The 60,948-nt window shown below is 38.5% G+C and overlaps 1 protein-coding gene and 1 long non-coding RNA gene across 2 annotated transcripts; both read right to left on the minus strand.

Annotated features, from left to right (window-relative positions):
• Positions 1 to 23,900: 23,900 nt before the first annotated feature.
• Positions 23,901 to 45,370, minus strand: LOC148223910 (uncharacterized). The gene is made up of 3 exons (XR_015803080.1): positions 43,371 to 45,370; positions 39,135 to 39,230; positions 23,901 to 29,573 (listed from the first exon to the last, which is right to left on the minus strand). It is a non-coding gene; the product is annotated as an uncharacterized LOC148223910 (long non-coding RNA).
• Positions 45,371 to 55,583: 10,213 nt separating this feature from the next.
• On the minus strand, positions 55,584 to 60,208 carry LOC148223911 (uncharacterized). The gene is made up of 2 exons (XM_088164440.1): positions 59,442 to 60,208; positions 55,584 to 57,552 (listed from the first exon to the last, which is right to left on the minus strand). The coding sequence occupies exons 1-2, from the start codon at positions 59,706 to 59,708 to the stop codon at positions 57,322 to 57,324; spliced, it is 498 nt and encodes a 165-aa protein (XP_088020566.1). The 5' UTR covers positions 59,709 to 60,208; the 3' UTR covers positions 55,584 to 57,321.
• Positions 60,209 to 60,948: the final 740 nt, after the last annotated feature.

The following is a 60,948-nucleotide window of genomic DNA, read 5'->3' on the forward strand; positions in this document are numbered from 1 at the left end:
TCATGCCATTTGAATCCTGCCCACTCCTTCAAAAATAACTGTATTCTTGGAAGCTTGAAAGTTCCAATGGCTTAATCAAAATCCTGTTCACTATTGTTACCTATTTCCATTCCTCAAATCAAGAACACTTAAACCAAAGTTAAAAGCATCAGACCAATACTGGCATATTCTGCTTGAATTCCAGTTAGAAGATGAGCTGTTTCTCATTTTAAAAATAAATGTACTGATGAAAAAATAGACATCTTCTAAACTCTGCTGGAATTTTCTGAGATATAATATTACATAAAAAAAAGCTTGTAGACACTAGACTTTAATTTCTAAATCATTATCTTTATTATGTTCTTAATTTCTCACAACTTCTCTCTCAGGTATAGGAGCTGCCCTTCAGTACTCATGTCTCCACATTGTTTACTTCAAACTATTCTTCACTGCATTAAAGTCATATAGAACTCTTTTTTAATAATTGCTTCACATAAAATCACCAATGCTTCCAATTCTATATTGCAGAAACCATTCAAACTACTAGACAAAGCATCTGGACAACTCTCAGATGGGAAGATTCAAACATATTACATTTTTTTGAAAAAAGTATGGAAGATTTTTGTCAATAATTAGGCTTGCATTTAGAGACTATGCTGAGATATACCTAATTTTTTTTCTTTCTAATATTGTATCTAATCTTTGAAATGTCTCTAGCTTTCACCCTTAAATAGTACAGTGTGCTACACAGACATGCAGTGCTAACCATCCATGATCAGTCAGAGAAAAACAAGCACCCCATGAATTCCAGTTACAATTCCTGCTAGAGAGACCCTGGTGTTTCCACAAGTCCAGGAAGAGCAATATCCTGATTGCTTCCCATAGTCTTCCTCTTACTGCTCCAGCCTCCCTTCCCCTCTCTGGTTGCCTCCTGTCAGCTCCTCTCCAGGCTGTGGGAATCATGAACTCCTGCAGAGATTACAGGCTCAGTTCAAGGTTTCTGAAGGAGGTCGTACAGCCTGCATAATTTCCACAGTTAGGCTGAACAGCCAGCATGCTTCCTTCTACCTTCAGAGTATTATCTACACATACAACCCAATGCGTGACAGAAAGGTGAATTTCCAGATGTCTTTACTAGTGTTACCATTTATACCAGTAGTGGATGTTTGGAAAACAAAAACCTAACACATTTAGGTTAAAGAAATCTTATATAAAGAAAATTCCTTTATTGACTGAAATACAAGTTAAGACATACCATATGTGAGTACAAAAAGTGAGTACGAAATATTTTGAGCTATCAGATATTTTAGTACAGATACACAGTGTTGTCTGTGTATTTTTCACAGAAAAATAATGCGGGTTGTTCTGAAAACAGATATAGATTTTTCTGACAATAATCAAGACTTTTTATAGTCTTATTTTAAATAATCCTTCCAGTTTTCTTTGCATGTGCAGTTGCAATGCACAGCTGTTTCATGATTCCTTGAGAAGTTATTGATCTTACCTCTGAACTGCAAAACCTGTCAGAAGTGAACTTGAGTCCCTTATCAAGAATGCATCACTTGAAATGATGCATCATTAGTGGGGAAACAAATTTCTAATGGTACAATGTGACTGCCATAACTAGAAAATAAATATTCTCAGATTTTGTTGAACATATTCATATCTCTGTGGTGGATTTTACAAGATCAAAGAAGCAACAGCAAACATCAAACGCAGTTGTTTACAAAATGTTACAGGCAGAAGACAGATATGGCATATGTGTCAGTGCTTCAGAAGCTAGTTATGAGTTAGTTAGTTCCATACTGTGCTGCATGGAAGAGGTTTTTCATATTGTTAAAAAAGAAGAAAGGAACCAGTAGATTTTCAGAGCCTATGGTTCTGTGCATGTGATTTCAGAGATTGACTTTTTTTCTCTAGTAACTTTTTACTTTAAATTTTTAGCAATATTTTAAGCAAGCTTATTTAGATGGCCCATAGAAATCAGCGCTTAATATCCGTTCATAGCGGTTTTGTCTAGGCTGATCCATTTTAAGGTTTTATGTAGTCTATTAAAAACAAACAACCAAAAAGAAAGGAAAAAAAGGAATTTCCTATTAAGAATAAAAAAAGCAAAGATCTAATCACAACAATAGTCAACATTTTTAAGGGTCACAAACCCTCTTCTCTTACTAAACCTAGTTAGGGAAGGATCTGATCATGTATCCTTCCATTTTTAGTCAAGTATTATTTAGGAACGACTGACTGAGATCTCTGAAGTGGGAAGTTGGAGAAAGCACAGTAGTGACTGCAGTGGCCCGTAGGAGGAGAAGTGTGTAGGTTCACACAAAAACAAAGAACCTTTCTTACTTCCTGGATTTAGAAAGCAGGATGGTAACAAACAAATAAGGAATCTAAGAACTAAACCAAACAAAAAAACCCTGCCAACACTAATAGAGAACACAAAATGCAGCACTGTAAGTATTTAGTGAACAAACTACAAAATGCTTCATTTTACTCTGCTGGGAGAAGAGGAGAAAGATTCTAAAGCAAATATTGAAATGTACTGAAGAGAATATGAGAGAAAGAGGCATTGCTTATCCTAAGAAGTTTTAGATGCAGCATACCAGTTTGTTAGTTATTATCATAATGCAACAAAAGCTACAAAATAACCTTGTCAACCTTGTCATTTCAATTTTTTATGCATTGGGTTTCTTTTCCTGGATATGTCAGTGAATTCTTCTCTCCATAACATATTGCCATAGGCTAAAAGCACATAAAAGAGGTCTGTCAAAGACATGTCACATGTAATAACATTATACCATAAAGAACACTGTCCTTGGTTGCTTCTGGAGGTCTACTTTCCAAAGACATAGCTGCACCTGAAATACCCCATCTCAGCCTCAGCTGGAAGTACACAGTGTTTGCCCCCACCTTTTGTCCTTTAGTCAAAAACAGTGTCTAGAAAATGACCTTCACAAGGTCTGGATAACATCCAAATTATGTTGGAAGAAAGGCGACAGGATTTTTGGCCATTCCTATTCACTCAGGGATTTGTTCTTGATCTCTAGGTTTTAGAGGGGCCATGCTCCCTAACAATGCAGGTAGTCAGTGTTGAGACCAGCCCAATGTTGAAGCTGCTAAAATGCATCCCAAAATATATTTTGGAAGTGATCAGAACTTCCAGCAGTTTGGGTGGCATTACCTCTACCTCAGTGCCACTAGTTCTTTGCTGAAGAGCCATCTGCATTCTGCTTTCATATTAAGTACAATTTTTCACTTCACTATTTCTATATAGCTCTATATTTTAGAAGTTAACTAATACTCTGTGGTTTAAAGCATCACATACACAAAAATATACAAACAGTTTGCTTGAATGGTAATTTCAATATGTCATAGGTGCATCATTTGTGAAGTAAAGAGCATTTTCAACTTTATTAAAATTTAAATAATGTAAGGATGAAAACCTGTCACTAGTGGGCTTTACCAAACCCTGCACTCTTCAGCATCTTCATAAACAACCTGGATACAGGACTAGATCAAATGCAAAGATGATACAAAACTGGGAGAGCTGTAGATTCCCTTTGAAGGCAGAAAGTACCTGCAGAGAGACCTCAACAAGTTAGAGGACTTGCCAATCACCAACCATATGAAGTTCATTGAGTGATGGTGTTGGGTTCTGCACCTGGGATGGGGCAACACTGGATATACAGACAGACTGGGGAATGAGAGGTTGCAGAGCAGTGCTCTGGAAGGGCACCTGGGAGTCCAGGTCAATGCTGAGTTGAATGTGAGCCAGCAGTGCCCTGGCAGCCAGGTGGGCCAAGTGAGGGGCATCAGACACAGCATCACCAGCCTGGCAAGGGAGGGGATTGTCCTGCTCTGCTCTGCATGGGGGCAGCCTCACCTCGGGTCCTGGGGGCAGTTTTGGGTGCCACGGCATAAGAAAGGCATTAAACTATTAGAGAGCATCCAAAGGAGGGCAATAAAGAAGGTGAAGAATCTGAAGAGAAGATTCCCTCCTTTCCGTATGAGGAACAGCTGAGGTCACTTGTTCTGTTCATCCTGTAAAAGAAGAGACTGCAGGGAGACCTCATTGCTGTCACAACCTCCTCATGATGGGAAAAGGAGGGGCAGACACTGATCTCACTCTGTAGTGACCAGTGACAGGAGTCAAGGGAATGGCCTGAATTTGTGTCAAGGGAGGTTTGGGTTAGAAATTAAAAAAATATTCTTCCCCCAGAGGGTGGTTGAGCACTGGAACAGGCTCCCCAGGGAAGTGGTCACAGCATCAGCCTGACAGAGTTCAAGAAGTGTTTGGACAATGCTCTGAGGCACATGGTGTGACTCTTGAGGAAGGTGCTGTGCAGCGCTAAGAGTTGGATTCAATGTTCCCTGAGGGTCCCTTCCAAATCAGCTTGTTCTGTGATTTTGTGATAAATGCTTCACCAAAATGGCCAAAGACGGGGCGGGGGGGGAAAATCAGGGAATGACAGAGGAAAAAAAAAAGATAAGAAAAGAAATCAGCTATTCACAGCATCAGTGGAAGGAAGAAGTTCCAGTTCACTGGAACTTCATGTTCTTCATGCTTCAAGGGCTTTTGGAATAACAAAAAATTGTGCATGCTTCCTTTGCCAAAGCAAGTTGAAAAGACAGATGTTATCCTAACTTACAACCAGGGAGTCTGGCTGCCCATTCCAGTGGCATACTCTGGCCAATTAAAAGCTAACATCTTTAGAAGTGAGAAGCATTAACACAACCACGAGTCCAATGCTGATTCTGTCTGCAAATTCTGTGTTTTCCATCTGAAAAGACACACTATTTTGAGCACAAAAACCGCTTCATTGGTGACATTCTGCATGGTGGTTTTAGGATAAATTATGGTTTTAAAGACTGACTGGTATCATTGCTTGGCCTAGAGAGTAGAAGGATAGATCCAATTCCCATTGAAATTAATGGAAAGGCTCATATTGAGGCAAATGTGTTGGGGACAGGACTAGGTCTGAAATTTTTATTTTCTTTGTAATGGAAAACTAAATTCAGCAGTCTTCCTTCGCACATTCCTACTGAGCTATAGAATGGGCACATTTTACCTTTTTAAATGTTTGACCTTTATATTAAATGTTAAATAGTTCTTATAATTTTAGACATACTGTTCACAGAGACACATTTGCAGAAACTTTAGAAATGTTTTTTTCAGCTCACTCACAACTTTTTCAAAAGGCAGACAGTAAAAAGGTGCACTTTTAACTTTCCTCTCTACTAATGTGGTAGAGGAAGGCATTCTGCTCCTTCCTCCCTCCTGTGTACTACTTTGTTTATAAGCAATAGTTAGTATTTGTCTGACACTTCTAAAGTTTAAAAGGAAACTCCCTTGCAAATGCACCTAATAGAAATCCTTCTAGTAAAGATTTTTCTGTCACAACAGTTCAGTAGTCATACCTGAAACTACTTTTTAACCAGCTAGCTTAAACATTGTAAGGAGTACAGCTATTTAAACCCAGAACTGAAGAAAACAAGCAAGACTTCTCAAAAAGCTGGATTAGACTACCATTAAAAACTGCTGTCTGAAGTGTTTCATCCAAGGGTGCACATGTGTATTGCAGTCTACATTGGTACACAGAGCACAGAAGAGCTCCCGTGTTACTTGCAGATGTAAAGATTTCTTCTCTATATTTTTGCTTAAAATTTGAATGAGTTTCTTCCACCTCCACTGCTACACCCATCTCAATTGTTCTTATTTGTCATGGACTGTGCAGGTTAACAAGCTTGTCACTTGTACTGGCATTTAAATTGCTGTTTTCATCTCCTTCCTCCTGTTTAATTATCTTCTCTTTTTTTTTATAGGACCTGACATTTTTCTGACTTCTCCTTCCTACCATTTACAGACATGCTTCCGAAGTAAAAGTAAATAAATCAAAAGTAATGATGGCATGAATGTGACAGATTCCAAAATTTGAAACCATTTTTTTCCATTTCCTCCTATTACTCTAATAACAGATAACAGTTTGACATGGACATGGAAGCAATGTGCTTCAAAACAGCAGTGGACTTATCTAGGGAGTCAGCAAATTTGTTTAAAATCTTTTAGACAGCAGCAGAAACCATTTCAAAGCTGTAAGGCAATGTCTGGACTTGAAGAGAAATTAAAGGTTGCGCCTTCAAACCTCTCTAAAGATCTATAAATCAGCCACAATTCACTTGTCTTCTTGCTAGAAACATGAGAATTGATGAGCAATAAGATTAGTTAAAACAAAATACCACCACATTGCCTACCAGGAAAAATACCCAAAAAATGCACTTGCACAAAATCTTTAGTTTAATTCACCTTTCTACTGTGGCTTTGCTGGTGAATCTTCATTTCAGTTATTTGCATTTTCACTCACTAGAGCAATTTGAAACACAAAGCCAGATATACCAAGTGGTCAAGAAAAATAAAACAAAACAAAAACCAAAAATCAACCAAACAATAACAACAACAAACCACAAAGCTAGTATTCACTTATGGGGAAGTCCTCCTGATGCCCATAATTTTTAGTCAGCTACCATTCATATCAACAGTGGCCTAACACAGTAACCTGACCAGAAGGATAGGTCAGCTCAGCACAGCCAGCCCACTTAGAAACAAATCAAGAGACCAATGATGAGAGGTGACAGAGATTTTATTGATAATCCTTACTAGCATCCATTCGTTCTACAGGTACATGATTAACTCCAAGAAGAGTTAAGAACATACTAGAAACCAAGGCTATAATGTGCTGAGAAAAAGACTGAAGAAATATAAAGGATGTGTTCCTCTGTTGCTCAGAGTGAATTTTCCCCTGACTTCCCACCATGATATTTATGACACACAGTTCAACCAGTTTGTCCACACACATTTCAAAATGAGGCACGAGTATGATTTACTAAGACAGCTGTTGACACTAATTTCACAAAGGTAATTCTGCTGTTATGTTTTGCTATTATCACCTGCCTGGTATTTCTCACTGTGCCTTTTTTTAAACGATTCCTCAGCATCCAATACCAAAACCCTCTGATGAATGACTGAAATCTTTCCAGTACTGTTATTAAAGGTAGAATATTCTGTAAAATCTTCAGACGTTTAGATGTTTGGACTCAACCTCATGACATGGGTACTCAACTCATATACTCTTCACTAGCAGGGATGTGGAGGTTATGGAAAAAGAGAGAAAATTATTACATTTTGCATTTTTGAAGTTCACAGGAATGTTTTAAATATGAAATAACATGACACTGAGGATAGCACTGGTTAAATACTATGGGAGCCAAAGATAGATCAGAGATACAAGCAAAAAACCAAAAAAAATTTACAGTTCTAAAGAAAAGTTATCACTAACATTTCTTGCAGAACTCCAAAATTGTAACTCAGCAGTTTCAATCTGATTTGCACTTTAGCCAGGATTGTCCCAACAAGCATTCAAACTTGGGCATCTGGTTTATGGGTGGTTATGATGATACTAGATTGATGGTTGGAGTAGATGAACTTGAAGGTCTCTTCCAGCCTTGATTATTCTGTGATTTTGTGATTCTTTGAGACAGGCAAGTGTTGAAGCTGTTCCATCTTGCAACATTAGCTCCAATGACTTTGATTTCTTTGGAGTTTTTCTGGGTTTGTTTTGCTTGTTTTTTTGTTTTGTTTTTTGTCTTGTTTTGTTTTGTTTTGTTTTGGTGGGGTATTCTTGTTTTAATTCAGGTGTACCCGTGTGCTACAGCACAGGGAGCAACAAGAGCCATCAGGTTCCTCCAGGCTGGGATGTGTGACCTGAGGTCAGGCTGTGCTGGGACAATAGAGCTGACTGTGAGTAAGAGGCTTCTCTGTAGTCCTAGATGTGGCAAAAATTGGTCCAGCATACAAACAGAGTCCAGCCAGGAGCAAAAGGAAGTAGAAGCAAAAAGAGGATGGTATTCAGCTACTCTAAGAGGAGGGTCTGGCCTGAGGCTGGAGGTGAGATTGGTGGCCACCAGCAGGGTGTGGGGAATCCTCTGGGCAGGCTAATCAGAGCCATCACCTTTAGTCCCCTCAGTGCCCTTGTATAGTTGTTAAATTGCCAAATCTTGAGACCACAGAATAAACTGACTTAGGAGGGACCCATAAGGATCTTCAAGTCCCACTCTTGACCCTGCACAGCACCATTTCCAAGAATCACACCATGTGCCTGAGAGAATTGTCTAAACTCTTCTTGCATTCAGACAGGTTTGGTGCTTTGGCCACTTCCCTGGGGAGCCTGTTCCAGTGCCCAACACCCTCTGGGGCAAGAACCTTCTCCTAATATCCAACCTAAACTTCCCCTGGCACAAAGTTTGACTATTATCTTGGGTCCTGTCACGGGTCACCACAGGGAAGAGATCAGTGCCTGCCCCTCCTCTTCTCCTCATGAGAAGTTGTAAACTGAGTGAGCTCTCCCCTCAGTCTCCTCCAGACTGAACAGACCAAGTGCCCTCAGCTGCTCCTCACAAGGCTTCCCCTCAAGGCCCTTCAGCATTTTTGTTGCTCTCCTTTGGACATTCTCTAATAGTTTAGATTCTCTCTGTGCTCAAATCAGTGATCTTTCTGTAGGCTAAGTAATGGACTGCACTTCTGAAAATTGGGAATATGCACCCTCTACCACAGTTGGATATGTTATGAGGCTATTAAGATTTTAGTCTTTCACTTCAAATCCTTGTCAAATGCTGACCTTTGTAAAATAATTTACACTGAAAGCAAGTCATCTTTACCAAACCTGACTTAGAGGTATCTCTATTACTTGGTGAACTTTTCCTGAATTATCCAAGCATTCTCAATAGCTCAATTACTAATTTTTCAAGGTAAATTGTAGCTTTTTTTCAATTCAACTGGACTGTGAATTACATGTGATTTTAATAAAAACCTGACCTTTGTTGCTGAAACATCTAATCTTTCAAGAAGATTCAGGATTTTTGATGTAGTTGAAACACCATGGAGACAGCTAAAATCAGTTGCTGTTCCATAGGCTCAGTTCCTCATTTCTCCATTGTTAATTACATCTTGTGCATCCTGACAAGTCTAAGCTTACCTATAGGTGTTGATGAGAGTTCATTTGAAATGAGAAGGCTTCCAGCTAGAGCAGAGTTGGGTTTTTTTGTTGGAGGAATCTGTTGCTTCATGTACTATAGCAGAAATAGACCATGTCCCAGGAATAGTTTCAGAAATAATTGTTGCAATTTGTTCCCAAGGTTTCTGTTATCTCATTTTGGATAACAAAGCATGTGAATTGTCTTTGATTCATTCTCAGCTACCTTAAAATATTCACAAAATTCTCCAGGTTCAGTGCATGTATTGCTGAATAAAGCCGCAGTCATCTTTGGCATGCAAGAATATATTTTCCAACTTTCTCAAAATACAAATGTGTGATTGGAAGGGATATCCTTAATCCTCAGATCTAGTAATTTGTTTGTCCAGAATGTTGCTCTATAAAATTATTAATTTACAAAGCTTGTCTTTAAAGACAATCTTCTTGTTTGGTTTGTTTTTTTCATTCTTGTTGCTTCCTACTCCTTCCACAGAAGAAGATGTAACCATATAACTGCCTGAAGAATCTGCTGTGTCTTTTTAGCTTATCTTTATTCCTGGGTAGTTTATTTCCATTTCTATATCATTTATATTTCTCTGTACACACTGTATGTCACTGGATTTCTGTTATTACATTTTTCCTTTTCAGGTCCTCATTGTACCAATAAGTTTCAACTTTGTCACTAGTTACATTAAATTCCCTCTTTTATGTGATATCAATATGAAGAGGCTTTCCTATGATGAGGTTTGTATCAAAAATTCTTGTTGGCACAAAAATCTTCATGCAAAAGGCACTGCATTTTTATTATTACTCTATTCAAATTTCCTTGTACGACTAATCCTTATTAAAATTTATCTTCTTTCAGTTATTCCATTTCTTAATGTCATGTGATTCTTTCTGCATGACATTCTGTACCCTAATCTTTCAGCACAAAGTTTGTTTTGTTAATATAATGCATATTATTTCCTACTTTCAGTATAATTTTGCCATTCTCCCCTTATTTTTTTCTTTCTTTCTTTTTTCTTTTTTTTTTTTCCCCTGAAAGAATCAAAAGTGCTGGAATGATGCCCTGCGAGTACATTACTGAGATTCTCTACTTTGTTTTTTCCCAGCTGGGAAAGCTGTCTTGTGGAACAACTTATCTCTTAAATTATTTCATACCCAAAAACATTAAAAGCAGAAGTACACTACTAGATAGAGAAAAATGGAGTCATTAAATCTGCAGGAATTTTGGCATTGTCATTGTTTTCTGTATTTAAAATTCACAGACTTTAGTGTTGGTGTTTAAGAAATACTTTTGAATTCTGGAATTTCATTGCAGTGGATGGTGTGGTAGAGCTAGGACTTACCTCTGTACAAGCTTCAAGCTGAATGCTCTCTTCAATACATATTTAGCAAAAAGTACTGGTTGGTGATTGACACATATATGACTGGAATTCGTCTGCAAACAAATCCAATCAAGTGTTGTTTTCCATTTATTATCACCAGTATTCTCCTATAGAATACACTGACTTTTGTATTAGCCAAGAGGAAAAGTACCTTTATACATCAGTATGAAATACCTTGTAGCATAGTTTTGTGCACATGTGTCATCTCTGGCTGGCAGTATTTTTGTTGTCAGAATAGAGGCAGAGCTGTAAGAATTGCTCCTAGCACTGTGCCCTCCTATCTCCAGCATTAGGTGGAAACATGAACTTTAGATATGTGTTGTCATTCCAAGAGGGGCATGTTCTTCCAACCACTTTTCCTTAGCCCAGATGTGCATGTGACACACTTCATGTCACAAGAGACTCTACTCATCAAAGAAGGTGGTCAGCTGCCTGCTGACTTGGGTGAAGCTATTTGGGGATTTATGCTGGCCTGCATCTTTATTAGCAGGAAGTTTTCAGCTGATGCCTGGATGTTGCCAACCTGCTGCCTGCACCAGGTAGTGTGAAGCTGTAGGTCAGTCCCCTCATTATTCCATACAGCCAGAATCTCTAATTCTCTACAGAGATTTTCTTTCTTCTGGTTCACTGTGTCCCACTGTGCATATTAACTGAACCCCTGGAAGAGTAACCATTACTAAAAATAAACTATTGCCATTAAAGTCTATGTGGGATTTGCAAATATTCCTTTTACAGTTTCCAAAGGGAAATTGCAGATTTATGACAGTAATTAAAATTACAAGCTTAATATAAGCCAGCCAGCTAAGGCAGTGGTTATATAAAGAGAAAAGAATTAACGTCACTCTGAAATAGGTGTATAAGGCAGGTGGGATGTACATGCTGCCAGGGCTGACTGCACAGAGCCATGGCTTAGTCTGAATACCTAATTTTTAAACAGCTAAAACTGGGGTAAGCTCCAGCCAATATTTATGTATTTAATATTCAGTACATATTAACCTCATGGTGGTCATGTGACTTCACAAGTTGAAATTTATATTTCTGTGTATCCATCTCAGTTTATGTATATCTGTTGCTTAGGTAGCAGCACAGGCAGCAGACATTGCAGACTTTGTGTGTGTGTGTGTGCATTTATGAAGCCTCCATCTCTTACGTGATTGGTATCGACCACCCATAGTTTTTTTTTCCAATCAGATTCTTATATTAAATAGGAATAAAAAGCTGAAAGTGATTTCACAGATCAAAGAGAATTTCTTTCAGTTGTACACAATCCAGGTAAGAAAAATACCAAAGATACACTGTGAAATTCATCATCTATTTTCTCCCAGTATGTCTGTAGAAAAGCTAACTTAGAAATATTTTCCTTTCATAATTGGAACATCTGTCCGATTTACAGCCTAAGATCTTTTAAAATCAACAGTTCCTTCCTATTTTTATGTCACCATTGACCTAGAGAATATTTATTCTTCTTTGCCATTTATCTCTCAGTCCCAATTTTTCTATAAAGAACAAGTACACATCTTTGGAGCAGTGGTTTTTATTGTCTAAGAAAACAGATATTTTCTTATTTTATACCTCTTGAACTGGACTTACAATGCACATAGTTTTCAAAATGCTATTTTATAAATGCCAAGCAGAGTGACAGTAGTTATTTTCCTTTGTCTCATAGAAAATCTGTATACAGGCAATTTTATATGGCTAAGATGAAATTTATAGATGTTTTGTAGGTTCATAGGTTTTTGTTTATATAATACTGTTAGAAAATGGTAGCTGTTCCTGCTGACAAAAAAGAATTAATTAGATATTACCAAGTCATTTATTTGTACTTTTCAGGGGGCTACAATAATTGAAAGAATATAAAGGAAATATACATATATATTATTATTTTTATATATATATAAAATGATTTTATACATATATATATATGCATGCATATAGAATGATTTCTCCTTAACATAAGAGGGCATGCCAATAACATCTTTGTGCTTTTGGAGTGTAAATGAAGTAGTACATGCTTTTAATCGCATTTTCATGGAAAGTTAAGGAATATAAGCTGTATTGGGGCTGACATGAACCTATCTGTAAGGTCAGACTGTGATAATAATGGGTACAATGACCCCATTCCTGATGGTACAGAAGGGATGAATTACTGCTTTACTTAACCAAAAGCCTCCAGTCCGCTAAACAAACACAGGTAATCTGGTGTTGATTTAGCCGAGTGTTTAAAAAGTGATAAGTGTTGAAGTGTCTTATCCTTACATTATGTCCAACAAATAAACAAGGAGGTTGGAGAGTGGAGAGAGTGCATAATAACCAAAAAACAACAATATACAATGAGCCATACTCTCTTGGTAAGGAAGGGCTCTCCACTCCCAACACTTCTTGGAAGTGTATTTAATTGACTCCACTGCTTTGCTGTTTCCTTCTAATTCTCATCTCCTCTGTGGATGCATGCCCTGTCTCCCAGCTTTCTGTAGCTGATGGTTTCAGGCTATGTCATTTACAGCCTCATTGTTTCCACTGCTCTCCCTTGCAATTTGTTTCCATGTTCTTCCTCTTACTTTCCTCTTCCCTCACCCATTCCCCAAAAGGACTTTCCAGCTTTGTTGTTCTCTTCCCCTCCCCTTTATCATGAATCCAGCTGTTTCCATTGAGAGCAGCATAGTCAAGCAAAAATATTCTGGGTCTCAATGAGATGTCAAAGTATAATGTTAATTTTTCACATTTTCCTTAATTTCTATTGACCACATTTCCAATGACAAAATGTTGATCTAACAAATGCATATGGGTACTCCTTTCTAGCTCCTGGAGCCAGAGAATCACTTTGAAAAGCATTAAACAGCTATCTGTCTTTGTCTGGGATTTTATTATTATTGTATTTAGCTTCTAAAGGAAAGATAAGCAGAAATTGACCTTCCATTTTCACAGAGATGGGGCTTTATATTTCAAATGAGACTTATTTATTTTCCCCGTAGATCTTTTTTACTATTTTTGTGACTTAGTCAGTCATTTCACCCCCTAAGCAGAAATGCCTGTGAGGCCATTTCACACGAAGAGATTTGGCTTGTTTTCTGAATTCACAGTGTAGCCCTGAACAGCAGGAGTTATTCATTGGGGGTTCCCCCCTCCCTATGTTCCAATAATTTTATTGTTAGTGAGTTTCAAAAATAAACATGTTTTATCCCCTTGAGCGACTGACAATATGCAGCTGAATTGAATAATATATTTTCAACCTGTTTTACATGTGCCAATTTAAATTTTCAGGAACAAAAGTGCTCAGGAATATGCAGGGTTACGTATCTATGTATCTTTCAATAAAGTGTAATCAGATTTCTTGTGGTCCTGAATCATTGTCGACAAAAAGATGTGTGGTTACTAGTGAGCATGCTTGCTTCAAGAATACTGCATTTCTACATGCTCAGAATAATTTTATATTCATTTTGATTAGAGCAAACTGCTTACTCTCAAGAGGCTGACAAACACTAAAGATTTCCACTTTAGTGGTTTACAATGACATCAAAGTGGCCTTATATCTTTGCAAAGATCTGTTTCCTTGGTAACATGAAGCAAACTGTTCATTTCAGGGGTGCCTATAGAGAGCAACTGAGATTTTATTTTCATGTTAAATATCAAAACTTAATGTGGATAATGACATTGTACAAAATATACTACTGAGTTTAAAAGATATTCAATCTTCAAATAAATAATAAAAATGGTCACGTTGGAATATCAATAATTTATAATTATATTTAGATAATATTACTTGTTAGATGTCAGAGTATGATATATTTTCATGCTTATGAAATGAATTTTAATATAATTAAATAAATATTATTTTTTTTTAGGGCTAACAAGAAAACCAGAAAAATGACTGTTGAAAAATCACACGTATTGAGAAATACTTCATGGAAAAGAATTCCCCAACAAGTAAATTTTAAAGAGTTTGCAAGTACTGTTTAGTTAACAATGAATAATTTCTCTGTCAGGGGTATCATTCTCTGCTAAACAAAAGCTTTATGCACACAGAATTCCAATGAAAAATAGTTCACTTCATAAAATCAATAAATGATTAAAACTCCCCATCCTGGCTCCATTTATTAGACTCTTTTGCTGTATCTTAACTGAAGACCTGAACAGGAAATGCATCTAAGCATGAGCTTAGCTTTGAAGTGGCAAACATTTGTATGGCAGCCATCTGAGTCCAGGAAGAATTTGAAGAACAGATGCAAAACTTACAAATTCTCATGAACTGTGAAGCTGTTACAGCCAAAATTATCACACATGTCTACATGCAAAGGAGTATTCCTTTTTCTGACAAATCATCTAAACAGCTGTCAGAACATCTCCACACAACAAACAAACTGACACTCCAGTTATGATCAATAATCACTCTGCTCAGGGCTCATTAGAGATGGGAAAATAGCTATCTCCTTTTTGTCTTGATGGAAAGGTAAGGAATGTGAGGTAGAGGTTCAGAGCAACAGGAGGAATGGTGAAATTCAGCAGGACCCAGACAGAGAAACTTTATGGAGAAACGTGGGGATTTCTGTTGGTAGAAAGCAGGGATATGCTTTTATAATCAAGGAGGCAGTATCCTACAAAGGCAAAGTGTAATTTATGGGTACTGAATGAAACTCCTGCAAAAAATTCAGTCCCTAGCATCTTCCTAGACCCTACTCCCATAAATTATTGTGAATTATGCAGGTGTAGATCTTCCAGGGAAACTGGGATTATCTGAATGAGCCCTTTTTGAAACAGCAACACATTGTTAAACTTTTTTTTACCATTTCCTTGCAAGTAGAGCTGTGAGTACATACAGTAGTCTCATGCTTCAAATTATTTAAAGGTGCATTTAGTTTGCATTAAATATCTGGTGAGCTTCAAGATGAGATTGGACAGGCAGCCCAACAAAACAAAATAATTGCAGCAGATCTCTGACAGGGCATCATGCTCAACACTAAAATGTGCAAGGTACTTCTTGTTCCAAACCGTAAACATTTTTAACAGTGCAGTGCAACATGGGCTAGTACTATGCTATTCTGCAAATTAATAGACAGAGTGGAGATACAAAACCTTTTTTGCAGAGCGACATTAGGTAACAATAACGTTTTTTCCTTCCACTAGATTCCATGCCAGTCTTCTATATAAAGTCAAGAAAACTGAAGTGCTTTTCCATGAAGTACTGCGTTGGAAATACACTCATGTTCTTGGGTGCTTCTGGTCTAGATTCTTCTTCTGGGTCAAAGGAGTGGGGGGTGGTAGTATTTGCTTTTCTACACTATAGTTGAAAGATTTATAAAAGAATAATCAGTGTGATCCAGTCTGGCATCACGGTTATAACATAGACACTAATTAAATTCCCATTCTAACATCATTATTACATTTGATAGGTTTTTGGTACATTATTTGCTTACTTATTTGCATTTGTTGGAGAAATTTAATTTCGCTACACTCTCTAATTGCTGGCCAAAATTGCTATCAGACAATTTATTCTCTGTTGTTTTTAGCTTTGAACCTCTAGAAGCATAGACTGTAATTAAGCGATACAGCTGTGAATAATCAGCACCTAAAGGTGTTTAACACACAGAGCATGAGCAGCATGGCACACCAGGAATAGTCATCCAGCAGGAAAGATCTAACACGTTCAGAGAAGGTTTACATCACACCAAAAATGTGATATATGCATGCTGTTAGGAGGAATCATTGAGATGTAACCTGAGGTGCTACGGATCACATGGACGTGAGGAGGAGTTACCTCATTGTACAGCTGGGGAAAACATTAAACATAAGAGAACACTGGTGTCAAGCCAAACAGTGGAAAAAAACGACAATAGCCAGTCTTCACATTTTATAAGAGCTCTTCTAGTCCCTGAGGCATCAATTTAAAGTAGGGCTACTTTTTAACAAGTATTTCCATTTTTACCATCCTCTGGTTTTTATATTCAGAAGAAAACCCTACATAACAACTTGCACATTGTAAAACCAAGAGTCCTGGAAATTTTGCCCATTCCCGAAATTTCAGCAAGGAGCAATCAACATAAGTTTTTTTCATGTGGTGCTAGTGCTATCAATATATTTAAATACTTGCAAAGAGACAGAGATGACAAAATGTACTGTGATATGAACCTCAGTGCTCAGCACATGGCCTCCATGCAGGTCCTCTTGCTTTTCAGTTCAAATAGTTCCTTCAACAGGATTTTTATCTAGCAATGGGCATAGAAATGTTACTTTCCAGTAGTTTTGCACACTGGACAGGAACCAGAATTGTATAATGTTTCCAAGCTACCTGTGAGTAAAAGGGGAGATTTTCACTCCTGGGGTGATTGGGGTGAGGAGAGAGACCTTCCTGACAGGATGAACAAAGACAGGATGGGACCCTGTGGGTCTGGAGTACCCATGGGACACATGGAGTGGTTTGGTGTAGTATGGAGTACTTTCCAGGCAGCACTTGGGAAAAGACACAGTTTGGTAGCAGACTCGATCAGCACAGAGTTAACTGCCTCCAGAAAAGACCTGGATTACCAGTCATAGATATAAAAATGAATTTGCCATCTCCTGAACATGCAACTTTGTGTATCCAGGAGGAGTATTTCATATGGCATGACCACAGCAACAGTGATGTCAGTGAAAAAACACCTATAATAGTAAGAAAGCTAAATTTCCAGAATAGACTTTCAGAGATGTTTTTCTTCCACGTTTACTAAGTAACAGGGAGTTGCAATACTTTTTTCTCTCCACAAGTAAACACAGCTTTTAATGAAAAGCATCTTTTATGGTGTGAAAATAACAGGAAAATGATTGGAAGATGAAGAAATCTTAACAAAATAATTTGGAGCTTGTCTCGGTTTGAAAGACAGGTATGGTCTAAGGAAAGGCAGGAGCCCCTTTTCTGCGATGCAGAGTGCAACCCCCTTCCCTTTTAATTATTTTAGGTCCAATTCAGACACCTTCAGGCAGGAGATATGGGGATGAGAATAACAGTTCTTTACTGGTATTTAACAAAGCAGAAAAAACAACAACAGCTATAAAAATTGGCAACAGAAACAGTCTAGCTCCGCTCCAGTCCCTTCTGGCCGCAGGCCGTCTCCCTGTGCTGTTACCGGTGCTGTGGGGGCAGGGCAGGTCCCGCGCAGTTGAAGAGGGCTGGGTGATGGCGGCCGCGGCCCAGGGGAGAGAGGGGATGGGGAAAGTTACTCCCCCCTCACGGTGTCGGTCGTGGTGCTCAGCAGAGTGTCCGGAGGTAGTAGGGTGAGCTGGGAGAGCAGCGGAGCGATGTCCAAAGGCAGGGAGCGTGGATCTCAGCGCTGGGATGACAGGGGAAGATGCCAGAGCAGAGCCCAGGTTGTCTTCCCACTCCAGGAGCCAAGCGAGAGAGAGCGTCCCCCGCTCCAGACCCCCCCTATCCCACCTTTCCTTTTCCAGTTCCCCCCCCCTCCCCCTCCAGCCACCCCCCTACGAGAGAACATTATCTGTCGTTTTAGGGTGTAGCCACAATTACTTAGCATAACAATGGGAGAAATTCCACAGAAAGAAAAGCGAAGCATTCAACCCCCAACATTATCCACCCCTGAATTTCTCCCATACTAATATGCTATATCAAATTAAACTGTTACATTATATATACATACATGCAGTTAGAGACATAGGCACAGTACTATAGGTATTTCACCCTAAAACAAGGTCTCCTTGGGGTATGCATCTGGTCTCTCCATTCTTTTGCATCACCCACCAGGTGCAACCTGGTCCTTGAGCGAATACAACTCCATGGATGGGATTGTCTTTGCTGGAGGCAGGATTCACCCAAACAGTTTTTCCTAGCATACCTCTCATGTGTACCACTGGAACCTTATCTCCATTCGATATTCCCAAGGGCTCAGATTGGGCAGGGCCTGCTCGGTTAGTGGAACCTCGGGTGTTCACTAACCAGGTGGCCTTTGGTAGATTAATCTCCCAGTTCTTGAAAGTTCCCCCACCCAGTGCCTTCAAGGTGGTTTTAAGCAGGCCATTGCACCGTTCAACTTTCCCTGCAGCTGGTGCATGGTAGGGGATATGGTACACCCACTCAATGCCGTGTTCTCTAGCCCAGGTGTTTATAAGGCTGTTCTTGAAATGAGTCCCATTGTCTGACTCAATTCTCTCAGGGGTACCATGCCTCCAAAGAACTTGTTTTTCCAGGCCCAGGATGGTGTTCCGAGCAGTGGCATGAGGCACAGGGTAGGTCTCCAACCATCCAGTGGTGGCTTCCACCATGGTCAGTACATAGCGCTTGCCCTGGCGGGTTTGAGGCAGTGTGATGTAGTCAATCTGCCAGGCCTCTCCATACTTATATTTGGACCATCGCCCCCCATACCAGAGGGGCTTCACCCGCTTGGCTTGCTTGATGGCAGCGCATGTCTCACAGTCATGGATAACTTGAGAAATACTGTCCATGGTTAGATCCACCCCTCGGTCTCGTGCCCACTTATATGTGGCATCTCTGCCCTGATGACCTGAGGCATCATGGGCCCATCGAGCCAGGAACAACTCCCCCTTGTGCTGCCAGTCTAAATCTATCTGCGACACCTCTATCTGTGCAGCCTGATCTACCTGCTCATTGTGTCGGTGTTCCTCATTAGCCCGACTCTTGGGGACATGGGCATCTACGTGACGGACTTTCACAGGCAACTTCTCTACCCGGGTGGCAATGTCTTTCCATTCATTGGCAGCCCAGATTGGTTTTCCCCTACGTTGCCAGTTAGCCTTTTTCCACCTTTCCAGCCATCCCCACAGAGCATTGGCTACCATCCATGAATCAGTGTAAAGGTAGAGTTTTGGCCACTTCTCTCTTTCAGCAATGTCCAGGGCCAGCTGAACAGCTTTGAGTTCAGCAAGTTGACTCGATCCACCTTCTCCTTCGGTAGCTTGTGCAACCTGTCGTGTGGGGCTCCATACGGCTGCTTTCCACTTCCGGTTCATCCCCACGATGCGGCAGGAACCATCAGTGAAAAGAGCATAGCATGTTTCATCTGCTGGCAGTTGGTTATATGGTGGGGCTTCTTCAGCCCGGGTCACCTGTTCCTGTTCCTCTTCGTCGGCAAGGCCAAAGTCTTCCCCTTCCGGCCAGTTGGTAATAATCTCCAAAATCCCAGGGCGATTCGGGTTTCCAATACGGGCACGTTGTGTGATGAGGGCAATCCATTTACTCCATGTGGCGTCAGTGGCATGGTGGGTAGAGGGAACCTTTCCTTTAAACATCCAGCCCAGCACTGGCAGTCGGGGTGCCAGGAGGAGTTGTGTTTCTGTGCCAATCACCTCTGAGGCTGCTTGGACCCCTTCATAGGCGGCCAAGATCTCCCTCTCCGTCGGAGTGTAGTTGGCCTCGGACCCTCTGTAGCTTCGACTCCAGAACCCCAGTGGTCGGCCTCGCGTCTCCCCAGGCACCTTCTGCCAAAGGCTCCAGGACAGACCATGGTTCCCGGCTGCAGAGTAGAGCACGTTCTTCACATCTGGTCCCGTCCTGACTGGGCCAAGGGCTACTGCATGAGCAATCTCCTGCTTGATCTGGGCAAAGGCTTGCTGCTGCTCAGGGCCCCAGTGGAAATCGTTCTTCTTGCGGGTGACCAGGTAAAGAGGGCTCACAATCTGGCTGTACTCAGGAATGTGCATTCTCCAAAAGCCTATGGCACCTAGGAAGGCTTGTGTTTCCTTCTTGCTGGTTGGTGGAGACATTGCAGTGATCTTATTGATGACCTCACTGGGGATCTGGCGCCGTCCATCTTGCCACTTTACTCCCAGGAACTGGATCTCTTGGGCAGGCCCTTTGACTTTGCTCTTTTTAATGGCGAAGCCGGCTCCCAGCAGAATCTCAATGATCTTTTCTCCTTTCTGAAATACTTCCATTGCCGTATCCCCCCACACAATGATGTCATCAATGTACTGCAGATGTTCTGGAGCTCCACCCTTCTCCAGTGTAGCCTGGATCAGCCCATGACAGATGGTGGGGCTGTGTTTCCACCCCTGGGGCAGTCGGTTCCACATGTATTGCACACCCCTCCAGCTGAAAGCGAACTGAGGCCTGCACTCTGCTGCCAGAGGAATGGAGAAAAATGCATTGGCGATGTCAATGGTGGCGTACCACTTTGCTGCCTTGGACTCCAGCTCGTACTGCAGTTCCAGCATGTCCGGCACGGCAGCGCTCAGCGGTGGAGTCACCTCATTCAGTGCACGATAGTCCACTGTCAATCTCCATTCTCCTTCCGATTTACGCACAGGCCAGATGGGGCTGTTGAAGGGTGAGTGGGTTTTGCTGACCACCCCTTGGCTCTCCAGCTCACGGATCATCTTGTGGATGGGGATCACGGCATCTCGATTCGTCCGGTACTGCCGGCGGTGCACTGTTGAGGTAGCAATTGGCACCTGTTGCTCTTTCACCCTGAGGAGTCCCACTGCAGATGGGTTTTCTGATAGCCCAGGCAGGGTGTTCAACTGCTTAATGCCCTCTGCTGCCACAGCAGCTATTCCAAAAGCCCACCTGAGTCCCTTTGGGTCTTTGTAATAGCCATTCCTGAGGAAGTCTATGCCTAGGATACATGGTGCCTCTGGGCCAGTCACAATTGGATGTTTCTGCCACTCTTTCCCAGTCAGGCTCACCTCAGCCTCCAGCAGAGTCAATTCCTGAGATCCCCCTGTAACCCCAGCAATTGAAACAGGTTCCTTTCCGACATGTCCTGATGGTATTAATGTACATTGTGAACCAGTGTCAACCAATGCTCTGTGTTCCTGTGGCTCTGATGTGCCAGGCCATCGGATCCACACCGTCCAAAAGATCCGGTTTTCCCGTGCCTCTCCCTGGCTAGAGGCAGGGCCCCTCTAGCCCTGGTTATTATTTCTCTCCTGGGCATACATACTGGAGGTTCCTTCAAGGGGATCTGACAGATCATCCTCCCTTCTGTAATACCCTGCACCTCCATGGGAGGCTGAGGCTACCCTCACTTTAGTGGAGTTCCCTCTGTTGGTGTTCCCCTCCCTGATTTGGCACACCCGTGCTGCCAGGACAGAAGTGGGTTTCCCATCCCACCTTCCCATGTCTTCCCCGTGGTCAGGAAGAAAGAACCACAGGTCAGCACATGGGGTGTACTCCCTCTCCCTAGCTGAGGGGTGTTGGGCTCTAATTTTGGGGTCCCTGACTCGCACTGGTGCTGCACTGATCTTCCTCACCTCTTCCCTTATCTCCTTCATCTCCTCCTTAAACTCCTCTCTGAGGTCCTTAGCCACAGCAGAGACATGAGCCTGCACTGGGCCAGCCATCATACTCTGATAATTCCTGAGCCTGTTGGCAACAGAACCCACTGTCACTTGGTTGGTATCAGCATCAATCATTGCAATAAAGGGGGTATATTGAGATGGGCCCAGGTTTGCCAGATTCCACAACATCTGCCCTGTGCACCTGACCTTGTCAGGGTCATTGTCATGCTGTCCATCCCTCCCAAAGAGCACCTCCAGTACTGCCACTTCTCTCAGCTTTTGGATCCCTTCCTCAAGGGTATTCCAACGTGTTCTCTGGTGGTACTCCTGCATTCTTTCCCTGTGGACAAATCTCTCTCTCACACTCATTAAAAGTCGCTCCCAGAGGGAAAGGAGACCTGTCTCCCTTACAAATACCTGGTCCACACCTGAGTCCTGGGTCAAGGCTCCCAAATTCCTTGCCTCAGTACCATCCAGTTGCACACCTGTACCCATAAGGTCCCAGACCCGCAGTAACCAGGTTGTAAAAGCCTCACGGCCCCGCCGTACAATGTCTTTTCGCAGGTTACGGAGACTCTCGTATGACAGGGACTCGGTGATGATCTCAACTTCTGGCTCCCCTGCTGGTTGTGAGGGGCCCCCTTCCTGACCCTTATTATCTAGGTGCCTTGTTTTCATCTTAGACTTCCTAGTTTCCACAGGGGCAACTGCTGCTGGCTGTGAGTGCCCTTGCAGTTCAGCTGGAACCTGGACAGATGTAACATCTGTGGGTCCCACTGCTGCACCACCAGAGTCTCCCTCTTTAAGGCAGGGGGAGGGTTTCTCACCAGCTGGGGAGAGGTACTCCTTCAGCATCTGGCCCATCTCACGTATCTCCTTTGCTAGCACCCCCACCCATTCTGGGTGGTTCCTTTCCGAGGTGGGCTGTGGAGCAGGGTCAAACTCTGGGGTAATATCCCTAGTCTCTGGGATAGGATCAGGCTCTGGGGTAACCTCCCTAGTCTCCGGGACAAGATCAGGCTCTGGGGTAACCTCCCTAGTCTCTGGGACAGGATCAGGCTCTGGGGTAACATCACTAATCCCTGGGGTAGGTATCAGGGTTGTTATCCAAGTCAATCTCCCCTTATCTCTGAATGTTAGATAGAACAGGTTTAACAGGGATATAAGCAACACTAGCCACAATATAATGTCATTAGCATTTAAAGTGGATTGGAACCCCTTGAAGACTGGTGGGGTGAACTTCAAAAACCCTGTGATGGGTTGAGAAAAAATTTCACCTGCTGCCACTTCCTCACAGTAAGTACCATTATTGAAGTAGCCCCAGAAACACACACTTAGAGTGTGATAGCTCTGAATCCATGTGGCCATCTTCCAGAGAAAATTAAAAATCCATGAATTCCTCAACTGATCAACCCACATAATAAACTGGATAATAGCCACAGTAACCTTGGTTATGAAACTCATGTTTAAAAAAGGGCTTGCAAATGGGAGAGATATAGCAGTGACCACATGGAGGCCAATCCAGGGTAAGCTGGACAGCATGGTGTCACCTACCACAAGCTTGGGTAATTTAAGAACTGTTATCCCCTTTTCTACCCCTCTCTCAATGCCCTCAGGCAATGCCCCACGTTCCGGGCGCCAAAATCTGTCTCGGTTTGAAAGACAGGTATGGTCTAAGGAAAGGCAGGAGCCCCTTTTCTGCGATGCAGAGTGCAACCCCCTTCCCTTTTAATTATTTTAGGTCCAATTCAGACACCTTCAGGCAGGAGATATGGGGATGAGAATAACAGTTCTTTACTGGTATTTAACAAAGCAGAAAAAAAACAACAACAGCTATAAAAATTGGCAACAGAAACAGTCTAGCTCCGCTCCAGTCCCTTCTGGCCGCAGGCCGTCTCCCTGTGCTGTTACCGGTGCTGTGGGGGCAGGGCAGGTCCCGCGCAGTTGAAGAGGGCTGGGTGATGGCGGCCGCGGCCCAGGGGAGAGAGAGGATGGGGAAAGTGACTCCCCCCTCACGGTGTCGGTCGTGGTGCTCAGCAGAGTGTCCGGAGGTAGTAGGGTGAGCTGGGAGAGCAGCAGAGCGATGTCCAAAGGCAGGGAGCGTGGATCTCAGCGCTGGGATGACAGGGGAAGATGCCAGAGCAGAGCCCAGGTTGTCTTCCCACTCCAGGAGCCAAGCGAGAGCCAGTCCCCCGCTCCAGACCCCCCTATCCCACCTTTCCTTTTCCGGTTCCCCCCCCCCTCCCCCTCCACCCACCCCCCTACGAGAGAACATTATCTGTCGTTTTAGGGTGTAGCCACAATTACTTAGCATAACAATGGGAGAAATTCCACAGAAAGAAAAGCGAAGCATTCAACCCCCAACAGAGCTGTACAAGGTTTTGCAATCATTTAACAAACATGATTAAAGTTGGTAAGGCCACGACTTTACAAAATTAGGATTTGAAGTTCATTTTTGTAGCTCAGGTAAAACCTGTAGTGTTTTTGTGTGTAAACAAGAGTTAAACACAGGGAAGTTTTTTTTTAAATAATAAAATCCATTAATAATGCTGATATATTTTTACTGATCACTGGAGAAAAAAATAATTCAGTTCAAAAGAATTAACAAAATTAAATAATAATGAAATGTAATACAGTATTAAAAAGACATAACTATTTAATTATGGAATAATATGATATTCACAAACACTCCAGAAACAGAATAATGTGTGTAAGAACCTTGACTCATGCTAAAACTTCTATTTATTTTTTTTGTTTGGTTGGTTTTTCACACTGGCAATTATAGCTGAACAGAATTCAAGACAAAGGTTTAAGTTATCATTTTTGCAGATTATTTCATTTTATTAAACCAAATTTTTTTAATTCACTTTCACAACTAATTCTATTAGCAAATAAATAAGGTTTTTAATTTTAAAATTTAATTTTTCCTCTTTTTGTCCTGCATTATCTCATTCTTCTTTTTATATAGTAGGGATTTTTTTGTTTTGTTTTGTTTTTCTTTAATAAAACTGGGGTTTTTTTCTATCTAAACATCTTTTTTAGTTATTTTCACTTTTCAGATGTATTAAGAAAGCTACCACCTGGAAAAAAATAAAGATACAGCAAGAAGCAAAATTATTTGCCGGAAATAAAATCTGCAAAATATGACTATCAATCAGACTTTTGAGCCTAAAATCTTTAGTGCCATGGAGACAATTCACATTCTGCTACCTACTTTGCCACGCAAATTTATTTTCTTTTTCTTTGGCTGTTAGTACATTAGTGATACATTTCATTTTGATATTGAGAAATGGCACAATACAACTCCACATAAATCTTAAGACATATGTATGCACACACGTCTTTGGACAATATTGTCGCCAGGAAGTTTCAGAGATTTCACAGTAACCCCAGGTCAGTCTTTGTCTTATGAGTGTCTGCCAAGAAGGCTGTCATCCAGCTTAAGGTCCTTCCCTCAGGAAAGCATTAGCTTCATTGTAGGAATTGTATGAAAATAAAATGCTTTTATAACCTTCTGAGTGCTGCTGTGAGCATAGCATTGCTGCTGGACATGTTGCCTCTTTCTTTCAGTGTATGAGACAAATACTCATTTAAACTCGTGCATCATTTTTTGAAGGTGCATTTCAAGGGGAAGACAGTACATCTTCACAAGCATACAGTTCAGCAGCTGAAAAGAAAGTTCCACCACCAGCACAAATCCTTTCTTTTCTAATCTTTCAGGAGATTTTTTTTCTTCTTCCTTCCCCTTTTTTTAAATCAAGGTTTTCTTGTTTTGATACAATTGCCTTCTTGTGCTACAAATTTGATGTTATCTCTGACAAAGTTTTCTCTTGGATCCCAGAAACCTGGGTTTTTTGAGCTTTCTGTGCTTTCTGGCACTGACCCCCTGGGGAACACTGCTTTTGACCTGAGGCCTTGGAGAAAGCTTCCAAATTTGAGTGATGAAGTTAAAACCACAGGTGTGTAGTTAAACAGAAGTGTGTGCTTTCACATGGTGAAGGGTTTTAAATTGGAGGTTTTTATAATATAGCAATAGGTATGGGACAAGATGAAGGATTCTGGGTAGTGTCTCTTTCGGTCCTTCCTCCTTTGTGGTTTCAGGTAGCAGTTTCTGGTTGGACAGTTAGTGCCACACTGAGGGTCATGGGAATTTGGCTATTGGGTTTAAAGTATAAATAATACAGGTGTTATTTCTCTATTGGACTGTTTAGCTTTAAGAGACCTTGTAGCTAGCTGCATTCATCTCCATTTTGCTCGCTTTGAGCTGGTGGCTAGAAGTGTTGCTGAACTTTCTGTACTTTAGATAAGATTTAATAAACAACCAAGCCCAAACATGAGAAAAGCCATTTCCTTCGTGTGTTTTTTAATCCCGGTTCTGAGTGAAGACAGAAGAGACTCCAGACAAACCACTAATTAAGTGGTGCAAAACACCACACTGTTATAGCTTTCAATCTACAATGACATTTCCTCTCACCCTCAGTAACTCTTTTCCTGGCAATTCCCAAAACACTTGAGGAAGTTCAAACTGTAATTTCCTGTCTTTACTCTAAGACAATTCAAATTCTGGTAGAACACTCAGAATATAGAATGCTCCTTTTTCTCTCCCTTCTTGATTCTTCTGTTCCGACTACAAATCCTTGCTACAGTGTAAAGACCACTTCTCTTGTCTGTTCCTGTCCTACATAGATCCAAGGATGCATCCCAAGGAAGTGGTGCAAAAGAACTGTTGAACAAGCAATAGTTTCACTGCTTTTCAGTTTTCATCTACAAATTCAGAAAAATCCTTTGTCCTAATCCTTGGGATTCTTCTGCTTTAAAACTTTAAGTTAATGCTGGTAAAAGCTGTGCCTCTCAGTTTGTAGATCTCTGTGTGTGAATGCATATGCCATCCAATATGCAACAAATACACAGAGAGGTAAATGAAATACAGCAGAGTTACCAATTTCAGTTTCCAAGTATAAAGAATGTCTAGTCAAAGCATATATTTTTTTCCTCAGAGTTTCAATTTGTCTAGGCATCTAGCATTTGAGAATATACTGGTGTAACCCAGCAATATACAATATTGCTAAAGCAATTTATGTAGAAAATGGTATATGTGTTGAATGCATACACATGTTGCTGCTGAGAAAATGAAAACCAATTAGCCCTTAGATAAACAGATTATGGTTATGATGTGGGAGATAAAGAGCAGTGATGAAGAAAATTAAGAAGTCTCCAAGCTCTAGTAATTGTATCAAAGCTTGGTATTTTCAAGTGGAAAGAATAACTTTGGCTACATGCATTTAGTGGCTGCATAGGGAATAAGTCCTCTACTGACAAATCAAGATATGGAAGAGCTGCAAAATGAAAAGCATATGCAGGTATCAATTACATGACAATATTTTACAAGTTTATTCACTAAACGGTTGATAACAGAATACAAAATAATGATGTGAATTGCGAAAAGCATATGTATGGTGTTAAATTATTAAACTTCAACAAATATGTTTAAAAAAAAAATTATACAAGTAAGTAAATCGGACAAAAGTATACTGTAATATTGCACTGCCAGAGCAAGAAAAATCCCTTCCTTCCAAAGCTGAAAGGTAGAACCTTTCAGAAGTTGGGAACACCACTTTTAACCAGAAGTGATGGAGACCCTGCCCTGCCAAAAGGATCTCAGCCATGCTAGGGCTGATGGCTGAGCAGAAGAGAGAGCAGCCAAAATCAACTCCTCACACCTGGCAAGAGAACAAATACTAGGGCTTTACTCATCTGATTTTCCAGAGACCAGGTCACACAAACATAACTTAGTGTTTCTGTCTCTTGAACAATCATAGCCAGATAGCCCCGATAAGATGTGCTTCCATCAGTAAGAGAGAGAATTTTCATCGAATGCAGCTTCCTTTCCTTAGGCTGCTATCCCAGCACAAGTCATAGTCCACTTTAAATCATTCCAGCTTGCTGTCTGTTCACAGATTAAAGTGGAAAAGAAAATAGTAGAATGAAATATTCTGTATTTAATACCAAGTAAGAGAATAGCAAACAGAAAAATATTTAAGACATATGTACCAAGGCAATACACATACCAAAGCATGCTAGGCAAAAGAATAAAATAGAGTTAAACTGACTAGAGAAAGTTGATCATTTTTCCCAAGGAGAAATTATTCACTAAGGAAATAGAAGCAGAGGGGTTGACTCTATAGAAATGTACAAAAATCTCAAGCTGCTTCTCCCTGCCCTAGGAAATAAAACTAATAAAATGTAAAATAATTCTTGATATACTTTTACAGAAACATCAAACATAGAGGTACATATTGGTACTGATTTAAAAATTGATTTAAATTACGCCATTTCCTTTTAATTGGTAAACCATTTTAAAAACTATCTTCTCCAAGTGCCAAGAAAAGTCAAACTGGTATTTTTACCCATAGTTTGGCTCAGTTGCTTTCAATATATCTTAAAACCAGAATCTATTTTCTTACCACATAAAACAGCAAACTAAAACCCAAGTATCTCTTTCCAAACTCATCTGTGATCAGGACACAAACTTCTTCAGACCACAGACGACTTCTGGAAATCCAGCAGGCTAATGTCTGCACCAGTTTAACCAGTGGACTTTCTCTCCCCAGTGTTCTCATATCTGCCTCAGTTAATTAAACTAAATTCTTTGCAGGAGGCTTATTTTTCAAGCACCTGGCCTCATCTGAGAATTCTGAACAAAAATCAATTTAACTATGACAACTTTTTAAGTTAGTGAGGAAATGAATCTCATGAAAAAAACCCAAACAATCTAACCAACAATGTATAAAATCAAAATTCAAAATCAGTCATGCATGAGAAATGAGGAAAAGAGAAAATTCAAAATACCAGTCAAGACATCAAACACTTTGTCAAGTATATTCATATATTCACTCTTGATTTGTAAGTATCCAGTTACAGTGTGTGAGAGCCTTATCCTGGTGAATATGTGAATACTGGACCCACCCTTAAATTCACTCAGTTGTGAACAAATGAGGCTGTCTTTGCTGGATTATTTAAAATTAGCTTGATCAACAATTGTGTATCCATCTCCAAATAATATCTTGTGGGTGGGTTTCTATGACTTTGCATCTGTTTCCACAAATGAAGACAAGGATAAGGAAAATTATTCTCCAGACTGTACCAACTGAGCTAATAGTGTGGTATCAGTGCTTCTTTCACTATGATCTTGGTGTTCAGACTCTTAAAACTCAGTGCAGAATCTGCTCACAGAGAAGTACAAAGGAAGACAGAACCCTTAGACAAAGCCCTTGCTCACAGAAAGAGTTCCTTCCCCCCAAAATAGTGCATTTTTCCAGATCTTCAGGTATCTCTTTTTTAGGACTTTTTCTGCAGAATTCCAGATGTTCTTTTCAGAAACACAGTACTAGTCAGGAAAGAGGGAATAGCACAAAAAGATTAAAGGCCTGTTATAGTAGCTTTAGAAGAAAATGTACCAGATTAATCACCTCAAGCCATTCAGGACAGGCTACCTACCATAATGCCTGTTTTTTAATTAAAATCAATTAATGAGCAACATCCATTCACCTATTTAGATTTCTGTGTCAAGTATTTTCATTAAAGTACAGATTGCTAAAATATAAGATCCAGCAGAAAAGACACTTCACACTGAAATATACATCTTGAGTTATCAAAGAATGGAATTGATCCTATCTGAGACACAAAAGGCTGTTAAATCATCAGTCACACACAGGAAATCATATCTGGCTTTAGAAAAATACTGAAGCCTATGAGGATAAGAACTGACACTAATTGAGAGGAATGACAAAACTGTCTTGCAAATAAAAAAGAAATTAAAAAATTTCATGGAGAAAGATTAAACTTACCTGAATACATTTCAAGAATTGATCTTGTTATGCAAAGTTGGGGTTTTTTTAAATTTAGGGTCACCCTACTTCGAGAAGTTCCTTATCAGACATAATCAGAGATCTAAGGCCTGCAGAAAGAAAGAATTCCTAATGAAATGGAAGTAGAAAAGACTTTGTGAAGTCACATGGATAAAGGAGCAAGAATTTTGATTCCATCACCTCTGACTTTTATAAATGTTTGTAGCAAGTCTGTCTATTCTGCTATTGCAATCTTAATAATTTTGTGATGCATATTACCCTGAAGGCAGTTTGAAATAAGAGTGATTTCAAGATAACTGAATAAGAGAAAAGCATTTCTCTCCAAGGAATGTGATAGGTTAGCTAGCCCTAGAAATGTATTTAAAAAAACATCAGAAATAATACATATTCATACAATGCCATTCTGGGCAGTGTGTTCCTGCCCACAATGTACAGGAAACATCCATGCAAAGCTGAGATGTCTTCTTTCTGCAGTGAGGTGCTGGAGCACCTGGGCAAGCTGCCAAGAGAATCTCAGTTCCACGGAGAATAAATCCTTGCATGCCAGCTCTTAACAATTGTAAAATACAGAGTGTTCCAACACTGAACTCATTCCAACTGGTTAACTGCTCTAGATACATCGTCATTAATGGGGTTTAACCTAATTCTGGCTCTGCAAAACTGCTTTATAGAAAACAGAGATAAAAGAAGCAAGAGCTGAAGCAAAGACTTTATACAGTTGTAGTGATTTTAATCTGAGAGACCCTTCATAAATTCCTTATGAATCTACCATTAGGAAGAAAGGGGACTTAGGTATTAAAGTTGTAATGTATTTTAATTAGTGGAGTGATTCCAAACAGATTTAGAATTTGGTTTCCTCAGACTGCCTCTGAGAAAGAGTTTCACTAATTTATGATGGCCTTATAAAGTATGCTTGAGTTTCTAGCGTTTCAGCTCCATTTAGACTTGATTATTTCTTTTTGATTACTCTGGGTAGTGTCTTGGAGATAAATCATCTGCCATATGATTTAGCACAGCAACATATTTTTTGAGAAAGTTGATTCCTTGGTTTCACTGAGACTGTTTTGAATATCTTGGACTTGCAGAGAGACATTCACAGTTACGTTACTTTGAATGATTGATCCTAAAGATAGTTTGCCTTTGTCCAAGTAGGCTAGGACATGAATCTTAAGAAAATTTGTTTAATTGTGCTGTCTGTAGCATTCTTCAATAAATCATCTAAGAATACAGTTCATTCTGAAACTTACAGTCAAGCAGTGTTAAAAAACTTTTTAAAATTCCAATATGTGATCTCAATTGAAATAAAGAACAGAAACTTACAATGTTAATACTTTAACAGAGTAGATTTCTCCATAAGTTTTGCTCGAGTTTCATGGCGCAAATGAAAGCAAGAGTCAATAAACAGAAATGACATGAACAATGATGCTTTTCCTTTTTTTTATCCTTACTTGAACATTGCATTTCCCATTCCTGTCTTGGATCTCACTGAACATCACTTAAGGCAATTCACATGTAACTTAGAGATGGCAGGATTTGCAAGATGAGATGTAAGAGCAAAATAAACTTCTATTTGTGATTTTTTATTTTTGTTTCCCAAGAAAGTTATCAACACTTTGCTAATTCTGCTTACACTGAGTAGACAGCACTTTGGAACTGACTATAGCGCTGGCAGAATTAAGGAAAGTGCTAAATGTGCTTCAGGAGCCAACACTAGTGTTTAAATGAGAGCATAAACTTTGGGTGAATTATACACCCTTTTTTCCCTTGAAATTTCATACTTGCCATATAGTTGACATAATTCACATGCAACAAATCAATTCACCAACAAAATAAAAAATACAAATCAGAGTATTCAATGTCTGAGCCCATGACATCTAAAGGATGACTTACAACTCCAAGATTGTTTAAAGTTAGGAGATAACCAACAGTCATGAGTTGTCAGGTAAATTGAAACAATACAGTCCATCTATAAACATGGAGAGTCCTTCCTCAGTATACTTTCTAACACTGTAGAAAATCACCTATATCAAATAAAAACATACCACCATTTTTTAATCTTAAATACAAAGATAATTTTATCCTTGCCTCCAAAAATGTAGAAACATGAAAAAGAATACTTTACACTAACAGTTATAAAAGTCAGCCTCCCAGAAACAGTCCACAGAGGAGAGGAGAGGAGAGGAGAGGAGAGGAGAGGAGAGGAGAGGAGAGGAGAGGAGAGGAGAGGAGAGGAGAGGAGAGGAGAGGAGAGATGGAAGAAATGATATGAAACAGATGTTAGTCATGGAGAAAAAATACACCAGTGGAAAATTTTCAGATTTGTGAAGTGATGCAAAGAATCTATATAGAACAGGTTCTCAGTCTTCTGGGAAAAAGCAAGTGAGCTCCAGAAAATTGCTTTGACATTTTTGTAGGTATTGCAGTGAATCACAGTCTAGCTTCCATAGGACATATGGCAACACTGGCCATGAATCTCATTATGTTATTGAGCCCGTTAAAAAAAAAATGGCCCTGGTTCTACCCTGATGCCAGAAGTCTGAGCAGAGAGCACTGGAGAAAATTCTGTTTAGCACAATTAAAATTACTCAACAAAATATACTGCTGCTGGGAGTCATGGTCTTGTGTAGAGCAATTCCCTATGTAGCAAATAAAGTATGATGATCATTGGAAAACTTTCTCTGTCAAACATAAAGTCAAATAGCACTAGCAACTGATGAGCCAGAATACAGCTTTTAATTAAAAAAAAAAAGTATTGATGGTAGTAGTGATTTGTGGAGAATCCCCTGCTTCTTATTAGGAGAAGATTTATTTTATGAGCACAACATTTTCTGGTAGAAACCAGCAGTAGGCTTAGTTGGAAGATTTTTCTTAATACAAAACTTTTCAAAAATTTCTTTACAATTAAGATAGAGATATGGAAATACTAATGAAGATACTAAAGTGTGAAGATTTTTTCCTGTTGAAACCATGCCTCTTGTATGGACAGCTAAATAGAAGAGATTCAGCCTGGCCTCCTCTCGTCTGAGGGAAGGGCCTTAGCCAGGAAAAAAGCCATTGGTTTATTCATCTTTAGTATTTCCCCTGAACAGCATTTGTACATGGCAAGTTACTATACTGCCTTATCTGAAGTATCACTCTTTGTAGTTTAAATTAAAGAGAATTCCAGACTGCTTATGAATCCACAGCCCTAGAAGTGTCATTGACTCTGTACAGTTTTGATACCATTACAGTTGTTTATTGAATCTGAACTTTTTAATGGAAAAATGGTAATTTCAGTGACATTTTCATCAGAAACTAGGCCTGTTGCATGGATCTCAAGCTTTTTCTCCTATACCTCAGTGGGCTGTTGCAGAGCTCAGAAAATTCAAACCTTGTGTGTTAATGGTAACTCAGTTCTCCTTAGGCACAGGACAGATATTTTTCCTCTTTACATTTGGAAGTACTGTTATTTTAGCTGTTTATTTTGAAATGGCACTTACCCTATCAGTGAAAAAATCCAAAAATTATTAAGAAACTAACTCCCATAATTGCTGTTGTCCTACTACATAAAGTATTAAAATATTTCCAGCATATTTTAAGTACAGCTGAATAAGTAATAATATTACTTGCTGTGACTGTTTGATTACTTTAAAAGTAGCCACATAGTAATTTTATTAGGAGGTGTGTTAAAAATTAATGGGTTGAAATTTGGCAGAATGTCATTGGTTGCAAATGAGGTGAGCAGGTTGTTCTATTCACAATTCAATGCCAAAGGAGAATTGCTTTGCTTCTAGATGATTGTCCAAGTAACGATCTGCTTAAGACAGCAAAGTACATTGCATATAAGTCAAAATTTGCTCTTGAAAACTGGATCTTCTATTACACAATAACTTCTCTCAGTCATCAGAAGACTTTCAAAATTACAGAAAATATTTTGGTTCTGCTAGAACAGAATGGGCAGGCTGTATGGCTAGCACTTTGTAATTAAAGAACATTAAAAGTTTTTCCAGTTATTAGAAATTACTTTGAATATCAAGTGAGTCCAAATAGAATTGTCTAAATTTTTAAAAATTAAAGATAAATTTGAAGGATGGAGATTTTCAGGTTCTGAAAGCAGGTACCTTTAATGCAGTAATCTCATAACTGATAATCTGATCTTGCTGAGTATGAAATTTGGGACACGAATGCATTCATAAAATGAAAAATTACAGCTCAGAAATGAAGAGACATATTGTGATCATAAATACATCACCTAAAATTAACTGTGACAAAGTAGAAAAAATCAGAAGAGATTTCTATCAGAGGTATACAAGAGTTCTCAGATACTTGACTTACTATCTCAATCTAAGGAAAAAAAGTACTTTAATCAAATTCAGCCAGTCTTTGACAAAAAAAAAAAAAAAAAAAAAACCAAAAAACAAAAAAAAAAAAAAAAAAAAAAAAAAAAAAAAACCAAAAAAAACACCAAAATCACAAAAAATCAACCAACTAAACAAAAAACAGCAACAAAAACAAACAAAAAAACCTTCTACGATATATTTTCAATATTGGCTCCAGACCAAAGGCCAAATATGGACTGGCTTTAAGAATTATTCACTGAGAGTTTTATTACAATGATGATGCAGAGCTGAATTTTTCATCAATGGTATAATACTGATTTTAACCTGGTTTTCTTTAATGTCTTAAATTGTCTGGAACATATTATTCCCAATAGTATCTCAAATGCAGTATCAGAATATTTCTTTTTTTAAGAAAGGGACAGAGAGTTTTCTAAATATTGATTTTCTTAAAGCAAAGCTTCAGATTAAAATTATTTTCTTTCATATTGTATGAGTTTTTACTTTTTTAGTGCTAGACATATTAAATCAAATCATAAATGAGTTCATAATAACTGAACTCAACATTTGAAGGAAAATCTATACTTCACAGAAAATTTAATAATATTCTAGGCACTTATCTAAAGTGTAATTCAGAAGAAAAACCACATTGCAAACTCTCTTCTTGGCTTTTTTCCAGCAAGAAAAAAACATGTCACTTACTACTTAAAGAAATACTACTGGTCTTAGAATAATGCCATTGGTGTCAAAATGGAGTAGTTCTGAAAGTGAACAGAAATATTCTCAGATACCAAAATAAAATCTGTTGAGGAGAAAGATATGGAAAGGCACATCTAAGGTTTGGTGGCACATCTGAGATGTCAAGGTCTTAACTTTGAAAAAAAGCACAGGAATGAAACCTGTGTTTCATATTAAGCCTAATATTTTTCAATATATATATTGCTTTTAATCATGCTGTTCTGTAGAACACAATATTGGCTTTAACTTAATTTTTGCACATGAGCCCAAGTTATTCAAATACAGGCAACTGGAAATCAGTTTAAATGTGTTACACATTCAAATAGCAAAATTACTGATGTTGCTCCTGCCTGGTACTGGGAATCTGCATTTTCTCCAGAAAAGGACCTTGTAATCTTATAGATTGAAAAATAATACAAAATAAAAAAGAAACTTTATTTCCACAACAGTATTTTGAATTATATGTTTTTTAATTCAATTAAAGTTAAGTAGGTTCATAGTATCCTGGCATAAGGTCACAAAGAACCCACATGAAATATAATATTGTCAAAATAGTCATCACATCAAACACACAAAGTAAAATTTAAAAAAAAATTGCTTTTCAGTAGCAACTGAAGATTTTCCCAGAATTACAGAAATTCAGAGGAAGTTCTTCTAACCAGTTACCAGGAAATCAGAAGTTGTACAGTATAGAAGTCTAATTCTGATGTCAGTCACCCAAGGTTTCCCCTCATTTAATACCATGAAGTGCAATTCGTTTTTAGCTCAGTTTAACCAAGATCCAAATCAAATTTTGTGGTGAATTTAGGAAGTCACTGACTGCCTCAAGTAACGGAAATTTCAGAAGGAAATGGGGCCAAAAAAGTGCAGACCCAGAAAACTCTTTAATGTGTTCTTCATTTTCTCATCCAGAGTTTACTGAACAGTGTGTTCCCTCCATTTTTCCCACTCTAGCCTTCCCGAGGTGAAAGAAGAAAAGAATTAGCTGGAGGTATTAGCAGTGAAGAAAGGAGAGAGAGAACAAAGGAGACATATTAGAAATCATCTATTTCAGCAGCCTGCAGATAAGAAAAATACGTTCTTCTGTGGGTGCCTTTCTAGATCACTGTCATAAACTAATTAATCTCATATGGGTAAGAAAAAGCAATAAAGTGACTTTGAGCTTGGTAATAATTACCTGCTGAATGCAGTGGTCACAGATTTCTCTCACCTGCAGGGCCATCTCCCATCTCCTCAACCTCACCAAAAGGAAATTCTGATTTATTAGTAGAGGTTTATGGGAGACTCATTGCAGGGATTTTAGTTTTTTCCTTTCCTAGATGAGAAATCAAGAAGGACTCATTGTGAGGAACAGTAAATGTATGGACCCAGGGAGGAACATCTTCTGCAAATCCTGCTGAAGGAAGCATTTATGTCTAGACTACTGAGAGATGTAAGGGAACAAAAAAAGGGGAAATGGAAGACGCTGGAAGAAGGAAGATGATGAAAGTGTTGTGGAAGGAGAAAATTAGGAAGCTAGAGAAAATATTGTAATGTGAAAGAGAAGCAGCCTTAAAGTTCATGAAGAGGACAGAAGCATGTTGGGGTCTGCCTAGGGACAAAGAAAAGCAGAGGTCCCACCTTCTTTCATCTGGTCCTACAGGAAAGCAAGCACAATTAGTGCAAACTTACTAAAGGAAAGGAGGAACTATTTTCTTTACATCTTTGATATTTAAAAAATTAGTCAGACTAACAGAATGGGAAGAGCACTTGTGTCTAACAGAGGTGGAATGGCTCTTACCATCATTAACCTGGTACCTATGTGAGTTTTTCTGCCAGGATCAGCCAAAAGAGATACAGGAAGAAATAGAGGAAGAAAGGGGTGGCTCAGAGAGTTTGTACCACTGGGGAAAAAGGAAAGACTGAGAAGACCTGAAAACACAAACCCTTCCAAACAAATTATTTTGTCTGCTGTGAATGCTTCATCTTGTTTAAATATGAACCCTATTGTTCAATGTTTCAACTAAAATGTTAGTGCACCACAGCATTGTGAGAGAACATAGATGGTTAGGAAAAGTGTACCTGACAGCTGTGGAGAAATATTAATTAAAAGTGAGGCAGAAGAGCACAACTCAAAGGTATTCAACTGCATTTGAAGTATACTCAGTGAATTAACAAAACAGTTAATACATATAAGCTGTGCAGGTAACACAAAGGGTGGTCACATCACAAACAGTAGTAGGGACCAAGTAAAAGGACAGGGCAATATTCCCACAGTTATCAACAAGATTCAATCACACTGAATGTAGTTTTTTCAGCTGCCGACAAAACAACATATAAAGAGAATTAAATACTGCATATGTACTGAAAAATGTGAGAAACATATGCTTTAAATACATCTTTAAAATAATTTGAAAGAAGATATATAACTGGGATTACAAAGCGACAGCAGCAAAGTGATTTTCACTTCTCCTTAAGTAATGAAAAGACCAACACAAGCATAATGAGTAGCAATAGGGGTTCACACTACACAAAAACATTACCGAGAAATCACAATGGGTGCAGAAAAGTATTCAAAGGCTAAAGAAAATGTCATCCTGAGGGAGATAGAAAGAATTCAATCACTACAGTTTATGCAAAAGAAAGTTAATGACAGTTAATGTGAGTGGTTTCACAATGTCCTACAGAGAAAATCTCTGTTAAGGCACTTGGTGAGCTATAAGAGAAAGAAATGCAAAACCCAATGTCTGGAAGCTAAAACCAGACAAATCCATTATGAAAACACACAGAGTTTTAATATTGATTAATGAATGGAAAAAAAAATATCAGAGGAAGTGATAGATTTTCTCTTTCTGTCTTGATTATTTCCCATTAAGACTGCCTTTCTGGAAGTCAAACAGTAGCCAAACCAATTAATGGGCACAAGAAAGGGATAGCTGGAGATCAGCTGTATAACAATCTCCTGATCCTTCTAGATTTAGGTATTCTAAGTCTCTGTGTATCTCAAACTGGGGAGATTAGCAGAGCATGCTTAGAGGGCATTCACTAGGTCTTTGGGGGAGAGTGATGTGGGTTAATTTGACCCAAGAAGAGACACAAACCTTGCCCCCATTTGTATTTCAAATGTCATCAGTCTGTAATGCTCTTGTGCTTGACAAGCAGATCAGATCCACTCCAGAAAATAAAGTTATTCTTTCTGCTCAGGGAGCTTACCACTGCTTTGGATGTAGAAATCACCATATAACTTGACAGTGATGGGAGAAGCTCATTTTTTACTGACCTGCAGGTTACATTGCTGCAACTAAAGCAAAAGTTGTCCCTACATACCTCACTTCTAGAGTTAGCCCAAACTGGAATATCCTTTAGTTTGTACAAAGTCAGGCAACAATGAATTATAGAACGTATGTGTTATTCTGAGTAATGTGCCTGTCTGACATGACCCATCTCCAGATTCTTGTCCCTCAGGACATCTAGCACACAGACAGCTAGAGGATAATTAAGGACAACAGTTGCTTTAATTATGAATGCCTTTGCCTTTATCCGTCTTAGCAAAGCAGCTTTAATAAGCTGTCAAGTGTTTGTTAAGTGTCTCTTAATGTCAAATGTCCACAGATATTTGTTGTTATAACCTCTAATCACACAGCTGTAGCTTTCTCATACAGATGGTAGATAATAAAGATGTGTCTTGGTTATTTCTTTATGGTTTATCAAATTAATAATTGTCATCCAGCTTGGCCTTACTTGGGATACAAGATGTTCTGGGCTTATTTCTCAAGATAAGCTTCATTTGAGAAGAAGGGATTTGTGAGTGGTGGTTTTGCTACCATTTTTCTTATTATTATCTCTAATTCTAACTGCCCTCATTTATGCTGTCAGAAAGGGCCGAATACGTTAAGGTTTCAAAATATTTTTTGTGCTGATCATGCTACTGATTGTTCACTATAGAACTGGATGGATAGCCAATTTCAGAGGAAGAAAAAAAACTTTCATTGCAGAATTAATAATAGATGGCACCTGTTCTTCTAGAGAACTTCATGGGATAGAAACATTGATTTTTAACAATGTACCTAACACAAAATGTTGAAAATTAAGCATTTTAACTGTTGCTACATATTTTATAACTGATTTAATTGACTATGCCATTTGAGACATGAACGACATTTTGGCTGACAAAGGTCACGATAAATTCAGCTGCTGGCAATGTAATTATCCCTAGTCATTTATTCATCTGTGTGTTTCCAAGCAGTAAGATTTCTGCTTTTACAGATGTGATAGGTAACTGTATCTCCTTTTTACAGGATTATATCTATGTTTCTTTTTATCTGTTTATTTCCGACAATTACAGAAGTGCACCTGAAGGCCAGAGTGAATCAGGTTCTTGCAAATAGTTTCCTTGGAGCAGATTAGAATGAAACAACAGTAAATGGTCAGTGTTTATAAATATATACACATGTATGATTAATTTTAGAACAATTTGGTTGCAATGGAAAGGAGGTATGTAGCCATTATGGTTATTATTATTTTTAGTAATATAATAATATAAAAGCCTGCTTAAGAAAATATATAAGGAAAAGATAAAAATAGAAAGAAAGGATAAGAGTAGAAAGATATCACCACCCAGGTATCCAGTGACAAGACTTGATTGTTGCAATATTGATGTCTGTTGGTCAAAAGTTGTGGTTGCTGTTTTGATCCACTGGCCATGGGGAAAGCCTGTGAAACACAAATTTCAATGGATTAATACATGCTCAGGCTATGTGAAAGCACACAAGTACCTCCCCTGGGGGGAAGTTTTACACTGTCTTTTGCATTACTGGCTGTGTCGATTATGGGCAGTTCTCCCAGAATTTATTTTGGGCACGCTTCAGGGGGTCTTTGATGGTATATGGTGCATCTACAATGTGATAGCTACAGCTACCTCTCATGTCAGGGTAGCTGAACCAGTTATGCCCCAGCAGAAGGGTGAATAATGTGAATGTTCCAACACCTTCCCCAGCTGATAGTGCAGGGCGGGGCAAGACTTGCAACTGAGCCACTTGTGTAAGGAAGGACATCAGCATGACAAAAAGTATTAATCCACCTCACAGGATCTGCTTCCTCTGGCCTCTTCCCTTATCTGTCTCAAACCCCAGCTTCTTGCTAAACAAAGCTTGCTTTGCCATGGTCACCGTCTGGTGCTCCCACCCTCTGCACCTGGGCTGTTACTGTGCTCATTCCCAGCAAAGCACCTGCTGCTTTTGCAAATGGTGATCATCAACATTCCAGTCTCTCACAGTGACAAAGTAATGATTGAACTTGGTATAATAAGAATAGTACATTCTTCCTATAAGAAGTGAGGAGTGGAAACTGGAGCAACTGCATTTTACAAATAATCCCAATAGTAAAGGAGAAAGTTGAGTATTGCCTGTCAGAGCTTCTCAACAAAACAACGTACAAAATCTCTGGCATAATCAGTGAAAAATATGTCAACTTGAATTTCAAAAGATAGTTTTAAATAAAAATTTGTTTGTTTGGATGAAAAATAAAACATAGATTTTTAAATAGTTTTGTTCATGGCCCAATTAGTGCATTATGATTACACCACAATAATTTCTTCATTCTAACTCCAAGACTGAAAAATGTCATTTTGTGATGAGGGGTCTTATGCTGAATCACACTCTAGATTAAGTTATCTTCTTTCTCTGAGTTTAGAGAAGCCTTGGGAAATTAACCTTGCTAGCCTAAAGCTAACCTTTGCAAGTCCAATCTACAAGTGCTTTTCTGATGTAATTTAGAAACTGCCCAGAAAGAAAGTGGTGCTATAAATTATTTCCCTCTTTTTATGTGGATTAACTGTCTGTGAACGCAAACTTTAAGCCACCTGGATACCTCTAAAATTTATATTCATACCTTTAGCTTCCAAGAACCACCACTTTCTTGTCATATTTGTCATACTTGTCATACTGAGGCATAAAGTCTTGATCTTGGCCAGCATAGAAAAAGCAGCAGATACTCAAAATGAATCAGTAGAAATACTCAAAGTGAGAAAAATCTCAAAGTTTACTTTCTGAGAAAACTTTGAAGGTTCCTGTTTTTCTCTAGTGCTAGCCATGGAGGCAGTAGTTCATGACAAGTATTTACACTAGGCAATCCTGCATTTTGTAAGACATTTTTACTGGTCATCTGAACTTAATATGGACCTTGTACTAACAAATAAGGACTGATTGTGGATGTAAAAGTTGGAGGCAGTCTTGGTCACAGTGATCATTTTATGGTGGTGTTCAGGATCCTGCATGCAAGAAGGAAGGCAGTAAGTAGGATTACAACCCCAGACTTCAGTAGAGCTAACTTTGTTTTCTTAATGGGCCTACTTGGAGAAATTCCACTTTAGGTTAGGTCTCTGGAAGAGAGGTAGTTAATATTAAGGCTTCACTCCCTAAAAGCTCAGTATCTCTATATATCTGTAAGTAAGACATCAGGGGTCAGGAAACCTGCATAGTTGAGCAAGAAGCTTCTGGCAAAATTCCAACAGAAGAAGAAAGTGTACAGAATGTGGAAAAGGGGATAGTCCACTTTGAAGAAATACAGGAATGTTGTCAGAGTATGCAGGGATGTGACAAAGAAGGCTAAGATCCATTTGGAATGAAAGCTGGCAAGGGATGACAAGGACAACCAGAAGAACTTACTCAACTGTATCAGTAAGAAAGGGAACACCAGAGAAAATGTCAGCTCACTGCTGAATGAGGTTGGTGTCCTGGTAATGATGGACACAGAGAAGGTGGTTACTGAATACCTTTCTAGTCTGAGCCTTTACCATTAAGTCTGGACCACAAGAATCGATGCCCCAGGAGACCAGGAAGCTCTGGAGGAAGGAAGAGTTTCCCTTTATAGAGTAGGATAGGGCTAGAGATCAATTAGGCAAACTTGATAACGGCAAATCCATGGGTGCTGGTGGAACACATGCATGAGTGGTAAGCCACTCTCCATCATGTTTGAAAGGTCATGGAAAACTGCAAAGGTGTCTGAGAACTGTAGGAAAGCCAGTGTCACTTCAGTCTTCAAAAGGGCAGAAAGGAGGATCCAGGAAACTACAGGACAGTCAGCCTCACCTCAATCCCTGGTAAAGGGGTGGAACAGCTGCTCATTCTGGATGTCATTGACCATGTGGAGGAAAGGAAGGTTATCAGGAGTAGTCAACATGGATTCAGCAAGGGAAAATATTTTTGACCTATGCAATATCCTGGAATGACTGCCTGATAGATGAGGAGAATATTAACGTTGATTTCAGCAAGGCTTTTGATGCTGTTTCCCACAACATACTCATTAGGAACCTTAGGAAGTGCAGGCTGAATGAGTGGACAGTGCAGGGAATTGAGCAATAGCTGAGGGGCAGCTCCCAGAGGGTTGTGCTCAGTGCCTCGCTGCAGGCTTGTGATTCGTGCTGTATCTCAGGGGTGAGTACTGCCAGCTGTAGATGTGATTTTGGATTTTTTTATTCTCCAAATGTGTGAAGAGTGTTTGACAAATTTTATCAGAACATTTCAAAGTTTGTGCAGTGAGTTTTATATCTTAGATTAAAGATCACTATATCTTATTTGAATTACTATTTAACTTTAGCAATATTTATTAGAAAGAAATTATTGTATAATCAGATGAATTAGAAAAATCAATAAATTCCAGTAGTCCATTTTTAACACTCTTTTAACATTGCTTTCCATGCTAAGGAAACTGAATGTAATTCTAATTCATTATGTATAAGACTTTTGATCTAAATAGAGAATTTTCTTTGAACTATATAGCTGCTATTCAGGCTAATTTATATGTTACAGATTTCTTAGTTGATAACTCTAAGCATACTAGCCTTACAAGCCTAGTACAGTGTAAAACTTTTCATGAATTCTCTAAAGAGATGAAAGAAAGAGAAAGTAGAAGAAAACAAGGTAACCAACCCATTATAGTTGTTTTTGGTGAGTGCTTTAATTCAAACTTATAGATCCAGGTCTCATCTTTAGAAAACTTCATAAGCTTAGAGATATCCCTGCTGAATTCTGAATTAGAATGTGCAAGATAAAAGCAAATGCAATCCTTAAATCATTACCATAGCAACATTATTAAAGTTATGTTAGATGAGACTGCAACAATGTTTCTACTTTAAAAAAGCACAACTGTGCTTCCTCCTTTTTAGTAGTCCATACAAAATGAACCATTACAGAAATATTTACTTCAAGTCTGCCTCAAAATTAGAGATTATTATCTCAAGTAATGTTCAATCACCACTAAAATAGTATAAAATCTTTGGCAACTGATACATTGTATTAAAAATTTAACACCCTAAAATAACAAATCTAAATATTTTACTTACAACTGATCCACAAGAAGTACTGAAAATTCCAATAAATATTATCATTTGGAATGTAAAACCAATATACTTTCCACCCATTCCAGCAACTGCTACAGAAAGATATCTTTATGTATATAGGCACTCTAAGTTTGCTAGGTAAAACTTTCAGTATTATTTGTGGTTTGCAGGTACTCAAAAGTACCCAGTAGCAATGCATGACAGGTACATTTTCTCCTTATTCTAGATTATCAGAACCTTTTTTTTTTTCACTTTGCCTAAATGTCTCTAAATATTAACACCTCTTTCTTTCCCCAGGAGATAATTACCTAAAATATAAACATATATTTGTTAATTATGAAAGGAGCGGGAGTAGAAAAGTATAAATCAGGAGATTGTTGAGTGAAAAAAAGATAGATATGGTCTCTGAAGTGCCAACCTTTCAATATTACACCAACATTTTAATGGGTGAAAAATTTATTTACATCAGGTTAGTTAGGCAGTTACTTGGGAGTAGAAATGGACACAAAACTCACAGAGAACTGGAATCACAGATGTCCCCAGTGCTCTCATTTGCACAATGCTTGGATATTTTTCCTCTGCCTTTTCAGAAACCTATAATGGAAAATGCACTGTTAGAAGTTCCCATAAAGTTGCTGTGTCAGCCAGAATGATTGGCACATGATGCACGCTGCCTTTCTTCTTGCACATATTTGCTTCATCCTGGAAGGCATTCTAGGCTGCAAGAGAATGGAAACAAGGTATCACTTGTAATCAGTCACAAATCCTTGGCAAAAAAAAAAAAAAAAAAAAAAAAAAAAAAAAAAAACAGTGAGTTTCTTGCTTTTAGACAGCTTTAATTTCTTTTTTCTTTTGGTGTTGTGTCTTCAGGAAGGGACAAGCATTCATTCAGGCCTTGCATAAAATAAATACAAAGTACTCCCTATTTCCAGAAGTAATATATTCTCATTCTGAAACAATTTATTGTGGTCAGCCTGAAATTAATAGCTTCTTCTTAATGCCAAAATCTTCATTTCTGAAATCAACTCCACATCCTCAAGAGGAGATTTTTTGTGGCAGTGAGATGTTGATCTGCATGCTCTCATTTGAAATTACATTGCTCCTAAATTTGTCCAAGTTTTCAGAATTTAGAATCACATCCAAAGATGAATTTTTTGCTTTTTGCTTTGAGTTAATGTCCTGGTTTCACCTGGAATATAGTTAGTTTTTGTTCTAGTAGCTGGTACAGGGCTATGTTTTGGATTTAGTATGAAATCAATGATGACACACTTATTTATGCTTTTGTTGTTGCTACATAGTGCTTACTCTAAGTCAAGGACTTTCCAGTTTCCCATGTTCTGACACTGAGCAGGTGGACAAGGAGCTGTGAGTGAATATGGACAGGACAGAGGAGCCAAACTAGCCAAAGAGATATTTTATGCCAAAGAATGTCATGCTCAGCATAGACATAAACTGTGAACAATGACTAGGAGCTACTGATCAGTCACTGCTTGGGGAGGGACCTGGTGTCCACTTCCAGGTGCTGGGGGATTGTATTGTGTGTGGCTTGTCTGTCTTGGACTTTACTTATCCCTTTTTTGGTGTTGTCTCCCTTTATATTATAATTGTTGCTGTTATTTTTATTTTATTTTTTTAATCTCAATTATTAAACTGTTCTTAACCTATAATTTGTACATTCTTTCTAATTCTACTCCCCATTCCACCAGGGAAGGAGGGTGTGGGGAGCAGCTGTGGTGCCTAGCTGGGGTTTACACCATGGTAGTTAACCAGATGTGAAACTAGAAGGGTTATAATGAGATTTCCATGAATGCAAGGCATCAGCAAGGATGAATTGTAGCAGGAAAGGTAAAACTCATCATTAGATAGCAAGGGTCTGTCTAATTAAAATTTGCAAAGTGAAGAATGAATCATGCTTTATGTTCTGGAGTGCTGTGAAGTTTTCAAGGGGGAAAAAAACCCCACAGTTCTTTCAGCATGCTCCCCAGGCTGCTTGTGTGACCTAGCAGGCACTCTCTGAGTCAGAGAACATTCTGAAAAGAAATTCTGTCTTTTAAAGTTTCAAAGAGAGCATATGGTAGAGGTGGATATATGAAATGGAGGTTTTGATTCTTCAGTAATAATGAATGGACAATTTCCCTCACCAATTCTTTTTCCAGTGATGTCCTAAGATGAGATGTCTCAGAAAACAATGCCATATTGAAGCCTTAAACATTTGATTTAAACATGCTCCTCATTACTAATAAAGCAAATATATTGTGTGATAATTCAGTTCACAGTCCTATAATTTACCTGAAGTATTAAATTATCAATAATTGCTCCTCGATTGTAATTATTAACTTAGAAGAGCTGTTGGATTGGCATTTCAAGTCTGATGACCTATTTTCCCCTTTTCTTGCAGAAGTGCAGGTGTCTCTGTAGGCAGACAATGAAGCACATAGCAACTTGGCAACCTTATAGGAATACTGAGGCAGTGTTCTCAGAGCTTTGTTTTTCCTAGTCTCAGGAAGGGACCTGGGAGTCCTGGTCCATGGCAAGTTGGACATGAGCCAGCAGTGCCCTGGCAGCCAGAAAGGCCAGCCCTGTCCTGGGGTGCATCAGGCACAGCATCACCAGCCAGGCAAGGGAGGGGATTGACCTGCTCTGTGATGCTCTGGGGGAGCCTCACCCTGAATATTGTGTGCAGTTTTGGGTGCCACAATGCAAGAAAGACATTGAACTATTGGGGGGCATGCAAAGGAGGGCAACAAAGGTGGTGAAAGCCTTGAGGGGAAGCTGAGGTGCAGCTGAGGTCACTTGGCCTGTTCATCCTGTAGAGGACACTGGGGTGAGATGTCATTGCAGTGTCCTCATGAGGGGAAGAGGAGGGGCAGACACTCATCTCTCTCTCAGTGACAGGACCTGAGGGATTGACCTGAATTTGTGTCAGGGGAGTTTTGGGTTGGATATTAGGAGAAGGTTCTTGTCCCAGAGGATGTTGGGCACTGGAAAGGCTCCTCAGGGAAGTGGTCAAAGCACCAAACCTGTCTGAATGCAAGAAGAGTTTGGACAATTCTCTCAGGCATATGATGTAATTTATGGCCACATCCTGTGCAGGACCATGAGTTGGACTTTGATGATCCTTTTGGGACCTTTAAACTTAGGATATTCTTTGATTGTAGTATTTTTTATAATTTTCTAATCCCAAAAAGGCTTCTCGCAACAGGATTAATATTTTGAAATTGCAATGACTGTCTGCATCCAAGCAAAGTCCCTCTGCTTAATATTTCTTATCCAACATGATGGTCAAGAGCAGATGTCAGGGGAAAATACTAGGACCAACCAAGTAGACAGCAATGCTTTGCCAGAACTCTCTTGCAGACTCCAATATTTTCAGCTCAGGTACTTTGTGAAAATACATATGCTTGAATTTTATAGTCTTTTTGGATTTCATTGATTTGCCTAACGGCTTTTTGCACTCATGTAAATTTTCAACAGTCACTGCATGTCATGCCATGGAGCTCTGTAGCTCACCTACCCATCATGGACAGAATCACTTCCTTTGGTTCCTTTTGCATAAGAATCTCCACAGTTTCATCTGGCTCCTTGCTCTTTTACCAGAAGAAATTTTGAGCTGCATCTTTGCCATGATGTGTAAGTTTTTACAGGTCACTACCTAGTTTTTTACACTATTTCTTTTCTAAGCAAGGGGTCCTACTTTTCCAACTTATGCCTTGTAGAAAAGTATTCCATATATCTGATCATTCTCTGAAATTTTTTGCTCCTCTCTGAACTTTTTCTAGCTTTATCATTGCCTTTTTGTAAAGGGAGGAGTGTGGGAGAGGCAGATATTCAGAACAATGTACATGATCTAAGATAAAGGAGTACCTTGGATTAATTTTAATTAAAATAATACCAAGATTTCACTTTAGATTACTAATAGCCTTCTTACAGCCTAGTAAGTTCAAAATTTTCCAGCTAATTCCCTTGCCAACAATTAAATCTAAATTCTGTTTGATTATTGCAGTAGAGCATTATGGCAATGAAGTCCTCCCACATGCTTCTGGAACTGTAGGTAGAGTATATAATCAATACTGCTTGGTGTCTTTAGTAACACCTCCCTTCAGTTTGTGCTACTCACTGATCAGCCAAGAAGAAGGAATAATTGTTCCCGATGTTCACAAGTTAACGTTAGTGGTGTAACTGAGCTGCAACCAAAAGTGGCCTGATAAGATTAATTACATTTAAAGGAAATAATGGCTTCTCATGGGGAAAATAAAGCTCCTGCTCAGAATCTAAAGGCTTTCAGATTATTTCAACTTTATTAATTTTATCAAGTCTACATGGCCCAAATTATCAGCAGCATTTTCTGCTTCCTTTAACTTGCTTACTTGCTTTTATCACTCAGTTCTATGAGTTTAAAAATCCTAAGCTCTGAACTGGCTTGTTCCTAGCAATGTACCATTTGCTTGTATTTATTTTATGAAAAAAAAAAAAAAAAAAGAATGCTAAATTGTGCTTTCTGGGAGGTGTAACAATTCTGCCTCAAACGTGAAGTGGCCACTCACTGTCACTGACTCACTGTCATTCCTAATGATGTACCATGACTACAAATTATTATCTTCCTCAGATCAGTCAGCAGCCACATGTGAGCTCCATGACAGTTCCCAAACTTAAATAAATTTTTCCTTTCTCTCCAAATTATTTTCAAAATCAAGCCAGACGAAACTGCAGCCCAAAACTACCTTTAGTTTTGAGCACAAGTCTAGCAGTATCCTATTAAAATTCCTGCTTTTGTTTCCCATGGAGGCCAACAGTGTCTACAGTCAGTCCTATTTGGATGTAGACAGTTCCTGGTGGTTTTGGGGGGTTATTTTCTTTTTGTTTTGTTTGTTGTCAATATGAATGTAACAAAGGTTAGAAGGCATTCAAAATTAAATTCTGTTGCTCCATATTTATTATGTCAGTGCTTTTTAGCTCAATTTCCCCAACTGCAATGTAAAGATAATTTTCCCTGACTGGAAGCGCTGTGAACACATGCGAGGATATGTGTGCCACTGTACAGCCATGTACATGAAAATGCACTCATGGTTGCACAGAGCAGGACAAGAGGCAACCCTTTTTAAAAACTCAGTCTTTATAATGATTTATCCCTGTAGTAGAATTATATATAACATATTATGTTTGAATATTAATGTTACTTATAATAGTGTGACACACCAAAGGAAGACATTTGAATAAAAATAACTCTGATATTAGTTTGAACTACATTTAAAAATACCATTGTACAGAATATAAAGCTACACAGTGGTGCCTTACTGCATAATTATGTCTTTCAGCCAGGTTTGTGTTGTGGACAGAAACAATTAGAACTTTAGGGAAGGAAAGATGTTTTTATAAAATTTTCTAACTGTAGCAAAAATTTCCCATTAGGTTCAATAAGGGAAAGAATCTTCTTTTCACCTTGCAAACTCCTTTAAGTCATTGTTACTCAAACCCTGAGGCAGACTCTGACATACAACTGAAAATGAAAAGGCACTGGTCAAAAGCATATCCTTGGGGAGAGCTGTGGTGTATTTTGCATCCCATTTTTGTTTTCAAACAAAGGATAATTCCATTCAACAAATTCAAGTAGAAGTAGGAAACTTTTATTCGATTTATTCTTTATATTCTATTGCAATTTTTATTGAAATCTCTTATAGGTTTTGTTAAAATTGAAAAACTAGAAAGTTATTTTATTACAGGTTTTGTCTAAGAACAGCATGATTAGATCTTTACCCAAGGTGTAAATAACTGTGAAAGCTGAATTAATGTGCAATTTACCAGCCGTAGTTACACAAACAAAAAAAAAAAATCAGACCTCAGATTTCGATAGTCAAGTTTCAAAATGAAATTACAGTTTACCACTCTGAATGCTTCTCTTCAGAATGAACAAACTAACTGGAATAATTATTTCCCTTTAGCCCTGTCACTGCTCTCAGCACATAAGTGAGTCTGATACCGAAGCCTGGGAACAGAACATTATTAAAAATGTCAGGTTTTCTACAACCCAAAGTTTTGGTGTGGGATGACATGAACATTTGAACTGACCATCTCTGTTAGGAACACCATAACAATAAAATTTCTATGTGATATTACTCTCTTGTATGCTAATATCCAGTCCTGCCTTTGTGACACCTGGGGAGTCCTGGAATCCTGAAGGGTACCAGGTTCCTTCAGGGTCACCAACATCCTACCTGTCCCAGGTAGAACAGTAGAAGATATATGAAATCACCCTAGAATAAAGTGAGCTAATAGAGCTAAGAAGATATAAACTCACCTCATTTCATCCAGAAGAGCCATGGTGAGAGAGAAGCTGGAAGGCTGAATGTTTCAGAGGCATGCATGCTGAAAGTAGCACCGTCTACCATCTTACCTTCTGGGATTTAGGGAAATACATAGAGAAATGAAATAAAAATATGTAGGACAAAGAAAAAGTGGTAGCAGTAAAATCAGTAGTGTTGCTGCATTATCAAAGTTCTTAAGTATCTTTAATATCCATTAGAGATTTACAAATTCCAGAGATTATACAAGAAACTTTTTTTTTTGCAACTCATTTGACAGGAAACACATTAATAAATGTATTCAGGTGAATTCAGGTGAAATTATTTGTCCATGAAATAGTAAATTATGTGATATGTCATGAATTGAGCAAAAATGTAGATGCATTATGAGAAAAAGTTTATCAAGTGACCCTACTAAAATGCTTTAACTGCCCAAATCCAAATCATGACTCTGCAATTGGTGCTAGTTAAATTTACTGAGTCATACTCCAGGGAAGAGATAATGCACTGTGCCAGGGGTTAATCACAGAATAACTGAATTTTCTGAGCTGGAAGGGACACACAAGGATCATTGGATCCAACTCTTAGACTGCACAGGATATTCTCTGCAGGGTCTCCCTGCCTTCAAGGGAGTCCACATAATATGTACCTTTCTGTGGCACATTTAAGACTTAAAATAAACTATAAAGGCCAAAGACAAAAATCTATCGAAGTTGTTTCTCTTTTCCTCTAAGAAAAACACTAAAAAATATCTCAACTGACAATTATAAAATTATTAAATATTAAAACAACAACAAAAAAAATTTAAAAGCCCTTTGCTCAATTTTTAAATTCTCTGAGAATTACAAATTACAAATGTGAAATACAAAATATTAATCAGAGAAAGATAATAAGAAAGTCCTCTGTAAAATAATGTACACCTTGTAGGGAAACCAAAGCTGTAAAGTTCTAACAACCCTGATAGTGGCTTTGTCCTGGTGAAACTTGCCTTTCAGGCTGGAAATAATCTTGCTATTCCTTTTAGATCTGCACAGATTGTTAGCATCCTGGCAAAGCTCCTGCTACCAAGCTTGAGAACAGTAAGTAAGGGACAATGGGTAAAGAGGGCAGTTTTTGCACTGTACATGAGCCAAGTCAGAGCTAAGGTTTGATATTCTGTAATAGGAAGAAAAGTCTAAGTCCTACGCTCTGCACATTTGCAAAGCTGAAAAACTTCTCTGTAGCTATTTGACTCTAATTAAATGCACCTACAATTAAGAATCTTTTTTTGTGGATCAGATATAGTAAATGAGGTTAAATTTGGATGTGCCAGCTCTGAGAAGCTGGTAAAGCAATAGACCCAGTTTTGCTTTCTTACCACAGGTTAGTTTTTATTCAGTGCTTACTCTTTCTATTACTAGTTCTGGTCTTAGACATTATGAATTTATTGTCTGTTATTTAACACGTCAGATGCCATCTAGAATTTAATTATTCTTTCATTAAATAACTTTTCATTAGATTAACTTCTTCAATATTTTCATCTATCATAACAACAAAAATTATCACTCATAAACAGAGATAAAGGAGGCATAACTTCCATAAAATTATTAAAATTACCTACATCAAGGTATTTTCAGATACTTATGAAAAGTTTTTTTATGGCATACATAATTATATATTTGTATATATGTATCATATATACATAATTATATGTTCATCTCTACATTTATTGAATGAATGAATGAGAAGGAAAGAAAAGTGAAGCATGAAGTCTCTGAGAGAAACATTGACACATTACCAGAACAAACTAGTTTGCTTTTAAAAAGATTGCAATCTTTGTTCTTGAAAGGAGAGCCTTTAAGGACTAGATTTCATTTTCCCTGGGGCCATTTCCAAGTGAAGATAACCAACAATTATTGGGGTTTTTTTTAATACTGGGTAACTATACTATTATTGGGGTAAAAGTAAGTTACTATTTTTTTTCTAAGATCTAATTATTCATAGGCAGTGAACAGTTCAAAATGGCTATCTCTGCATACCACATCTTGATGAATGAGCAAGATATTCAGCCACCAGTGATTAATTTTCTGTTGCTGCACGAGGAAATCAGGTTAGTATGTCAGCACACTGGAGGAGACTGTATCACCTCTTCCTTATCTTCAGGTGGGAAAGAGTTTTTGATCATTCATTGCTAGCACTGAGAACCACCTCTCATCTCTTCACATTTCCACCCACCTCCCCTCAAAAATACTTTTAAGTTTACAAAAGCAATTATGGAGTCAGCATGGGATTCTTCCTATAAAAAGATCTAAGGTATTATACCTACTATATTATATACTTCTGACACAAGTGTTGCACTAAAGCCTGTGTGAAGGTCAGAAAGTTTCAAAATTTTTGCATATCTAAATAAAGGTATCGTAGGGAAAAAAAAGTGAAAACACCACAAAATAAAGGAAACAGACACACCACCAAACAACCACAAAAAAAAAAAAGAACAAATTTTGAGCTTTTGCAGCACACCAAGTGCATAACTGTTGTGTCACTAATAATGTGGTGCTTAAGAACGTGGTTTAGTGGGGAACCTGGCAGCATGAGGTTAATGGTTGGACTAAACGACCTTACCAAACTTAGCAATTTTATGATTCTATTATCAGACATTTCATTTTCCTTTACAGTTTCTGGCAAGGAGTAAGAATTGTAAAAGAAAGAAATGCAAAAGGAGGAATCTACAGAAAATGCCATACCAAGACACCTGTCAGGAATTTAAAGGTTACTGGAAGAGAAGTGAATGACTGAGACTGAGTAGGTTGGGGCACTGGGGGGAAGACATTCAAAGCAGTATTTCTCCAGTCACAGAAAAATAAAGTGGTAAAGAGTTGACAAGGTAGCCACCACAGGTCTAGGAAAGCTTGATACGTTGGATCAACCATAAAAATGAAAGAATGTAATGTGAAATTCCTCATTTAACTTCTCTCTTAGACTGAAAAAAATAACTTTTTTAAATGCTGTGTACTGACTTTAATTGTTTTAAATACTTGTTTAATATTTTGCATACATGACCTTCACTGAGTTTCAAAATGTTTCTGGAGGAACAAATTCATTATTTCACTATTAATTAATTAAGTATTAATTCTTAAAATTTAAAAAGTTTTAAATTTAAAGGGAAACAAATTTGAATATAATTGCAGAGCAGTATCTATTCTACCCTATTTTAATAGCTCTGAAACTTAAATAACCTAGCAGTCAATCTGAACTAGCATTTTCCCAGAGATTACTGAAAACAAAATGAACTGTAATAGTATATTTCCCAGACATCTGAGAAGACCTTTATTTCTAAAATGATATTTTTAATCAAGAATCCTTTCATATTCCTGGCATGGATTTTTCTTTTCACAAAAGTTGGAATCTGAAAGCTCATACAAGGGTTTTTAAATTATGTGAAAATCCTTCAATGATTAAAGGTCATAAAAAGACAAAACTTAAAGAAACAAAACACCTTTTTAAAGATACATTAAAATGTAGTTTTATAAAAATTTTGCAGGTCCTGGTAATAGAAAAAAGGAGTGCCAGTCCACAGCAAACAGCATTTGTACACTCCTTGGACCTCTATCTGTCACCAAAAAAATGTAATCCTGATACAGTGGGAAAAACCCAGAGCTAATATATGTGTATCTTACATGAACCACATTCTCATAGAATATCCTGAGTTGGAAGGAACTCAAAAGAATCAGTACAATTCAAATCCTGGCCTTGCAAAGGACAACCCTAGGAGTCACACCATGTGCCTGAGAAAATTGTCCAGACACTTCTTAAGCCTGTTAGGCTTGGTGCTGTGACCACTTCCCTGGGGAGCTATTCCAGTGCTCAGCTGGAAAAACTTCACCCTTCTGGTGAAGAACCTTTTGCTTCATATCCAACATAAATGTCCCCTGACTCAACTTTATGTTGTTCCCTCCAGATCCTGAGGGATACTGGTCATCAGAGAAAAGAAATCAATGTCTTCCCTCCCCTAATGAGGAAGTTATAAAGTTAACCCTCAGTCTCCTCTTCTCCAGACTGAAAAATCCAAGTGACCTCAGCCACTCCTCATACTGAAGGCTTCCCCTTCAGACTCTTCACTATCTTTGTTGCTCTCCTATGGAAGCTCCCTAATAACATTTTGACTATTTTATATTATGATGCCCAAAAGTGCCCCCAGGACCCGAGGTGAAGCTGCCCCAGCTCAGAGCAGAGCAGGACAATCCCCTCCCTTGGCTGGCTGGTGCTGCTGTCCCTGATGCCCCCCCAAGGCAGGGTTGTCCTTCTGCCAGGGCACTGCTGGCTCACATTCAGCTCACCACTGACCAGGACCCCCAGGTGTCCTCCTGCAGCACTTCTCCCCAGCATCTCATTCCCCAGTCTGTATGCACATCTGGGGTTGCCCCATCCCAGGTGCAGAATCTGGCACTCAACCTTGTTAAAATTCACACACGGGTAAATCCCCAGCCTTCTGATTTGTCAAGATCTCTCTGCAGGGCCCCTCTGCCCTCAAGGGAGTCAACAGTGCCTCCTAATTTATCATTGGCCAATTTACTTCATATACCTTTGGGTCCTGCATCCAACTAATCTATGAAGATGTTGAGGAGCACTGGTCATAAAATTGATGCCTACAGAACCTAATGAGTGACCAGTTACCAGGCTGATATAACCCCATGACTTCTTAATTAACTTTTAACGATAATATACATTATCATGAAAAAATATCTAGAGTGAAAAAACTGATGAAGGAAGTCTTCAAAGAGGAAACAAACGTCTTTAATAAAAAATATATGTTCAAGTTTATCTGCAAGTCATGTTGTATTATATTAGAACTAGGAACTGCCCAAGCACATGTTAAATGTACAGAAGTTCAAAGACTCCAACAGCAGAAAAGCTTCCAGCTGATATTTCTGGATTTTCATATACAGTCTTGCTTACACAGTGCAAACTCTACTGCATTAAATGGATACCAGCCTGGCAGTCCTTGGACATATTTCTGTGTACCAGAAGCAACTCCTTTATTGTCTGGAACTTCTTTCTTTCTTAATTCCAGACCATGTATGTGTAGCCTTGGATTCTAAAGAGGAAATCACTCAAAAGACACTTAACAACTAAAATCCCAGACAGGAAGAAGACAAACATGGATGAAGTCTCACCTAACAGCAACTTCCTACACTGAAAGGCTACCTCCTCATCAGGAACATTAGAACTAGTGGGAGGCACTCTTGCATTACCAAAAGCAGTCTGAAATTTGCACAAAAAGTAAATTGTAATTTCACAAACTATACACTACTCCTGAAATTCACATGCTATTTCAAAACTGGAGTTGGTTGTATGGTAAAACTGCTACATCAAAAGAACACTGCTCTGACCCCCAGTGTAAAACTTTATATTTTTTTTCGTAAGATTCAAAGAGAGAATATGGATTTCTGGGGATGCAAATTTGAATGAGGCAATGAAGTCTAAATTATTCAAGCTTGCTAACAAAAATTTCAGTTGCAGGTATAGTAAGGAAATACTGATTCCTCCACACAATACTAGGTTAAAGTAAGCCTCTAATGTAGATAAAAAGTTCCTGTTATCTGTCTCTAGTTCAAATAAACACCTTTAGTAGGTTTCTCTAATCCTATTTCATTCTCCACACAACTAGGATGAAAAATGCAACAGAAGCCCACATTTATAAAGTTAAAAACAAAATTTGCACTTACTCATTTGACCAGAGATTTAGAATTTCAAATTAACATCTGGTCACTTAACAGAGCATCTGAGTGGCAATTTCATATAGGTAAGTTGAGAAGTAAGACCATGAGAATTTTAGTATTTCTTCTTTGACTTCCCCTCATGCTTTTATCTCTGTGCTTATCAATGCATTGTAACACAGCTTCAGACAATAGGGACCAATGACTCTTCACTGAAGTTAGTGGACTGTGTCCATTTTCCACCAGCTACAAATCTGGCCCATAATTCACTGATTTGCTTAAAAATTCCAAACAACGATTGAGTAAATTAAATTTATACACTTAGACTTAAAACTAGGCTTTGGACAATGAGCAATATCAGAACTCATGACAAGCCATCTGCAAATCACAGAAATGCTGTTCAGTCCTTTCACATTCCTCCTCCAAACTATAATCTGGACTATTTGCCACTTTGTCTATTGAGATTGTGATGGTGCTTTCCACTCATTTTCAGGCCTGCTCTGCAATCTCAGGAGATCCTAACAAGTCTTGACTGAATCAGATGTGTTGAACTGCCCCTTTACTGTTCCATTTGGGTGGTGAAGTGTCTCTGACCATCAGTCTGTCTTACATAATATAGGTAGAACACTGACCATAAGAGGAACATCAGCTGCCCAGCCAAAGTGGAGAACAAAGGATAACCAGCTTTACACTAACAGCATTGCAAAATTCCTTATCTGAAAAGTAGCCCGAGGGGAACAGCAGCATTCCTGCTGGAATTTTGAAAACTACAATGTAGACACACTGTTAGATATTTAGGAAAATTACAGCCTGGAAAATCATTCTCAGGCTGGAGTTTCTCCTGTTCTCTCAGCTCCGTTCCCGAGTTGATAGCGTGTCAACTCTGGTAGAGAAACTCTCTTCCAGGATGATAATTTCGTCAAAACAGAATAAAATTAATAACAAAGATTAACACCTGGTGCAGACCGTGGGACTGAAGTACTGTCCCACAGGTGTTTTCTGAATTATCCAATGAACCACTGTCTTGTCTTAGCTCTGTGGAACATACTATAAAAGTACAAATAGTACTCTCAATAAATACCTTCTTTTCCCTAAAGAAGTCTGTGTGTGTTACTGCCATTACTCTCTCTCTCTAGCTCAGTAACCACACTACAGTAGTTACCAGCTTGAGTTATGCCCTGAACAGAAAATTACTGATGACTGAAGCCAGTCATCTAGCAACCCTATGAAGAGTGGTCCTAAGTGAGGCCCTTTGAACTCTCCTCCACCAGCAACTCCTTCTGACTGGGACACCTCTCAGAGCTCGTGACCCTTCCACTCTGCCATACTCAAAAGACTGTTGCTGATGATGAAGCCTAGTCTGATAGATTACACAGACACACTTGCAACCCATGCCTGTTGAGAAATGCTAAGGAATCTGTTGTATTTCACTGAACAAAAGGAGAATTTTTGGTGGGTACCTTTACACTCATAGATATAGATGTATACTTCTTTTTGCCCTTGTATACATGTCTATTTGTTGTGGTATGAAAATTACCATGAGTCTATAATTAATTCACTATTATAACTGTAGCAAATTCTACTGACTCACTTCATAAATGTTAAATTAGTTGATGATTAAGTGCTGCTAAATCCTTTAGCACTCTTACTATTTTTTATCCATATCCTTTTTATCCTTCATCTCTTGCATCACCAGTCTGTGTGAAAATCTTTCTAAACGGATTTGAATCTGAATTTCTTATGTACACTTCATCAATGTACTAAGTTATAAAGTGAACCTTGCTACAAAACTCTATAAAGTTTGTCTTTAATGGTGATTCTTTGAGTGGCCTAACTACTTACTGGCAACAAACCTTCTCCACAGTTAATATAGAACACAAAATGTTAAGTTTTCCCTCAGACACAACAGTAGTGTATCCAAGTAGGTACTAACAGATGCATGTCATCTTAATGTTAAAGCAGTAAGCATAGGCTTAAAAATAAGTGTCAGCTATTTTACTAGGACACTTTTTACTTGATTTTCTCCCTTTTGATAGGTGCCAGTGGGAATTTTTGTCTAGGTATCAATTAATAGAAGGAGACAGATTTGTTAACACTAAGAGAAAATCTTTTTTTTAAATCAGGATTTCTAATACTCAAATGGAAAAGTAAAATAAAAACATTTATTTCCCCATTGTTTTCTCTGCACTGTAGTTAAAATAATAAATTTGGTTTTCGGTTATACCAACAATATGAGTGTATCACATTTAAACACAAAAAGCTATAAATTAGCCCAAACATCTAGTATAAGTGTTAAACAGTGAATTTTTAATGAAAGAATGAGAAACACACCCACAAACTTAGTTCTCAGGTGACAAAGGAGAGAAGGTTCTTTGCACTGAATGTTGTAGAAAGGCAAGTCGCCAAACCAAAAACAAGGCAGGTTCTCTCTTTTTAATTTTTTTGCTGCCTTCTTGGCTTGGCTTTTCTGCCTACTTGGACTTTCTGTTCTTACTGATGGTGGTGGATCTCACATCACCTCTCTTCTGGGAAGTGCCAGAAATGATCTCCAGGAAGATCCGTAAAGTGTTCTGCAGGTACCGGAAAGTCAAAACATAACTTTGCTCATCTGAACTTCTGTCTTCCTGGGCATCAGTCATCAGTTGTACTTGCCATACTTTGCTGCCAGGCACAAACTGCTCTTTTGGAAAGATCTCCAGGCACTTTATAAGTAAAGACAAATGAACTTAAGTTAATTAAATCTAAGGTTTTAACAAAAACAAGTTCATGTCAGTATTCTGATACTAATGGCCCAGAAGAATAACATTTACCTGAATTTTACTGAAATTTAATACTGACTCTCAAAACATAGTAATATCTACAGTTCTAATCAAAAGGAAATAATAGCATTCATTTTCATAAGGGTGGACAAATGCCTGGCAAGTACTGGTAACAGCAGATATATTCCCCACCTCAATTATTTTTAGCAAAAATCTGTCTGATCACTGGCTCAAAGTTTTTCTACCTACTTTAATTAATACAGTGCAAGAATCTAAAAATTCAATCCATGACTGGATTTCTGTCATACCTGGTTTTGCACATACAAAAAAACCTATAAAGACCAGAAAGAGCTCTTGCAGGCTCTGCAGTTCTCAGGAAAATATTTAGGTAGGGTGTACCAATAAACAAGCTATTCCCACTTTCATTATGCCAGGCTATTTTCTCCTTCTTTTATCTACAGAGTTCTGCACAATATAGACACCGAAAAGTCAGATTATTTTGGAAAGTTACCATCTACTGTTGCTGAATAATTTTCTCCTGTTCATTTTCATAATGTTCTCAGCAGTTTCAAATGGACCAGAAACAGTATTTCTATTGTTTGTCTAAAGACTTACATTACCACAGATGGTTCTAAAAGTGAAAAGATTTAACTTCATCATTATCTTTTACAGTGCATCATTATAGAAAAGTCATTACCTACAAACGATAGCTATTCAAAGTTTACACTCTGTAGGACCATTAAGAGAAGACAGCTTCATTATGGGCATGGCAACCACCATGTCTGGAACCCAGTATGAAGCAGTGGCTTCTGTGCTGTAAGTGATGCCTTCTGCCTCGCCTGCCTGACTTCCAACACTTGGGAAGTGCCTGATCCTGTCCCCTTAGAAGGTGATGTTTAAAAATTGACCAGCGCTGCTAGATCTCCCTAACATATATATATATATATATACACCTGTGCATATATACATATGTATGTATATATAAGTATTTAGAGATTTGCATTACTTCCATTATTTGGAACTCTGAGCAAGAAGGAATAAGATCAACAGATGATACAACCTACAGTGCCAGATGAATGAAGTCCAAATGAATTTGTATTTAAAGAGCTGTAGACTTTTCCATAGACATAAATAGTACTTTATATATATATATATATATATATATTCATACTGTTGACAATATAAATTTGGACAAAATATTGACAATACAAACATCACCATACTTTTCTTCTTTTTTTCCCCCCAGATATAAACTAGAACCATACAGAGAACAACTAGAATAAAAGGATGAAAAATACAGCAAGTTTGTGGAAGGATGCTCAAAAGGAGCAGATGAACCTGTCTTCTCAAGCACTACAAAAATACTAAATTCTATATCTAAAGAAGCCATGTTCTAACATATATATACACATATATGATATTAATTTCTAGGTATATATATATACATACACATAGAAATACAGGAGACTAGCACTGGGTATTTACATCTGCTATAAATGTATTGCCTTTAAATATACAAACGGGCTTGTCAGGCCTGCCTTCATATTCAGAGACATAGAAACACCAATTTTGAATTCAAAGCTGATGAACTATTTGCAAAGGCTTAATCTATAACAAATATATGACGTCTTCTCAATATCAGCTCATAGTTTTATAAATTACTTATATTAATATTGTTAATTTCCACTATTTTCTGTAAAAGGTTCCCCTTGTTTGCATGGAACAGCAACAACCAAATAAAAGAAAATTGATCATTATGATGGTGAAGATGAAATAGTAATAATAATAGTAATAATAATAATAATAGTAATAATAAAAATCCTGCTGCTCACCGCATTGTGGTCAGGACGGATCTTCTCCACCTTGACTAGTAAATCATCTATATCAAATTCAATGGCTTCTTGAGATGAGTTTGGGTTGGCAGTCACATTGTGGATATAATGTTCAATCTTTCCTGGTTCCCTGAACTTCTTGGCAGTCTTCTTTTGTCCATGAGCAGGTGTGGTGTCAAAAAGCACGATGCAGAACAAAGCAGTCAAGCCACAAATTATGATAATTCCAGGCAACGAGGCAACCAGAGAAGGTAGGCAATTGCACATGATTGTAAGTGCCTTGATGTAGGAGCAGCAAAACGAACCCCTTCAGACAGTGCTTCATATCCATGCCAGCATTCTGGTGACCTGCTCTTAAGCCATAGGCAGCAGTTTCTGTTTGAGTATGTAGCAAGTTCTACCATGTCACAGTTGGTGACAGAGGGGCAGGAAAAAAACCTTGCATGGTTACTCTGTCCTTGGTTAGTTCCAGCTCTTACACATCATAGAATCATAGAACCAGAGAATCATAGACAGTCTAGAGCTGGAAGGTACCTTTAATATATATATTCTAGTTCCAACTAATCTATCATGGCTAAACAATCCCAACTGTCTCAGCCTCTCCTCATAGGAGAGATGTTCCAGCCCCTAATGATATCAGCCATACTCCAGAGTTATGATAAACCTTACAACTTCCACATCACCCAAAGGAAATCAGCCCTTTTAGCCAGCTTGCTGGAATTTCACATAAACTGGAAATACACCAAATTTAGCTTTATTTTGAAGAAACACCTAGTTCATCAAAACAACATTATGCCTTATTTTTGGTATATCTAGTAGTCTTGTTTCTAATATAGTCAGTAGAAAACAATATAAAAAGAGTCTATGAATATTGTCACTTGAATTGCAATGTTGCACTAAGAATACATATAAATATTTATGAAACTTTTATTTGTTATTTGTTGAGAATGTTTTGCTAAGTTTTCAACAAGAAACCCATATCGGTTTTGTAGATTCAATGCCATATACCTTCGTTTTTGTGCTTGAAAACAAAATTCTTTAACATACCTTTTACTGAGTCGACTTGCCAAGACAGCCTCTGCAAAAAAATAAAGTTTAAAACAGTTTTCAACTAAAGTTACATGTAACATTTTTCATACTCTGAGTATGAAATGTATGTATTCTTGGTTTACGCAGTTTTGTTGGCTTGCTTTTAATTACCAGTTTATCTTCCTGGGTATAAACAAGGCCTCTGGAGGCACCATATGAATGGGATTGGCACTGACTCAAGCATGCTGCACCCAAGGTTTGTATTTAACTTGGAAAAATGTAGCTTTTTCCAAGAAATCAGAAGACTTTCATTTTCACGACTTTTTTAGTCAGAATCCCACATCTAAAAATCAACTCTTTGTGTTTGCCTTTGCCTTTAGAAGGCATGTTAATTTGCCTAGAGTGAAGTAGAAAATTCAGGATTCAATATTTTGGAGGCTTTCTAGTAGGAGGAGAAAGGAGCAAAAACCAGCCTTAG

This window comes from Sturnus vulgaris, chromosome 4 (assembly GCF_052056855.1).
Source record: "Sturnus vulgaris isolate bStuVul1 chromosome 4, bStuVul1.hap1, whole genome shotgun sequence".
Classification (NCBI taxonomy): domain Eukaryota; kingdom Metazoa; phylum Chordata; class Aves; order Passeriformes; family Sturnidae; genus Sturnus; species Sturnus vulgaris.

Bases quoted from the DNA above. Each gene is read 5' to 3' on its own strand.
- LOC148223911 (XM_088164440.1), bottom strand. From the start codon at position 59,708: ATGTGCAATTGCCTACCTTCTCTGGTTGCCTCGTTGCCTGGAATTATC. The intron at 57,553-59,441 runs GTGAGCAGCAGG...TTACTTATAAAG, and splicing joins TCCGTCCTGACCACAATGCG to TGCCTGGAGATCTTTCCAAA.